Source organism: Hyaena hyaena, unplaced genomic scaffold, assembly GCF_003009895.1.
Source record: "Hyaena hyaena isolate Hyena2069 unplaced genomic scaffold, ASM300989v1 scaffold_1139, whole genome shotgun sequence".
Classification (NCBI taxonomy): Eukaryota; Metazoa; Chordata; class Mammalia; order Carnivora; family Hyaenidae; genus Hyaena; species Hyaena hyaena.
The window spans coordinates 399,366-471,454 of NW_024081773.1; positions in this window are offsets into that span (position 1 = coordinate 399,366).

Below are 72,089 nucleotides of genomic sequence, written 5' to 3' on the forward strand. Positions count from 1 at the left end.
TTAAGCATCCATAGCTAAGATTAACTTGAGTTTGATGTTATATTGTATATTCTTAATACATCCTGCAAGCCATGGAAAGGAAGAGTCCATTCTTTGTCAAGCAATATTCAACAAGAATATAAATAATGCACTCGTGGTCCTGGTTTTGTTGATTGCACTATCTCAGTCCACTAGATTTTCACTCTTAAACTACAGTTCATAAAGAATTAGCAATTTCTGGGGCACCTGGGTGGCTCAGTCACTTGAGTGTGCGACTTCAGCTCAGGTCATGATCCCACAGTTCGTGGGTTTTAGCCCCATATCAGGCTCTGTACTGACAGCTCAGAGCCTGGAGCCTGCTTTGGGTTCCATGTCTCCCTTTCTCTTTCCCACCTCCCCTCTCAAGAACAAATAAACATTTAACAAATTTTAAAAAATTAAAAGAGTTAGGAATTTCCTGGTAATTTTAACCTAAAGAATGTGATCTAAAGATTCTACTTTAAAGAACTTTGATGACCAGTCTTCTCCAAAACCGCCAGTACATTATCCAGTCTGCCACTCTAGTCAGCAGGAAAGATCTGGGTAGCAAACTTCAAGTATAACCAGATTTAGGGCAGTGAGCCAGCATCTTGTGGTGGCAAGGTCACAGTTCTCTGCTCAGGGACATGCTACCAAGTTAGACCATTTTAACTTTTTAGTCTGAAGTGTATTCATTTATGGTGTCTTGCTTTTCAGAGAGCTTTTACATATACTGTGATGTTCCATCCTTAAAATAGCATAGTGGAAAGGAAAGGCACGCATTCTTAAATTGTGGTTAAAAAGAAGTTGAAGACAGTGATTACATGACTTGGTAAAACCAAATAAGTAGTTGTCATGAGAATATACTTCAGGTAATTGTTTTTTAAAATCCACAACTTCTTTTTATTAACCCATACCAACCAATATCTTCTGGTGCTAGATATATCTGTACCATATGTACTCTATATATTTAACATACTTGGATGGAGTATTTATATGTGGGCAACTCCTTCCTTATATATATGTCTACTAGGTGATAAATATTAGGCACACTGTATATGGCCGCTGAATTAAAAACTAATCATTGAGAGAGAATTACATTGTTAGCATGTTTATGTGATGCGTGTTTAAAATTCTTCCTTCTTTCTCTGTGCTCAGGCATCTCTGTTCCTTATTTGAACCCAAATGCTGAGCTTTTTCTGTGCAAACCATTGACTTTCCCCTGTTTTACTTGTTCACCCTGTGCACCATCCTTTCCAATACCATTCTGGTATGCTGTGGATTTCAGGAGAAGCCAAGTGACAGAGTTTGAATGCATGTCAATCCCTCATGACTGCTGATAAAGCAGCAGGAAACCAGTGATCCCCTGTTGGTTGGCTACCTGACATTTTCACTGCTTACAAATCCTAAAGATACATTGACATTATTTTTTAGGAGCATATAAGACATCAAAGAATGTAATAGAATTAGCCTGTTCAGTGTATTCATTCAGGGATTTATATACTCCATAAAGACAGGAAAGCATAAAGGATTTGTAGAACACACAAGAAAGGCAGTTTCATTCCTCAAGATGTTCAAAATGGCATTCGCCCTACACACGTCTGCAGCAGCTGTTAGTGCATATACCCCTGGCAATACAGATGTAGTTGTGAGGCACATTGAAAGTACTAGAAATATACTTTAATTTATATTTTTCTTGGTAAAATATTTTGGGTAATAATTTCAAAAGAAAAGCTTTCTCTAGGCATTTTAGTAAGTTAGACTTGAAACAGGACCATGAGACTTATTGGTACATGATATTATTTTCTTTATAGTACTAACTAGAACCATACTGTTATATCCTCCCTAAAATATTTGGAAAGACTTGTAAACAAAATGTTTTATAAGTAAGTTATTACTAAGCTACTATTTTTGAAAAGCTTTTGCTTATAAGAGGTGATAAAGATACTAAATAGTTCTGAATGTTTTTCTTCTTGCTTAGTATTAAGAATGAGCATCGTGCAGCTTTTAGATTGTTAAAATGAGCATTGTAAATATAACTAAATCTGCCTCCTTGCTATAATACAGAATGCTCTAGAAAGGGATTGAAGAGACTGGTATCAAGTCTGGACTTTGAAATATGTTAATAACAGATGAGCTAAACCATGAATTCTCTGCATACACGTTTTCTCTGACACAGTGTTGGACTAAACAGTTTTTTAAGGTTTGAGCTAGGTGCATGTTGTTACATTGCAGATTTCCAAGCTCTCTCTCTGTGCTGGATGTGCTCGCGCTCAACTATTTCAAACTATCAGGACATTACTGTCCATTCTATCTTTAACAGGTGCCATCTGTCTGTGCTGCTTTTATAAGCAATTTTAAAAGCACACCTGTTTGAGCAGTGCCAAGAGATACAAGAACAATCATAGACACAGAATCCCATAAACTGCATAATCAATTTGGCCCTTCCTACCAAGCAGTAAACCTATCAGGCAAAATGTTAACCACTTTGAGCTTCAAGTTTAAAATTCCTTAGGATAGTAAGTACAATCCATATTTGGCAAAGTTGTAGAGAATAAATGAACTACTATATATAGTGCTCATACATGGAACACTTCCTATTCTGAATGACACTTTGTGATTAGATACATTATTTTATTCAATGTAAATATATTTTAATACTAATATTGGTAGTTTTCAAAAAGTACCTAGCTATGGTGATTGTTTTTTTTACCCTATCTTTAACTTCTTTGTGGATCCTGATTAATTTCCCCAACTGTATTAAATTACCCTCAAATAAAGGAAGACCCCCCCCCCCCCAAAAAAAAAAGGAAGAGGAGGGAAGAGGGAGGAAAGAAGGGAGAGGATGGGCAGTATATCTGTCTGGGTAGGAACCTTGATAATGAGGTAGTAATATTTATTGCTAATGAGAGCACTCCAAACACACACACACACACACACACACAAACACACACACACACACACACACACACACACACCCCTCCCTTTAACGTGTGAGGAAATGGAGAAGTTAAAAAGAATAATAAGATACAAACTAATTCAGGTAGTGGCAAAACCAGTATTCTAACCCAGGTCTGTGTTACTCCAGAGTCCATACTCCTTTCCTCAAGGAAAATAAACTCCAGATATGCACCTAGCTTTTCAAACCTCAGACTCAGCTACTACACATTTAATTTTGTCAGTTGCATTGACCTTTGTGATCTTTGCTTAAAGGTTCAATAAAGGCTAATATAAAGCCAAAGCACTTGCAGGGAAGGAACTGACTGATGTCTGCTCATATTGAAGAAGAATGAATGGAGCCAATTTGAAGAACTTCCAAAAATAAAAAAATATAGCCATTAAAATGAGAAGTGGAACTCTGTATTTTATAAAAGGAAGTGAAATGCTAGTAAAATATCTTAAAAATAAATTATCTTCCTGTAATCAGGCCAAGGAACAGAGTTTTGGATTCATCTAATATGATCCTTCAGGTGAACTTTTATCATCATTTGGGATCCAGGAATCAGTGTGTTTAAAAGCAACTACTTTATAATGCATTTCTTCTGAGTTCTGAAAGACAGTTTCTATAAATTATCATCGTGAACTGTGTGTTTTCTTTTGTCACAAAAATATTACATTTAGCTTAAATGTCTTAAAAAGTTATCAGAATGCTTACTGAAGCACCTTTTCATATAGTGGAGTAAGTGGCATGGAATTATAAGGTTGTTTTACCGGCTCATCTAACAGGACCTGGCTTCCTGGAGCCCTGTCAGGATGACATTAACTCTGTGATCTCAGTCACGGTACCTTCCAGACATCAGCTTTGGCTGAGCCCTTTTCACCTTTTGGAAAATAATGGGTACGGAATAGTTCCCTTAGGGTACAGTTCTTCACCCAGAACTAGCTACCACAGTACAGAGGGAGAATGTCAAGAGGAATAACCTACAAACAAGCTCATGGCCAAGGGCCTGAGCCCGATGCGCCCTCTCTGTCTAACCAGAAATCCAGCATTCAAAGAAATGAGGACAGCGTTTAAGAGCAAAGTGATGCATCTAATGAATATTTTCCTGTCCTGTGCTCAAAACATGCAAACACAGAAGCTACTATTTGTTAGCACACGCTGTGGAAGACGCTTGTGTGTGGTAATGTCAGAGGTGGCTAGTACAGTGTTTGGCCACCTGAGGACCTTCCCAAGCCCTGGTCGGAATGTTAGGTGTCAGTGTCCATCAGGAACCATTCTTAGCACACCTTGGAATCAAGGAAACAAATCCTGTAATGGCTGCTAATTTGTCTTTACTACACTTTTTTTTTTTTTTTTTTTAAATTATGATTGCCTTTAAACACACTTGCCTTTAAAACTAAAATACCCTGGGAATATATGGACTGTGGATCATGATCCTCTAAATCTTTATTTAAAAACTAAATATATTTCGCACAGACTTAGCAAGATACTGGGGAGACCAAAGTGAGAGAGAAGAGCAGGAGACATGCTCGCTCTTCTTAAAGACTGCATGCAGGCAGAACAGGGAGGGTTGGTGGCCAGGGATACTGCAAGAATAAAACCCAACCTTCCCCTCTGGACAGGTGTTCAAAAGAGGGCCATGTGGGCTCATTACCATAAAAAGAGCGGCTCCTTCTATCTTTTGAAAAATCAGATGAGGCCAGTGTTTGCAAACTTTCTTATTAATTCAGAGAAGTTTGTCTGGACTGAAGAAGGGTACACGACTCAACTATTAAAAAAATAACCGTTGAGTGTGATTTTATCTTTAAAAATGGCATGGGCTTCTTGGCAGAAAAGGGTTGTACCTGTAGTCTAGATTTAAACTCCTCATTTTCTTAGTGGTTGTGTTTGTAAATTTTATGACCAGAGCATTACCATGCACCATGCTCTTTTCACCAAAAATGGACCACTCTGTGGCATATTGAATTGTTTGGATATTTTCTAGACATGCATGTTGAGGAGACAACAAATAAATTAACTAAAATCTTCTATTCTAAAATCTGTGATTATATTTCATTGCTTGGAATATCTCCCTCTATGTAGCTAAGAATCCCTAGGAACAAAATTCTAAATAAAGAAGTTTAATGGATCCTTAAGGAAAACAAGGTAGATTGATTACGTGGTTAACTCACTCATTCTGTAAAGCTTTGGGTGCCTGAAATGTAATTGGTATTTCACAAAACTTTGTGTAGGGAAGTGTGAGGAAAAAATGAGTATAGCACACAGAGACTATTATCCTTAGGAAGACATGCTTACAAGGTTGAACCCTGGCTAGCATTTAGGAACTTGGATTTTTTTTTTTTTTTGAGTTTCTGGGGTCTTTATGGCTTCTTTTTCACCAAAACAAAACGAGAATTGTTTGCTTTTCATTAGTTGTGTGTGTGTGTGTGTGTGTGTGTGTGTGTGTGTGTGAAGATGCCAGATTAATTTTATTTGCCAAAAAATTCACATAAAAATTATGAGGTTTATTGAGCATCACTGGAAAAATAACACCCCTCGTCAAATATCCTATTTACTTGGGCTTTCTTTTTGTTTTTGTCTTTTTTTATTTTTCTTTTATTGTTTATTGTCAAGTTGGTTTCCATGTAATACCCAGTGCTTATTCCAACAGCTGCCCTCCTCCATGCCCATCATCCCTTTTTTCCTCTCTCCCATCCCCATCAATCCTCAGTTAGTTCTCAGTATTTAAGGGTCTCTTATGGCTTGCCTCCCTCTCTCTCCTTAACTACTTTTCCCCTTCCCCTCCCCCATGGTCTTCTGTTAAGTATCTTCTATTTCACATATGAGTGAAAACATATGGTATCTGTCCTCCTCTGCCTGACTTATTTCACTTAGCATAACACCCTCAGTTCCATCCACATTGCTTCAAATGGCCAAATTTCATTCTTTCTCATTTCCATGTAGTATTCCATTGTATAGATAAACCACATCTTCTTGATCCATTCATCACTTGATGGACATTTAGGCTCTTTCCATGATTTGGCTATTGTTGAAAGTGCTGTTATGAACATTGGGGTACATGTGCCCCTCTGCATCAGCACTCCTATATCCCTTGGGTAAATTCCTAGCAGTGCTATTGCTGGGTCATAGGGGAGTTCTATTGTTAATTTTTTGAGGAACCTCCACCCTGTTTTCCAGAGGGGCTGCATCCATTTGCATTCCCACCAACAGTGTAGGAGGGTGCCCATTTCTCCACATCCTCACTAGCATCTAGAGTCCTCTGATTTGCTCATTTTAGCCACTCTGACCAGCGTGAGGTGGTATCTCAGTGTGGTTTTGATTTGTATTTCCCTGATGATGAGGGATACTGAGCCTCATTTCATATGTCTGTTGGCCATCTGGATGTCCTCCTTGGAGAAGTATCTGTTCATGTCTTCTGCCCATTTCTTCACTGGATTGTTGGTTTTTCAGGTGTGGAGTTTGTGTGTGCCTTATAGATTTTGGATACTAGCCCTTTATCTGATATGTCATTTGCAACCATCTTTTCCCATTCTGTCGGTTGCCTATTAGTTTTATTGATTGTTTCCTTTGCTGTGCAAAGGTTATCTTGATGAGGTTCCAATAGTTCATGTTTTCTCTTGATTCCCTTGCCTCTGGGGATGTGTCCAGTAAGAAATAGCCATGGTTGAGGTCAAGGAGGTTGTTTCCTGCTTTCTCCTCTAGGGTTTTGATGGTTTCCTGTCTCACATTCAGGTCCTTTATCCATTTTGAGTTTATTTTTGTGTATGGTGTGAGAAAATGATCTAGTTTCATTCTTCTGCATTTTGCTTCCAGGTTTCCCAGTACCATCTGTTAACAAGGCTGTCTTTTTTTTTTTTTTTTTTTTTTTCCATTGGATACTCTTTCCTGCTTTTTCAAAGATTAACTGGCCATACATTTGTGGGTTGGATTCTGGGTTCTCTATTCCATTGGTCTATGTGTCTGTTTTTGTGCCAATACAATACTGTCTTCATGATTACAGCTTTGTAGTAAAGGCTAATGTCTGGGATTGTGATGCCTCCCATTTTGGTTTTCTCCTTCAATATTACTTTGACTATTTGGGGTCTTTTGTGGTTCCATACAAATTTTATGATAGTTCTCACTTTGAGAAGAATGCTGGTGCAATTTTGATTGGGATTGCATTGAATGTGTAGATGGCTTTGGATAGTAATGACATTTTAACAATTTTTTTTTTGATCCGTGAGCATGGAATGTTTTTCCCTTTCTTTGTGTCTTCTGCAGTTTCCTTCATAAGTTTTCTATAGTTTTCATCATACAGATCTCTTACATCTTTGGTTAGGTTTATTCCCAGGTATTTTTATGGTTTTATGGTGCAATTGTGAATGGGATCAGTTTCTTGATTTCTCTTCCTGTTGCTTCATTATTGGTGTATAAAAATGCAACCGATTTCTGTACATTAGTTTTGTACCCTACAACTTTGCTGAATTCATGGATTAATTCTAGCAGACTTTTGGTGGTGTCTGTCGGGTTTTCCATGTAGAGTATCATGTCATCTATGAAAAGTGAAAGTTGGACTTCTTCATTGCCAATTCTGATGCCTTTTACTTCTTTTTGTTGTCTGATGGCTGATGCTGGGACTTCCAGCACTATGTTAAACAGCAGTGGTGAGAGTGGATGGATATCCCTGTTGTGAAGAACTTGGATTTCTCTAATATTCCCATCTTTACTAACTAATAAGTGTGATTCACAGTACATATATTATTTGCACAAACAATGTGTTTTTAGCTATATACCTGCTTCCCTTCTCAGAGTCTGGACTTTTCATGCATGATAAGCAATGAATATTAAGTGACTAATGAGACCCTCTGATGGACAAAACTCCACACATGTTCTTACAACCTATTGCTGTAGGAATTCTCTGCATTGCTGTGACTCCAAAGGGAAAGAGTTCTTGGAAGCTTGCACCTGGTTTCCTTTGAACATTGTTCTATGTGCCTTTTCCCCTTGTTGATTTTGCTTTATATCCTTTCACTGAAATAAATCATAGCTGTGAATATGCCAATATTCTGAGTTCTGTGAATCCTCATAGTGAATCATCAAACCTGAGTATGACCTTGGGGACTATGACATGGGACACACACACACACACACACACACACACACACATTGTGATCTCTAGGACTATAATTTTATTTGTACATGAGATACAGAAGCAAAACCTTTCAAATTAGTGGTTCTTAATTAACAGTGACTTTCCCTAAAAGGAGACCTTTGGCAATGTCTGGAGACATTGCTGGTTGTCACAGCTGGGGAAGAGAATTCATCAAGTCAGAGGAGAGAGGTTAGGGATGGTGCTGAACATTCTGCAATGGATAGGACATCCATCTACAACAAAGAATTATCTGGGAAAAAATATCAATAGTTCTGTGCTTAAGAAATGTCACATAAGAGTACAACATAATATTCAATCTAATACCCAGAGAAAGAGTGTGGAACATAAGTACAAAGGCAGAGCGCACCAAAGAAAATGATTTAGTCATAAATGAAGTAACCCCCACACCTAAAACTCCCTGGAATGCATATGGAAGTCCTGGATGCTGAAATGTCTGTATCCCTCCAAATAGTCTGTGTATCAACATAGTCCCCAGTGTTTAATAAATAGATTGTTTGTAATACAGAATATTCTTTTCAGAAGGAAAAACACCAGAATGCCTCTCTTGCAAAATATAAACAACTCCTCTTACACACTGTAAATGTACAGGATGTAAATATTACACATATATCCTATTGCTACCGGTAGGTGCATTTGGGACACAGAATTTCAGGTGCCTATTATCTCTGCTGTAATTAAGGCATTTGTTCTACAAGCTTTATTCCTAATATTAGCAATAAATGGGCAATAAAAAGATTACATTATATTGTTCCTTCCTTAAATGAAGTCCTACATTCTGTAGAAATAATATAAATGATAATGATAGGGCTGTGGATTCAATAAATACATAAGAGTCTTTTAAATTTCGACCATACCGACAAACAGAGGCTATTCTCAGCATATTGGTATGGTGAGTTTAAGAGGATAAGAAAATGAGATCTTCAAGGTCTTTCAGTTCAAAAAGAATTTGGTCTTTATTGTTAAGCTGGCAGGTGGATAGCAGGCAAATTGTTGTGGGAGGGAAAAGGAATGCATAGGGTCACCCATGGTTATTCCCAAGTAGAAGATGATATATAATATAAATGGTCATTTTGGAAGAGGGTAAACCAGAGATCCTTGGGACAATGAAATTGTACCAAATTAACCTTGGGATCCATCTAGGACATGTGAGAGCAATATTATGTAACTGTGGATTTTTGGTAATTGTTCAGGGTAAATAAAGCATTTTTGAGGCAGAAAGTATAGAGTCCTATAACAGAGACTGTTACTACTTCCTTTGTATGGCATTAGGGAAGTTATTTATCTGTTTTATATGTTTATATCAGAGAATAAGCAGGGAAGGGAAAGAGAGAGCGAGAGAGAATCTCAGGCAGTACAGAGCCTGATGTGGGGCTCTATCCCCGGAACCTTGAAATCTTAAAGTGAGCTGAAATAAAGAGTTGGACACTTAACTGACTGAGCCACCCAGATACCTTGGGAAGTTATTCATTTTTATTGAATCTTCTTAGCTTGTAAATTTGTGGTGTGATTATGAGGGCTAGTAAGGCATCTTGAGGTGCGGCTTGGCTGCTGCTGTTGTTGTAGTGACTTGTTCCTCCCACATGATGCAGCACAACGAAGGGAAGTGTGGATATAGTCTCCACTTCCTCTTAAAGTGAGTTAGATTGTGTTGGTGGACACATGGGGGGTGGGCACAGGGAATCTAGTGATGTATGGACAACAAGATAACAAAGCAGAAAGAGATGTGTGGCTGCCCTGATCACTCTTGCAGGAGGGCTCTTCACTTAGAATAAGTGATGCTTCCCAACAGTCAAATGTAGGAATGAGACACTTGGTTCTAGAATCACTGTTCTTGGTGGTTAAGCAGCACAGTCCTCTCCATGGCTGCAATTAAGGGCTCCATGAAATATTCCTAGAATTAGTTGTTTTTTATGTGGTATAGAGTTCAGTAGTTTACCATTTGAAGTAAAAGTGCCAAAAGACCACTTTAAAGCAAAAAATACCAAAGAATCTAAAATTTAGTGGCTTGGGGCATGTTTTGAAATGTTAAGAAGTAATGGCAACATAATAGTGAAGAGGTGAAAGAGGAGGATTTAGTGAATTTGGGGGTGTTTATCTCACTGTCCAGAGAGGAGGATGTTCTGACAATTATTCCTATCAATTTTATGCTGATTATCCTCAATTACTGCTAGACTACTACAACTCCGAGAAGATGTCCCATAAATATATCTTTGTTTCTATAATTTCTGGCTCATGCAACAATACTGTAACTAGTACTTGGAGTTCCTGGACATTTAGAGGCTATTAAATGAAACATGCTTATTAAAGGAACGTGCTGGCCTATATGCAGGCATTCATTGCACATTGATGTTGCTTGTGTATATTAACTAGTTTCTAAACCAGTGAGTTGTATTCATGCCCCATCCACACTTTCCTAAACATAATCAGTGTTATATTAGCTGATAACAAAACAAAATAATACAAAACAGTTTCAAGACCTGCCTGGAGTGTGAAAACCCCACAAACTAATAGCATTACATGGAATCCAGCAATAAAGCCCACACCAGACTGATTTCAAGTTCAGCACTAGATTTGGTATGTTGTGAAAGCAACACATGCACCCATCATTCATCAGTAGACACACGCCTACTTAACAGAGGGCTTCTCTGCCCTTATGAGAGACATTATACACTGGTTGATTCTTTTTGTCTGTTCTGTGCAACACTTCTGATTAGATCACTTTCTTTCCTATCTACATTCCTTTCACCGTGTATATAAAGGATTAGTTTCCGTTTTACCTTTCCGTGAATAGTGTCTCCTATGGTTACAGGCAATCAGCAAGCTAATTTCATCTGAGCTCCAATCACAACCAATTTATAAAATCTTAGAAGAACACAGGTAGGTAGTCAGTAGTAATCAACTTAGCTTTGGTGGGACAATTTATTTTTATATTGTCTGCCAGTCATATGCCTGGTGAGTTGATTTGAATCATTGAGGTACGATGGCTTTTGAAAGACTTTTGATTTTTTTGTTACTCGTGAAGTACTTATTAACAAAATGGTGGGAAACACCTGTATTCAAAAATTAACATGATTTCATGTCATGAAGGGAATTTTACTTATAAAATAGTGATAGAATTATTATTTTATGTTAAGAAGAGGGGGTTTTGAAGATTGTGGGTCATATTACAGAAGAAACATTGGTAAGAAAAGACAACGTGTTTCCAGGGAAAAGCATAAGATTGTTGTCTCCTGTTCCCTCATTAGAGAAATGGTTCATATTTACCCGGATTGCTGCTTAGACTTCCCACAAATTTGTTACTCAGAACTCTGTTTATTGTAATATGCTATCAGAGTAAAAATTACTCCCAGAGATATTATTGTTCCCAGGAGTGCATTATTTTTGGAATCCTTGAAATTTTCTCCGTAACATAAATTCTGACTTTGATAACTTTTTATAACTCCTTCCCATGTCCTCTCTGTTTTCTACATCTTTCTTAAATTCACAGCATACATTTCTATAACATTCTGTTTTTTTTTTTTTTNCACAAACCGTGAGATCATGACCTAAGCGAAAGTCGGACGCTTAACCGACTAAGCCACCCAGGCACCCCAAGAACTGTGTTCTTTAAAGAAATGCCTAGTTTTTGTTTTTATTTTTTGCTTTTCCTGAGCTTTCCAACTGTTTCTGATAAGGCAGCAAGACTGAGTTCCAATGTAGTTCAGGATGTTATAAAGGTCCTTTCTTTTTTTAAATGTTTTTTTAATGTTTTATTTATTTCTAGGAGAGAGAGAGACAGCGTGAGCAGGGGAGGGTCAGAGAGAGAGGGAGTCACAGACTGAAACAGGCTCCAGGCTCTGAGCTGGCACTCAGCACAGAGCCCGACATGGGGCTCGAACCCATGAACCGCGAGATCATGACCCAAGTGAAAGTCAGACGCTTAACCGACTAAGCCACCCAGGCGCCCCAACATTCTGGTTTTCTACTTGAGTGTCTAATGGATTAAAAGGAAAAGACACTTTTTGATATTCACATGCTACAGTCAAATAATAAGTTAACTTTGATTATTTATGACAATTGCCTCTAGTTCCAATATGTAGGGTTTTTTTCCCCCTAAACATGTGTTTTCTCTTGTAAGTTTATTTACTCTTGTGTATTAGTTACGTATTTCTGTTTAACAAATGATCCCAAACACCTTAGTCACTAAAGCAACAAACCTGTTTTGTCTCATGGTCTCTATGTTAGATGTCTAGGCAGTGCCTTGTGGGTTCTCTGGGTCTGAATATCTCACAAAGCTCAGGCAAGGTGGCACTGGGACTACAGTGCTCTGGGGGCTCCCCCAGGAGTGAGTGGACACACTTCCACCCCTACCCAAGAGGCTGCTGGCAGGATTGTTTCTCCTGGGCTCTTGGATGAGGGGACCTCAGTCCCTTCCTTACTGGCTCTTGGCCAGGGGCTTCCCTCACTGTCGTTACATGGGTCTTCTCCATAAAGCAGCTCACAGGAGAGAAAGTTAGAGGCCAAGACCCAGTGAGCAAGAAAAACATGATCATAATGTGTTGGTGTCTAATCTGAGAAGTAATTAATCTCAAGCATGATTAATCTCAAATCCACTATCATGGGGAGTGGACAGGATATGAATATCTCATAATATCCCTGAGAGCCCTTTCAGAAACTGTCTGCCACTGTGTGTGTGTGTGTGTGTGTGTGTGTGTGTGTGTGTGCGCGCGCGCGCGCGCACATGTGTGGTGTTTTATGAAAACAAAAACCCTTCTTTTAAAACAATCTTTTACTTTCCTTGATCATCTTTAGTTCTCAAATATTTTAGCACATAACCCATGAGGATGAAGAGAAATTTCAGCACACACTATGCCCCCTCTAGGATGTAGGAGCACAGCACAGCATGTGTTATGTGACAGACGTTACTTTTGCCTGTATATTACGTTGGAAAGGATATGTTTTTTTTCCCCTCTCCTTTGTCTCTGAAGTGGTAGTGATTTACAATGACTGGATTAAAGTATACTTAGAAACCAATTTAAGAACTGTACTGTAGGGTATTAGTATAAGCTTATTAAAGTAGGGCTAAGTGGGTGTGCCTTATCTGCAGATTATTTTTTGTGCTTTTGTGTCATCTTTTTCTATTTGCATGCACCAAATGTGTCTTTCAAAATAGGAACTTTAGATAAAGTACAAATCTGTAGTAGCATGCCTGTAACAGTCATACAGTGGCAGGTAGGAAAAAGGGTTCGCTTGGAAACAAATCCTAAAAAAACGTTTTAAGTTCTTTCAGAATATTTATTACGCCTTCTCCGCATGTATCCAGTACTTACGCATGTCTCAACTTTCACTAGTCTAAAAATCACATGGTTCTCAAATGCCTGAGTAAAAAGCCTGGCCCCAAATTTACTTGATCATGTGTTAGGAATTCAGTCATGTACCAGATGTTTACAGATTTCCAGGGACAGGTGTCTACCCCAAAGTCTTGATTGGTTTTTACATGACACCTGAATTTACCTTCTGGCTCCAGCTCAGAACCTGTAGACACTTTCCTACAATGGGCTCATCCTGCACATCACAACCTTCTGGGTCTTTTCATGCCCAAGTGGCTTTTTGTGAAACACTTCAACTGAGTGGTGGACACCTATCCAGCCTTTCTACAAATACAGTGAGCAGAGAGGCAAAGCTGCAACTTTTAAAAAAAATTTGCTGAAGATCGTAAGATAGTGATGAACATTTCACACGAAGACCTTTAAAATTCAGTATGCAATGTGGCTTTTCTCAAAGGACACAAATCCTTATATCTCTATGGACATCCACTATTAGCTAATACATCACCTGTGAAAGAGGTAGAGTTTTGTTTTGTTGTTGTTTTTTTTTTAAATACAGTCTTGAGATCTTTAGGGTTTTTTACACTTACCATGCCATGAACTAGCCCTGGTTCCAGCAGCTCAGGCTCCTTTCTGTTCATTCTCACAAGGTGGGCTTCTGTGGGTGGGACAGGCTGGCACTTCAACTGAACCCAAGAACCTTTCTCTTTGGCTTCCTTCTTTCTGTGATCAGTTCCCTTCACGTGCTTCAGGAAGGCTCTTTGAGTGCTTGATATGCTCACTATACATGTTAATTCTCTCAGCAAGAATCTTGCCCCTGTTCCTTTACAGCAATGTCAACAGCATGCTGGGTAACACTAGACACTTCCAGTATTGCCACGGGAACGTCTGGGGGGCTTTCCTTTATGAACACTGACATTCCTTTGATGTCCCCTATATCACCTGTCTTGTAGACTCCCATGTATCGGACCAAAGGAGCAGCTCCGTGTTTTCTAACAGGCCTAGAAAACTCTCTTCTTTTGCTGGAAGATGGTGGTTCTTGCCTCAGCCACCCCCCCCCCAAAAGAGAAAAGAATAAAGGGATAGACTTCCTACTATCCTAGAGATGCCATCCTTAGGAATTACCGAGGTGCCCTTGGGCATTTATCTCCTATCTAGAAAGAGGGCCTTAAATGCAAGTCCTTGAGGAAAGAATATGTATGGACTTTGCCCCTATACAAGGCCTGCCTCCACAGACCTAATATTGTAACCCAGGATCTGTCAGTCTTAATATGGATATCTGCTGTGGGAATGTACAGTCTCTTCAGGAAAGGAAACACAAAATGCAACAACAACAACAACAAAAACGCTTTGCAGGGACATGGGTGGATAATCTTTCTCCGTGTCCTTCAGCATGGAGGAGTCTTCATTCAGTGATAAGTATGTTAGAACACTTTCCAAGTTTGGCTTCTTCAGTCTTGAATAACATCATCATCCCTTTTAAGTGGGGGCTTTTATCTGTCCATTATCTAAGAGGTAGCGGGTAGGTGTGCACACATTCTGACTGTCTTTATGTCCTCTGTTCACCATTTCTCAAGTTGCCTTATGAAAAATAACACACACATCCTCCAAGCATGAGCAAGATTAAACCTCTACCAGAGAGTCTCCTGCACAGACAACTCCTCTCACGACCGCTCAGAGAAATGCAGTAATAAGGGCAAAGTGCAAAAGTGTTAGTTGTTTTCTGTAAAGATCTGATGACTTCCTGAGAAAAAGTAATTAAACGGGACTGCTTTGAGGTGTGCCCTATATCCTACTACATATATTCAGGTTGAGTTTGGCAAACACTGTTTGCAAGGGGAAGATTTGTCTAGCATCATCACCTTGAAGCTATCCAGCAGATCTATGGGCCCCCAAAAGATGTCGCTGTCCTAATCCCGGGGCTGTGGGTGTGTGATTGTATGTGACAAGCGGGCACTGAAGTTGCTCATCACATGGCCTTGAGGAGGGGAGATCATCCTGGATCATAGAGGCGGGCCCAGTGTGATCACGAAGGTCCCTTAAGACGGAAGAGACAGGCCGACACCGTCAAGCCCGAGTGGTACCCACTGTAGAAAACTCAGCTGGCCATGGCTCCTCTTCAGGGTCTAGGGAACCACCCACCAAGGAGGGTAGCCAGCCTTCTCCGGAAGGTAGAAAAGCAAGAAACAGCCTCTCCCTGTTGCCTCCAGAAGGAACACAGCCCCACCAACATTGGGACTGGGACTTTAGTCACTGAGACATATTTTTCATTTCTTACCTTTAGGACAGTAGGATAAGCCACTGCTTTTGTAGTCATTTGTTATGGCCTCAGTAGAGGATGGATACACCTTTCTTCTCAATTCTTTGCCAGCACTGGTCTCATCCTCTCCCATAGGGGAGCCTCACTTTCACTGTCTGTGTGACTGCCTCGGTTGACGGAGGCATTGATGATCTCATGACATGGTGAAGAATACATGATAGGATACTTGCAGTGAATCAGGCCTTCTAGTAACTAATACAAAGTATATATAGTATTGTTTCTCTCTCTCTCTCTCTCTCTCTCTCTCTCTCTCTCTCTCTCTATCTCTCTCTCTCCCCCTGTTTCTTTGTATCACATTACCTAGAGCCAGATGTTACCTTTCTGGGATAGTGATTCCAGCATCGTGTGTACTTTAGGATATGTGGAACTTTTAGTCACTCCAATGCCCAGGACATAAAAACCTAAATTGAAAGATGTGGACTCGTCACCATCGTTTTAGCCAGGTTATTAATTGTACAAGTGTTGCTGTCAGAAGTATCTTCTAGAAACTGTTTGGTTCCTCGCCTCTGTTCACCTTCTTTCCCCACTGTAATCCATTCTAACACAGCATCCCGAGTGACCCTTTGAGAGCCAAACCACATCATTTTTCTCGAAAAGCAAATAATCCTCAGGGACTCTCTGTCTCATTCTGAATAAAAGCCAAATTCTTTAAATATCCGGAGGGCGCCACATGGCCTTGCCTCCTCTTAACTACTTGGGATTGTGCCCACAGGAGTCGCTACTTCTGTCACTTGGCTCAAGCCACAGAGTTCTGTCATTTTCTCAGGACATGTGACACCCACACCCCTGTGAGGGCACTGACAGTATCCTTTCTGCCATGGACTCTCTTCCTGCCTTGTCCCTGAGCGTGGAGTCCTCACCGCACTCCCTAAGCGCAGCTGGCTCTGGCCCCTCCGTTCAGTGCTCTCCCTGCCTCTGTGGCTCCTTATACACCTTCTTACCCTCTGTACCTGATCACCTTCTCACACACTACACACTTTTATTTTGCTTGATGACTCCACACATTAGGATTTAATCTCCAAGAGGGCAGGATGAAAGGACATGTTTTTTTTGTTTTGTTTTGTTTTAAATTACTCTGTGTTGTTTTGTTCATTACTGTGGTGGTTTTTAAGTTTATTTATTTATTTTGAGAGAGAGAGCGAGAGCAAGTGATCATGAACGAGGGATGTGCAGAGAGAAGGAGGCCCAAGCAGGTCCTGCATTGTCAGTGGAGAGCCTGACATGGGGCTTGATCTCACAAACCATGAGATTGAGACCTGAGCCAACATCTAGATTTGGATGCTTAACTGACTGAGCCCCCCAGGCGCCCCTATTACTGTGTCTTGATACATGATTTGTGCTTGATAATATCTGTTAAGTTAATGTTTACTTCTTTGCCATCAGTTAAGGATCTCAAGCACATCCATTTCCTAGTTTGGAAAAATTTGAGATGTCATCACATTCATTCCTCGCTTCACAGATGGGATAAATGAGGCCCAGAAAGATCGCACAGCTATTTTCAGGAAAAGTGGAAATAGAAAGCTGTCCTTTAAAAAAAAAAAAAAAAAAAACAAACTCTTTCACAAAGCTGGGTACAAGTGATTTACAGAACTCCATACTCAGAGTAGTAGCAGCCTCAAACTGGTTCCAGTTTTAAAACATTTACAAATTACTAACCTATTGTGTTCATTGTATTTTATTTACTCTTAATGGAACTGTTCACTTCTAATGTGACATTCATTCTTACCCTTCCACCCCACTTTCTTAACTCTGCTATTTATTCAGTAATATTGCAATAACTGTGGTGTATAAAATGCTCTTGCAGTGAGTGTTTCCAAGATGGGGTTCTAGCACGTGGTTACGGCTTTCTGATGCCCGCATACTCAATTGCGTGGGTCTCCCTGCGTCTCAGCCTGAGGGCACAGGACAGCAGGAGCTTCACTCTTGTCACTGACGTATGCTGCGCCTTCGGACACACATAGCACCCGTGTGTGTGTGTGTGTGTGTGTGTGTGTGTGTGTGTGTGTGTGTGTGAGTTGCATGGGGAATTAACGCTCCATTCTATCAGTGGGAAACAGGAGCTTGCCTGTGATTTTTGTCCCCCTGGAAAGAGTTTATTTGGCCTCTTTGATGACAGTCCTTCAAAACCCAGTGAGTGATGGCCCAGCACACCTGCAGCAGAGCCCTGCTCAGAAACACAGTGTAATGTTGGCCCTGTCTCCCTCCTTGCCTTCCTCCCCTGTTCCTCACTCCCACATCTCTGGGGATGTACTCCTAACAGAACTATGGGCATGAACCTTTGCCTCAGGCTCTGCTTTCTGGGAAAAGCCGAGACACTGCCTTTAAGGAACTTGAGTGCTGGTAAGAAAAGTTATGTTCAGACATACGTGATGGCCACAAAGTACCATGTGATCTATCTTATTAAGCACAAAGGGCACAAGTTCATGGAAAGAGAACTCTAGTTTTGAGAGAGAGAGAATGAATGAATGAATGAATGAATATGAACTTCAAGCAGGGTCTACACTATGAGAGCAGAGTTGGATGTAGGGTTCAATCCCACAACCCTGGGATCTTGCCCGGAACTGAACCAAAGGCAGACCCTTGTTTAACCTACTGAGCCACCCAACAGTCCTGCTTTATATGGACCATTTTTAAAGACGGGAATATAAAGGACATTGACACTACCGTCCACCCCAACCCCACAGAAGAAAAAGGAAAGTGTAAACCTGTAGATCGGCTGCCACACCCTCTGTCCCCTGGACAAGCCCTCTTTGGAAAGGGAGCGTTCTGCCCCCAGGTTTGCTTGATGATGCATGTTACTGTTGCCTGAACAAATCCAGATGGATTTGCGTGGAGCTCACGCCTTGATCTGTGACAGCCGTCAGTGCACATGAGTAGTTGTGCTCCTCTTCACTGGCCACTCTTGTTACACTCCACCATCATTCCCTCAGTTCCAGCTTGAGGCTGCAATCAGTGCTCCAACAAAGCCAAACACAACAAGAATACAAGTACAAAATGGAATTATCAAGTTCCTCAGCAAGTTCTTAACGGACTCAGAATAAAATATAAGCTGTGTGGGGGGGGTTATATATATATATATATATATATATATATATATATATATACACACATACACATATATACATGTACATATATGTATACATATGCATATATAATGAATAAGGTGGTACAGTTGTCTTTTAATTATATGCTCCTTACATCAGAGAAATGAGCTGCTGAATTATTAACTTTGAATCAATGAAACTTAAACCCCATTGCCTTCTCATAATTCCTGCAGCTCATCATTTTATAATTTACACCTTTATTTATTGTTTGAGAACATGAACATTCTCTTCAATGTATTTCAGCCTGGTACTGCCTTAGCTTTCTACTGTAAATCAGAACTCTTCATTCATAGGAATTTGTTTTAGAAATGGTCAAAATAGATAGAGGTGTCTGGCTGGCTGAGTCGAAGAGCGTATGACTCTTGATCTCAGGGTTGTGAATTCCAACCCCACACTGGGTGTAGAGATTACAAATAAAGAAACTTAAAAAAGAAAGATATGGTCAGAGTATCCCAAGAGTTGTGTTTGTAGCTAGGAAGATGGATGGATGGATAGATGGATAATGGATACATGGAGGATGGATAGATAGTATTTTTTGCTGATTACCTTTCTTGCCTCTTTGTCCTATTCAGTAGTAGATTGCTTTGGGTGGTAAAGACATTTTAATATTTGCCCTTCCTATTCATGAGCATGAATGTCTTCCATTTCTTTAAATCATCTTCCGTTTCTTTCACCAGTATTGTATTGATTTCAGATTACACTCCTTTGCCTCCTTGATTAAGTTTTCTCCTAGGTATTTTATTATTTGGGTAGACGTTATGAATGAGGTTTTTTTTTTTCTCTCAATTTCTCTTTCTTCTGCTTTATTATCAGTGTATAGAAATGGAATGGATTTGGGGCGCCTGGGTGGCTTAGTCGGTTAAGTGTCCGACTTTCGCTTAGGTCATGATCTCGCGGTTCGTGGGTTCGAGCCCAGCGTCGGGCTCTGTGCTGACTGCCAGCTCAGAGGCTGGAGCCTGTTTCAGTCTGTGACTCCCTCTCTCTCTGACCCTCCCCTGCTCATGCTGTCTCTCTCACTCTCTCTCCTAGAAATAAATAAAACATTAAAAAAAAATGGAATGGATTTCTGTACATTGATTTTAAATCCTGTGACTTCACCGGATTCATTTATCAGTACTAGCAGTTTTTTTTGTTTGTATTTTTTTTGGTGGAGTATGTAGGGTCTTTTATCTTATCACACCATCTATGAGTAGAGGAAGTTTTACTTCTTCCTTATCCATTTAGATGCATTTTATTTCTTTTTGTTGTCTGATTGCTGTGGCTAGGACTTACAGCACTATGATGAATAACAGTGGTCAGAGTACACATCCTTGTTTTGCTCTGACCTAAGGGAAAAGCTCTCAGTTTTTCCCCATGCAGTATGATGTTAGCTGTAAGTTGTTTATAGATGGCTTTCATTACATGGGAGTATATTCCCTGTAAACCTATTTTGTTGATGGTTTTTATTATGAATAGATGTTGTACTTTGCCAGATATTTTTTCCCCTTCATCTATTGAAATGATCATATGGTTTTTAACCTTATTTTTAGTTGATGTGATATATCACATTGATTTGCAAATATTGACCAACATTGCTACCCAGAAATAAATTCCACTTGATCATGGTAAATGATTTTTTAAAAATATTATTACTGGATTAAGTTTACTGGTATTTTGTTGAGAATTTTTGCATCTATGTTCATCATCATATTGGCTTATAGTTCTCTTCTTTGTTGTTGTGTCTTTATCTGGTGTTGGAATCAGGGTAATGCTGGTCTCATGAATGAATCTGAAAAATTTCCTTCTCTTTTTGAAATAGCTGGAGAAGGTTAGCTCTTCTTTAAATATTTGGTAGAATTCACCTTTGAAGCCATCTTGTTTTGTTTGAAGTTTTGTTCCCTGGGAGTTTTTTGACTACTGATTTAGTTTCATTGCTGGTTATCAGTCTTTTCAAACTTTCTATTTGTCCATGCTTCAGTTTTGGCAGGCAATATATTTGTAGAAACTTACCCATTTTGTCTAGGTTTCCAATTTGTTGGCATATAATATTTCATAATATTCTCTTACAAGATTCTATGTTTCTGTGCTGTTGTTATTTCTCTTCTTTTGTTTTTGATTTTGTTTATTTAAGTCTCACCCCCCTCTCTTTTCTTTTACTTTTTTAAATTAGTCTAGCTAGAGGTTTATCAATTTTTGTTGATCTTTTTAAAAAAAATTTTAATGTTAATTTTTTTTTTTTTTTTTTGAGAGACAGACAGAAACAGAGTGTGAGCATGGGAGGAGCAGAGACTGAGGAATGCACAGAATCTGAAGCAGGCTCCAGGCTCTGATCCGACAGCACAGAGCTTGACACAGGGCTCAAATTCATGAACCGTGAGATCATGACTTGATCCAAAATTGGACACTTAACTGACTGAGCCACCCAGGCATCCCAATTTTTGTTGATTTAAAAAAAAAAAAAAAACAGCTCCTGTTTTCATTGGTCCTTCCCATTATTATTACTATTACTATTATTATTTTCTACATAATTTATGCTTTCATCTTTGTTATTTTCTTCCTTCTGCTGTGCTTTGTTCGTTATTCTTTGTCTAGCTCCTTTAGGTGTAAGGTTAGGATGTTTGAAATTTTTCTTCTTGTGACAGGCTGTATTGCTGTAAACTTTGCTGTTAAAATTGCTTTTGCTGCATCTCAAAGATTTTGGACGATTGTATTTTTATTTTTGTTTCCATGTGATTTTTTATTTCTTATTTGATTTATTGGTTGTCCCATTTATTGTTTAGTAGCATGTTATTTAACCTCCACATATTTGTGGTCTTTCTGTATTTTTTCTTGTGGTTGATTTCTAGTTTCTTAGTATTGCGGTCAGAATAGCTGTATGATATACCTTCATTCTTACTGAATTGGTGAGGCCTATTTAGTGACCTAATGTGATCTGTTCTAGAGAATGTTCCATGAGCCCTTGAAAATAATGTGTATTCTGCTGTTTACAATAGAATGCTGTGAATATAAGTGTTAAATCCATCTGGTCCAATGTGTCATTCAAACCCACTGTTTCCTTATTTATTTTCTGTTCGAATGATCTGCCCATTGATGTAAGTAGGGTGTTTAAGTTCTCCTGCTTTTATTGTATTACTAGTGATTACTTCCTTTGTGAAACAATGCTGTATGTAGTTGGGAACTCCCCTGTTGAGTGCATAAATATTTACAATTTTTATCTCTTCTTGTTGGGTTCTTCCCTTTATGATTATATAGTGTCCTCCTTTGTTTCTTTTTACAGTCTGTTTAAAAGTCTGTTTTGTCTGTTGTAAGTATTACTGACATAGGCTTGTTTTCACTTCTCTTTTCATTAAAAAACACTTTCCTTCCCTTCATTTTCATTCTGTAGGTGTTTTAGGGTATGAATTCACTCTCTTGCAGGTGGCAGCAGATAAGTCTTGCTCTTTTATGTATCCCATCGCACTGTCTTTTGATGAAAGATATTCAAGGTAATTATTGATATCTTTATACTTGCTGACATTTTGTTATTTGTTTTATGGTTCTTTTTGTAGTTCTTCTCTTCCTTTCTACTCTCACCTCTTCTCTCATAGTTCACTGGCTTCCTTAGTGATATACTTGGATTTTTCTTTTTATTGTGTATCTATTACTGGTTTTTGGTTTTTGGTTACCATTTGATTCATACATAATATTTTATGCATATAACAGTGTCTCTTAAGTTGATGTCGCTTAGTTCGAACCCATTCTGAAAGCAATAACTTTTTACCAGCCCCTCACCATGTTTTAGTATGTGGTGTCATACTTTTACATGCTTTTATTTTGTGAACTAATTTTTATAGATGTAGTTAGTTTTATTGATTTTTTTTTTTTTTTTTTTTTTTGCTTCCTACTTTTCTTATTCCTGTTTATGGACTTTCCTTTCCACTCAATGAGACCCTTTTAATATGTCTTGTATGCCTGTCTTCGTGGTTATGGGTTTCTTTAACTTTTGTTTGTCTAGGAAACTCTTCTTTTTAATTTTTAAATGTTTATTCATTTTTGAAAGAGAGAGGCAGACCACAAGCCGGGTTGAGAGAGAGGAGGGACACAGAATTCAAAGCAGGCTCTAGGCTCTGAGCTGTCAGCATGGAGCCCAACATGGGGCTCAAACTCATGGACCATGAGATCATGATATGAGCCAAAATTGGATGCTTAACTGACTGAGCCAGCCAGGCACCCAGTCTGGGAAATTCTCTATCTCTCCTACTATTATAAATGAAAGCCTTACTGGATAGAGTATTCTTGCCTGCAAGGTTTGGTTTTTTTTGTTTTTTTTGTTTTTTTCCCCTTTCCTTTTCAGCACTTTGAATGCCCTCCGACCTACAAAGTTTCTGCTGAAAAATCTACTAAGAGTCTAATGGAGTTTCCCTTGCATGTAACTGTATTCTTTTCTTGATTTTAAAATTTTCTCTTCATCACTGCTTTTGCTATTTTAATAACTGTGTGTCTTGGTGTGGACCTCATTGGGTTGATTTTGCTGGGGGCTTTTCTTGAATTGGATTTCTGTTTTCTTCCCTAGATTTGGGAAGTTTTCAGTGATTACTTTTTCAAATATGTATTCTATGCCTTTTTGTCTTTTTTCTCTAAGGATCCCTATAATGTGAGTGTTTTAACACTTGATCTTTTCCTTGGTATATTTTCATTTTTTATCATTACTTTTCTCTCATGTTCAGCTGGATTGCTTTCCATTACTCTGTCCTCCAGGTCACTGATCTGTTCTTCTGTTTCCTCTAGTCTACTATTCATTCCCTTTAGGGTATTTTTAATTTCAGTTATTGAGTTTTTCATCCCTGAATTGTTCATTTTTTATGTTTTATCTTTGTTGAGGTCTCACTGAGGTACTCCACTCTTTTATCAAGTCCAGTACCTTTTTTTACCATTACTTTATTTATTTTTAAGTGTTTTTTTTATTTAACAGAATATTATACATGTATCATTGGAATTTATGACATTGAAGCATTATATGTAATGGGATATTCTATCTTGTGGTACGACTCTCATGCACTGAGACAGTTGTAACATGCCCATATAAAATCCAGTATAAAAAGTGCTCTCTCTTGAACTTTACTTAATTAAAACAAACCATGAATATGTATTTTGTGTTTTGAAAACCAAGCTAATTGTCTGTCTTTACCCTTCTGTCAAGTCATTTCTCATGGGGCCTTTCTAAAGGCTTATTTTCGATAATGGCTATTCTTTGTTGCTTTGTGGCTGGCTTAAAGAATCTAAAAATATATATTTTATTAATCTCCCTGTTACATTGCTACATTGTGGATGCTAGGTCATGGAGTTTTTGTGGTTGTGATGGTGGTTACTGTTGTCCTCAGCTGGAGAAGATGAAATATTATGTATTATAAGAAATAGAAGGGACAAAACCTTATCCATTTGCAACATTTTAGAATACCCACTCCCATTCCCAGTGAAAGGTCCTTCTACATCTGTCTCCACAACCAGGATTATAAAGCATCACATCAAGAGATATAAAAGCAGGCAGCCAATTTTTAAGGAATCTTGAACATTATACCTATACATTGATGAAACACAAATTAGTCCCAAATAAGCATTTTTTGCATACACATTTAAATCTAAGTAGAATTTTTCACATATACAATACAGTCTCAATGGTTTAAATTATATATATTCAAATTCAAATTCATAAATATACTGTATTCAGAGGCAATAGCATTAGGATCTTCATTCCTCTGTTTCAGATTTTGACGATTATTTTAAATCATCTGTCAGGGATACTAATTATCTCCCTTTCCTTAAAGTCTCTTGCTATGATTCTGTCCTGTTCTTTCATTGGGACATATTGCTCTGTCTCCTCATTTTGTCTTTCTGTGTCTGTACCTATGTGTGAGGAAAGTCGGTTATGTCTCCTGCTCTTGCAAGGCATGGCCTAGTGAAGAAGATGCACTGCTGTGCCCCACCGTGCAGTGTCCCCTGTTCCCCCAAACCTGGCACTTCGAGGGTGGCTCCTTAAGTGTGTTGCCTATGCCCTGTTGCGATGGAGCCATTTTTGCTTTTAGTCCCATCATCTGGCATGGCTCTTTGTCTGCTGTGGGCAGTGTTTGTCCCCTGTGGTTTAGGTGGACTTGTCCAGGGCTGCCTTGGCTCAAGTTGAGTCAGACCAGATATTTGCCTGAGCTGCAAGGCCCTGTCACTTTGTTGTCCCTGGAGTAGCTTCTGTTGCTGGGCAGAGCCTGCAGTCAGACCAGATGTCTGCCCCCAGCCCACTGATGGGGCTAGTCAGACTGGTGCGTGTGGATATCTTACCCTCTTCTTGAGGCAGGCACCAGTCCAGAGAGGTGCAGGTGGACACAGGGGCCTGTGGTGGACAGTGTGTGCTGGTTTCCTGTGGAGGGGACTTGTAGCCACTGTGGACAAGTCCTACTGAGACTGGGTTGGAAGGGGGGTGGTATGCGGGGGAGGGGTGCACTGTTAGCAGGCTAGGTGTTAAGTGTTCCTATTGTGCTGGTTTCATTATATCTAGGTTTGGGGGGTGGAAGAGGGAAATGGTACCCACCAGCTCCTTTGTTCTTGGACAAGTCTCCCTAGGATCCCTGTGCCTCCAGCACAGCCCTCAAGATTACCAGACAGGTTTCCCTACCGTGTATTAAGGCATCTTACTTCTGTGCCCTAACTCAGCCAGGCTATTTGCTGTGGTCTCTTCAAGGGCAGAGACTCAGTTTCCCACATCCTCTGGCTCTCCCAGAGCCTAGCTTGCAGATTTTTAAAGCCCCACTGATTGTGAGAATTTTCAAAGTTAAGCTCCTCTGGTTTTCAAAGCCATATTATTATAGAGGTTAATCTTCCTGGTGCAGGTCTTCTTTGCTGGGGCTACCTGATGTGGTTCTGCTCCTCTCCCCGCTCCACACCTCATGTGTTGCTCCCTCCTGCTGATAGTTCCATGGGTCTGTTAGGCTCCTGATCACATCTCTGCTCTTTTTATCCTTTCTGATAAAGCCTCTATTGTACATTTAGCTGTGGTGAACTATTCTGCTAGTTCTTTGGGTCGTTTCCTGGGTTACTGACACTGAATTAAGTGTTACCTGGTTGTATCCATGGAGCATGGTGAACCAAGGATCCTTGCACTCCCCCATCTCCCTCTTTCTCTTAGGGTAAGATTACTCAGGCTATTTTGTTTTGTCTTCTCTTCTGCATTTGATAGCCATTCCATTGAGCTAAGCCTTACTTCTTCCACCATGCACAGAGAGCGCAAGACTGGCAAAGGATCCCTCCTGTGCACATACATTTGGTCCAAAACATGCTTCCTTGTACCTGACCGGATTTCAGCGGTTAGATTCTACTTCAATAACAATTAAAAGGAGAAAAATTACATAAATAGTTTTATTATAATTATATATACTTTATGCTAGTTCATATTTTTTGTATTTATGTTTAACCATACACATTTTACCCATAGTCTTTCAGTGTAGGTACACTACTCTCTGCAAATGATAGGAACTTATTAATGGATAGGAAAGTCAGTTGTATTTAAATGGTTCATATAGTCACTTTTTGAGAAGATAATTACTTTATTTTTAAGTTTTTGTAAATGTTTATTTGTTTTTGAAAGATAGAGACAGAGTATGAGCAGGGGAAGAGCAGAGAAAGGGACACACAGGCTGTCAGCTGTCAGCACAGGGCCCGATGCGGGGCTCTAACCCAAGAACCGCAATATCATGACCTGAGCCGAATTCTGACAGTTAACCAACTGAGTCACCGAGGTGCCCCAGGAAGAAAATTACCTGAATTCAGATTCAAACCACACGTTGTGCTGGGGATAAAATGGTGACCTAAAGCTGATATATACACTGTCGTTCTGAGATTCATGTAGATTCCAGGTATAGGCAGGGTTTGGGGAGAGACCTAGAAAAACAAAATGATAGGAGTTATCAACCTCAATACTTTTTATTTACAAGCATGTGGCTAGTAGTTTTTGTTATCTTATTCATGAAAACATTAAGTTTTTAACCTTTTGAGAAAATGCCTTCTCCTCAAAAACTTAATAGAAAAGAATGCACTACACCAGAGGGTATTAATCTATTTTAGGTGTGAATGCATTTGTTTACATCACGGCCTTGAAATTACAAAACTGTAATGGTAACTGAACAGAAAATATGGAAACACCCATAGTCAAGCTTTGGGAATGATAAGAGGACCCCTTTGAAGTATTAAGAGCTGTCAAGGGATGGTCTTGAAAGTTGACCCTCTTAGGCAAGGGTTTGAATTTAACTTCCTAAATCTTACGGCAAGTTAATGGATCCATATCATAATGAAATGGAGTGCTGTTTTTCGTGAATCTTTTAGGTTATTTTAGAAGCCTACAGGATCATTTTATCATATTGTTTGGAAAAAGTTACTCAGCCAAATTTATTTCCAAAAGTTATGACTCCTATGCCGGAATTAGATCACAGTGCTATTAGATTCAATGATTAAGGATTTTTAGAAACCATTTTTATGAGTCTTATGGAGAATAAAGTTGAGTGTTTTACAGGACATATGTGTATGATATGTAATATGTGAGCCTGTATGCATGGTACATTGGACACAAATGACGTCTGAGTGTGCACTGTAAGTGTATCCATCTGTCTCTCTGTTCAGCTCAATGCCACTGAAAAAGCTGCCCTTTGGTTTTTACTGGAGAAGCTATTTACAGACAGTGGTGATGTTTGCGGTAGACAGTTCACCTCACAGGATACCTGACACCTTTCTCAAAATGAGATATCCTTCTCTGATTACTGTGCTGCATCCCATTTTCAGCTGTCTGGCATAGTTCTTTCTAAGCAGTGTCTATCTGTGAGGCTGTGAAAGCAAAGATAACTGAAGAATAAGAGGGCAGCTAAGAAGTCAGGATTTCTAATGCAAAAGTTGAAGCTCAGAGAGGTAAAGTAACTTCAGTCAGCTCGTCAGCCTCATGGCCTCTATCCGATTTACCATGTGCCAGATTGTTTCACTGACAAGCATCAGACCCAGAATTAAGATGAGCTGCCAGTTCTTCTGGGAAACCCACATACAAAATTGTAGTCCAAAGTTCAAGTCAAGAGTCAAATTGGAATTGGTAGGAAAGGAGTTTGATCTTTTTGATAAACTTAATATATTTTCTCTGAATCTAGTGAAATAAATTCGGTATTTTTTAAGTTAATTTCTCCATCTATAAATAAGATATGTACAGAATAGAATAGCCCTAACAGATACATGGCAAAATAAAGTCAGAAGTTATTAGAGCTTTATCAAGAAACAGTTAACTGTTTCAAAAATAGAAATATGTAATTGTTTCGTAATAGATTTTTAGGCATATTGGTACATAAACATTAATTATATTCTTGAGCTAAAATGTATACTGGCTTCTAAAATCTTCCATGGGCTATAGAATCCTGAGTAGTTAATCAATCCCAATTGTATTTAAACTTTCACCTGTTTAATTTCAAGAAGGGCATCAGAAGGCAGATCGAAAGGATTAGCATGTCTTAGCAATTCGAGTCCTATCTCCTGGGCTGCTCTACACAGTAGCATTCACTTTTCCACCCAGCTGAGTCTTGCCGCCTAAATGCTTCTGCTTCTGTCCATGATGCGAAGCTGACAACACCGCCTGTTCTGGAAAGGACCGTGTTGACATTTTCTTTTGATGAAGTGAAGATGACAAAGTATCCCCTTCGCCATTTTGAAACATTATTCTACTTCATTCAGTGACGAAGAGCTGTGTTGAACACGCAGGCCACAGTGAATGAATTCTACGGAACACAACTCAAGCAACTGCTCTAATCGTATTCCACTACACCCAGGGGTGGTTCCAGGGCATCTGCTTTGCTGCGGGTGATTTGTGTTGCCCAGTCTATAAGGACCCTAAGAGGCAATCTTTTGAAAATTTTGAGCTAGAAACTACCTTGTAGGTCTCATCCATGCCACCTTCTTCTGTCACGCCTCTATCACAGTCTGTTTTAAGCCTAGAATGCTAAAATCTGTTTTTCTACAGAGTGAAGTTCAATGTTCATCTAAACTTTCCTTTTTTTTTTTTTTAACTTTTTTTTAAATGTTTTTATTTATTTCTGGGAGAGAGAGAGAGGGACAGCATGAGCAGGGAAGGGTCAGAGAGAGAGGGAGACACAGACTCTGAAACAGGCTCCAGGCTCCGAGCTGGCTCTCAGCACAGAGCCCGATGCAGGGCTCGAACCCATGAACCGTGAGATCATGACCTAAGCGAAAGTCAGATGTTTAACCGAATAAGCCACCCAGGCGCCCCTAAACTTTCCGTTTTAAGTAAAACTAAGGGAGTGCATTTTGGTACAGTATAACTCATAAGATTATTTATTCCGTGTGGTTTTTAGTCTAGACCTGTATGGACCACCAGCTGGGTTGGTTACCCACTGCTTCTCTCTGCTCTCACCATCTCACTGCGTTTCAAAGTACAGCCCCAGGCCCAGTTCCCAGTGTTACTGTCCAGGACCATAGGAATGCTAAGTCAGTGATCCCTCAGTTCTGCCACCCAAACCCCAGCGAGTCCCCTGGCAGCCATGGGTCAGGATGTGCCTGTCACCCTTCTTCTCCCTCATTTGAATTGACCTGTGGAATTCTTTCTTTCCTCCACGATAAGCATGAGATTTTTTTTGGAAATTGTCCTTGAACTTTTTCAAAACATCCCTGCTCGTCACAACCATTTTACAGGTGCATCTTGCCTCTAATCATTGTCTGTTGCTTCAGTATTTCTTCCTAAGTCTCTTCTACTGCCTGAACTTGGAGTATAGACCTTTCCATTGATCATAAATGCCCAACAAAGAGTCTAGTGTTTTCCTGTCTTCCTCCTGGCAGTCTCTGGGCTGTGCAGACACAGTGCATTTTCTCTATCTTCTCGTTCATGTAGCAAATTGAAGACTAATGGAAAAAACATCACATGATTTCATATCTTGGAAAGAAAAAAATAAATTCTGCTCCCTCAACATTCAAATTGGAGGCCCCTCAAAGACCCAGTCACCTTGACAGCACTTAAAAAGGGAATATCTGGGGTGCCTGGGTGGCTCAGTTGGTTAAGCATCCGACTTTGGCTCAGGTCATGATCTCATGGTTTGTGGATTTGAGCTCCACGTCGGGCTCTGTGCTGACAGCTAGCTCAGATCCTGAAGCCTGCTTTAGATTCTATGTCTCCTTCTCCCTCTGACCCTGCCCTGCTCATGCTGTCTCTCTGTCTCTCCCCCTCTCTCTCTCAGAAATAAAGAAAACATTTTAAAAAAAGGGAATATCTGTAGGTATTTCAAAACTCAACAGTGTTTAATACATACTTTTATAATCAAGGACAGAAAAGCCAGGACCAATTAAACAACTATACAAGTGTAAACACCATTACTAACAAAAGATCTGGAAATTAAACTGTTAGAAATGATCATCAAAACATCAAGTATTGTACATGGAAAATGGACACTTGATTATCAATTTTGATTGTTTCCAGGTCTTGAAGATTAACATTTTAAACACTGAGTAAACTCTTCCTGCATAAGCTACAGACATTAGAACTAAGGTTAAAACAACAGCATATATTTAGGAGTCAAACAAAGTTTAACCTACATGAGTAATAGATGCATATATTTGTAACGTGGCTTTCTTTTGACATCTCTGGACATTTCTATGCAGAGAAAAGCTTGCTGTTACAGAGGTGACTTTTTTTTAAAGTGTATTGTTGGACTATATAATAGACTCCAAGGTTTATACCTACTCAAAATTACTTGGTTCTGTAGTTTTCATCCGTGTAATAGCTGAGAGGCTTTGTATTTTCCTTTATTGTCCTGCCCTGGAAATGGCTGTCTGTGGCTTGTAGAAGTCCATATGAGTTCAAGAAACTCAGGTTGACAATTTATTCCATTTCAGTAATGAAGTTCCCTTGTTTCTATCTGTTAAAGGTATGAGTTTGTCAGATGAAATGTCTGAAAGGAAATGTCACTGGGCTGAGTCACATTATCACTATTGAAAGGAGATTGTATCAAGCCTCCTCAGTGGTGCTTCAGTAATAAGTCCCAATGACTCAGAGTAGTCAAGGAATGGTGTCTTCTTTCTTTACAGAGACAAATGGGTTAATCAGTAGAACTCTTCCGGACTACTATTCAGGCCTAGATCTCAGTAGCCTGAGTGGTGTTGATAGGCTGCCTCTTATCTGTTTAGAAGATACAGTGAGTGGCGGGTCAAGGAAGGACACTTGAAAAGAATCCCAATGCATTTCTGAGTCCAGTGTTTGGACACTGTCATATATGCAGGTGATCCAACATGCTGGCTTTCCCAAAGGAGTCCTGGAGTGCAGTTCCGGTGTGGAAGAGAAGTTACACAGTCATCTTACTGCAATCATAAAACTTGAAATGAAAATAATGAGATGGGAGATTCAGAAAACTCCTGAAAACTCAAGATTATTATGTAAAGAAAAGAAATAAGATTAAAACTTTTTTCTTTGTGTGTGTGTGTGTGTGTGTGTGTGTGTGTGTGTTTTCTCTGCCCTCATAAGTGAAAGTTTCATTTTGTTCTAAACTAAGTATTTCTTGGGGCATCTGGGTGGCTCATTTGGTTAAGCATCAGACTTTGATCCAGGTCATGATCTCTCAGTTTGTGAGTTCAAGCCCTGCACCAGTCTCTGTGCTGACAGCTCAGAACTTGGAGCCTGCTTTGGATTCTGTGTCTCCCTCTCTCTCTGCCCTTTCCCTGCTCGTGTTCTATGTCTCAAAAACATTTAAAAAATTAAAGTATTTCTTGCAACGCCAATTGGAGAAACATTTCTATTCTGTGTCTTGTGCTCTATGACATGTTATGACAGGATGGGGGGCAGAGCTAGAAGAAAAGTATGTTTCACAATCCTTCTGACACAAGCAGGCTGAACTCTAGTCTGTGGTCATTACAGAGGCTGCTGTTTTCCACAACAGCCCATCGACAATGAACCTGCTAGTACTGCTATTGGAAAGGTCTGAATGGTGAGTGCTGTAGGGTTAGGATTGTTGCACTAAGAAATGTAACTACCAGTGAGAAGCAAATCATCAGTTATTAAATGGGACTAAACTAAACATGATTAATTTTGAAACTAGCTGCATCTATCATAATACTTTTCCAGTGTTCTTTATTGATTTGTTAGTCTTTGTAACCCATGGAGGCAAGCTCTTGTCACTTACATAAGTGATGTTTTGGTTACCAGTTTTATAAAGAATCATCTCCTGATCCTCCCCTGGTTGAGGGTGGACAGCATCGATTGGAATTAGTACAATCAGAGGAAGAAGGATCACTCAGACTTTGGTTTGATGGCATCAGGCCAGTATCTTTGTAACTTGCTCCTTTATGCAAGATGTGATTTACAATTAGGGATTGTTAGTAATTGCCAAGACTCCTTGAGTGTTTCCTTGGGTAAGGCAAGACTAAGGGCTCTTATTTAATCCATACAACAATAAGTGGTAGACACTGCTATTGTGTATCATAATTATTATTAATATAACCTTTATGTACATTATACAGAAAATAAAGGAAGGTGAAAGTAATTAAATGATGGATACTTTAGAGGAAATGTATATTTATTTACTAATATACGAAAATTCACGGACCGGGTTTCTTTCCCATTGTCTTCAATTCATCCAAGTACAAGGCAGTCTCTTGCAACCAAGCACAACATTCTTTATTTGTAATAAACAAGCAATAATACAAATAAGCTGTTACTATAGCATGTGATTAAATTCTAGACCCTATTAGGAATTTATTTGCCAAGATCTTTCTCTGGTTAAGGAACCAGTTTCTGGTTGGAGAGAAGGGTAACTTACATATAATGCATTGTTTACTTTTTTTCTCCCTTGGAAATGAAAAGACAATCAATGATGGTGAAATCTAAGGCAAAAATCCACAGCTGTGTCCTTAGAGTCTTCTCCAAACTGGGCCAATCGCAATATGAGGCCCAGCTCCTGTACACCTCTTCCTAGGTGTACAACTCCTCGTAGGAAATGGTAAATACACACATTTGCTTCAGAGATTGCATTCCCGTGCCTTCAGTGATGGTTAGAATTCTTACCACACAGTGCCTGGGGGAACAGTCATAATGTTTCTCTTCAAGGACTGAAGATGATGTCACACATATGCATTCGCACGCTGCACGCATGCCTCATGGTGGTCTCTGCTCTTGCGAGGTTGTGCAAGGAGGGAGGTGTGTGCACTGGTTTAGTTAGGAGCCTAGCAGAAAGCCGTGCTGTGAGAATGAGGACAGTAGGAGCTGAGGGACCGTCTGGACGCTCACATAAAATACTTACTATGGATGAAGGGAAACAAGAGGGAAATTAAAACTGATAGCAAACTTCACTGAGCTCCCAGAATGTCGGCAAGTAGAGGCAGTAAGAATGACCAGCAAGTGTATTAATATGGGAAAGAAAATTACTTTTACATCTGAAAGCTCTCTCAAAATATTTTAGAACTGTATTTCTATTGTGTAAGGGCTCTTCCTGGGGTGCCTTCGTGGCTCAGTCAGTTAATCATAGGACTTCAGCTCAGGTCATGAGCTTCTGGTCTGTGAGTTCAATCCCCACATCGAGCTCTGTGCTGACAGCTTAGAGCCTGGAGCCTGCTTGGGATTCTGTGTCTACCTTTCTCTCTGCACCCCCACTTGCATTCTCTCTCAAAAATATATAAACATTAAAAATTTTAAATAAAAATAAAGTCACTTCCTCACTCTAGTTAAATATTAAAAATGGAAAATAACCACTATCACCATTATTTTATTATACTAATAAATTTAGGTAGCCAATCCTTTTTTCTGAAACACTACCAAACTACTTTTATTTTAATGACATTTCTATGTCATATCTTAATCATTCCCTTCATTTTTCATGTTTTAATTTATTTGCAATAAACAAGTGAATTTTTACCATTTTAACTCATTCTCCAAAGATTTTAGACATGATAAAACAGGTCTTGTTGACAGATACACAATTTCTTCCTTGTCCAAGGAATTTCCACCCTAAGAGCGAAGATGGCACACCACAGAATCTATTCCCCTGTCTGTCGGTCTCACACATACCCTTTATTCTAGTTAATCGCATAAGTGGGGGGAGGGAGAAGGCTAGAAATCTGGTTGAAATACAGCCAAGAGGACAACAATCTATTTTTCTCTATTTGGAGTCTCATTGCTTGCTCTCTTCAGCATCAAAACAAACATTTCTGCTCTTTGTACATATTTACAGAAATGATATTTGTGCCATTTAATAAGTTATATATTATATAATATCAATGAAAATGACTGTTAGATGCCACGTGTGTGCCTGATTTTAACCTGGGCTTGTCTGCTTCACTAGATGCAAACTGGATAGCAAATATAAGCGGTGTTCGTTTGGTTTAGGTCTTGTACCTTTGTCTGCTGTCTGCATTGTTACCACAGTGATTTATCTACGGTGTGAAACTGGCCTTCTTCCCCTGCTATTGAGCATATCTGTGGCTCCATTGTGCTCTTGCATATGACATACTGCATGTCCTTTGTATCATGGTCCTGGCCTGCTTCTTTGGCCTTATTTTCCAGCACTCTCCAACCTTGTGTTTATGTTAGAATGCTATAGAACATCTACATGTTTTATGATTGCCTACATTTACTCATGTTTTCCCCTTTGCCTGAAATATAATAGTCTCTAACATTTACGCATCTAACCCATTACCTCATTTAAGGTTTCTGTTAGATGCTGCATCCTCCAAAAAACTCTCAACCTCATAGACTGGGCTGAGTTGATATGGTGTCACCTCTTCCCTTTCTCAAAATTATGTGTTTATGGGTTTCTTTGTTCTTTTAGAATGCAGATCCCTTGTTGGTAGAGCAAATGTGTTTTTTCATCTTTGTACGCTCATCCCTGAGCATTGTACATGGCAGATAGCCAAAATTTTTCATGAAATTGGAGTCAGAATTTTGTCTCAAACAGATTTGGGCATTAACAAAATAATCTTGTATTATTCTGAAATAAAGCCCTAAATAACAGAATAAGAAAGGCTAGATTTCTCCAGCGATCATAAATCCATACCCTGCTCCTTCTTTACTGCTTTCAGACTATTCATTCAGTAATTCACACATTTACCCATTCATTCATTCATTCCTTGAATCTCCGTCTTTTATGTAGCTTCTGAGGATGGGGTCTTGGTCTTTATATTAACTTCAAACTGTAGCCAGTTTCTATATCAGGAATTCACTTCCAGTGGGAGCTATACCAGGGTGTGATATATTTAAACCCTCTTTCTTCCTTAAGCCAATAGGGTCATGGGCAAGAACACTGGAATCTACAGTTCTAAGATACTGCTGTCTAATGCACTATCTATTTATCCTAGAGGAGGCTACTCTCACTGGAGTTTACTTGCAACAAATTTAATCACCTGTCTTACTTAACAAGTTCTCTCCTGCTTTGAGGCTGACCAGGTTCGCCTGCCACTTGAAATAGCTCTTGGGTCAATAGCTTAAGTAGATAGCTCAAGGTCCATTTCCATTCATCACTTACAAAGATCAGCAGTTAGTGCACCAAGTACATTCACAGGGCTCCATATTTATTATACGCATGTTGAAACCCTTTTAGAATTGCCTCAAAGAAGCAGATACATATAACATCATGAGCTCAGCTCGGTGTCCTGAGCAAGATGGTCTACTTTCTTTTTTCTGAGGTCTCATATCTATCCTCTGATTTCCCATTTCCTAAGAGTCAGACCTCAAATACCAGCATGCTCCCTGATTGCAAGAATATCAACACAATCCAAATTCTAATAATGACTCTGGGTAATGTTTCATCATTGGACTACTATTTTACCTTCATGTATGGAGATATGATCTTTTTTCAATTAGACTATTAGTTCCTTGAGGACAAGGTCTAAGTTTGATACTATTATATGTTTTTCAAAGCCACTAACGGAGATTTTAACTTAATACATATTTACTAACTTGATTCTTTTCAAAAGATAAATTGATATTGTTCATTATGTCTGAAATCCGAGACTGGGTCATGGACTCCTATCAATGCTTCTAATACCTGATTTTTTAACCTATTATTCTCTAATATACTTGTGGACGAATTTCAGGAAGTGATGTGACTACAAATAGTTTTGCATTTTGATGTACTCTGAACACATTTTTATCCTTATTCTTTATTTTCCACTATCATCAAATAGGGATGACCTAAACATTTTCATAATTGTGCATAACACCTATTAAAATTCAGTAGCACTATATTTTAAAAATCATCTGGACACTTAACCTTATTAGTGATATAGGAAAAGTAGTTATTATGCCTGTTAAGCCCTAAGGCCAGAAAAATTTTGGTGAAAAACATACATTTTGTTTCTTATGTTTTTTAATTAAAAAATTTCTCTGGAGGATAAATTCTTTAATAGCCTCCCAACCCAAATATGGGGGTATCTACATCTCATTTTAGTAATTTGCTTATATTTGATGGCATTTAAAAAATTGAAGTTAAAAAATCTTCAAATATCAAAACTTGATGTCTATTGAATTCATTATTACAATTGATAAAGCATGTTTTTTTCAGAATGAATTTGTTTTAAAAACTGATGTGTTTTTATTTAAATAAGACTTTCATTTTAAGCCAGAGTACTATGTAATTCCCTCTTATTCATTATTCTTTCACTTATTACTGTCTCTGAGAGGAACCAAACCTCAATTATACTCAAAAGTTGCAACCCTAAGTAATATAAATTATTAGAATATTGCACATTTATTATTAGTAGTAAGGCTTAATCTGGTCATCATTATCTCTTCAGCTTAATCTCTTCACACTCCTGCTTCAAAAGCGGCTTTAGCCATAACTCATTTTTCCAGCTCCTCTAATAAACTGTTTCCCCCGTGCTTTAACATCTGCTTGCGCATTTTCAAGGAAATCACTGTGCCATAGGCTGTATCTTGGTTTCCTCGCACGTCACACACAATCATGTCCAAGTGGTTTGCAGATTCACTAAGGATTCTGGAAGATACCATGGGAGCATTCCTCCCTAAACCTGAGCAGAGAATTATTTATTGATGGGAAACAACAGCAGTAACCATCATGAAAAGGTAGATAAATTGTTCTGTATTACCAATAAATATGCTCATCAAAATATATAATTAATATAGTGAAAAGGCAATTCATTGACAAGAGGCTATATTTGTAACATTTATAACCAAAAAAGAGCTACCATAAAGAATATATAGGAGACACCACACATCAGTAAGAAAATTAACAACCACCCCTTGAGAGGAGTGGACAGAGACTCCAGCTACAGCATCATGCTATTCTGATGGGCAGCAATCTTAGGAAAAAGAAAATAAAGGAAAATGCAAATTAAAACTTCTACTAAGTACCACTGCACACCCAGGAGAAGGGCTAAAATTTAAAGAAAAGTAATGCAAAGTAATTACAAGTGTGTGAATAATTCAGAAGTTTTAAAGATTTCTTCTAGTATAAATGTGTGTGAACCTGCTATAAAAAATGGTTTGACATTATCTTCTAAGTATAATTGATGTGTATACAGAGGTATCAAAACTTCAGTCCTAGAACATAGTCCTCATAACTGAACCAAACTATCAGCATAATCGTAGCATTATTGTTTCAATAGCCCCAAACTAGAAACACCTCAAATGACCATCAGCAGTAGAAGGAATGGATAAGTTGTGGTAACTGATTAATATACAGTAGTCTGGCTTTATGGTAGAGATATGTTCCATGACTCCCAATGGATGCCAGAAACCACAGATACTGCTGAACCCTATAAATACCATGTCTTTTCCCCTATATATGCACACCTATGATAAAGTTTAATTTATAAATGAGGCACAGTAGGAGATTAACAATGAAATAGAACAGATATAACAATATACTCTAGTAAAAGTTGTGTGAATGTGGTCCCTCTATCAAAGTATTCTATTTTACTGTACTCCCCTACTTGTTATGTTGTGAAATGATAAAATACTTATAATAACTGTGAAATGATAGTCATGACGTTAGGCGAGGGGAATGACCTAGGCATGCTGACGTGGTGTTAGGTAACTAGTGACCTTGTGGCAGCATGTCAGAAGGAGGATTGTTTGCTTCCTGAGTGTGACTGACACGGGACAGTGAAAACACTGCAGACAATGGGGACTACGGCACAGTCACATATCACAGAACACCGTAATGCGTATTCTGTACACTCCCACGAGAGTCTGGATTGATCTTACTAACAAAGGCTGAGCTACAGGAGTCAAACACACACATAAAAATACTGTTTTACACCATATCTGTGACATTAAAAAAAAAAAAAAAAAAAAGGAAAAACGTGGCATGCTATGAGAAGCCAAAAGGGAGGAGGTGTGACAGGGGTTTCTGGTGGGATAATACTTTTTTTTTTTCTTTTTTTGCCTGTGTGATGTCTTCATGAGTATGTTCATACTGTGTTAATTTACCAATCTGTACTCTAAAATTTACACATTTTTGTAAAGGGTTCTGTATTAGAGTTCTTCAGAGAAACAACCAACAGAATGGTGGGAGGGAGGAGAGAGGGAGGGATGGATGCATGGATGGATGGTCATTCCGATGGATAGATGGTTGGATGCATAGACATGTAGAAGAGGAAATTTGTTTTAAGTATTGGCTCACAGGATTATGGAGGCCAAAGGATCCCATGAACTTCTGTCTGCAAACTAGGGAACCAAGAAAGTTAGTTATATGATTGAGTTTGAGTCCAAAGTCTTAAAAATTAAGGGGTTTGTGATGTAAGTCCCAATCTGAGCCCAGAGACCTGAGAACCAGGAGGTCTAGTGTCTGAAGGAAGGTGGATGTCCCAGCTGAACAGATTCGCCCCTCCTCCACCTTTGTCCTGGATTCAAAACTTCAGAGACTTGGATGATGCCCCCCCCCCCAGCATTGATTTCCAGAGACTTAACTCAGTCTACTGATGGAAATGCTAATATCTTCCAGAAACACCCTCACAGATAACACCCGGGGGGGGGGGGGGGAATGTTTTACCACTTGTTTGGGCATCCCTTAGCCCAGTCAAATGGGTGTAATATTAACTATCACCTATGCTAGGATTAAAATATGCGTATGTAAATGCTTTAGAACAGACTTAGGGTCCAGTGAAGCCAATATTATCACCTCCAGTTAGCATGTATTTAAGTTGGTAGGAATGTTTATTCGGGGAATCTGTATAATGAATATAAAAATAGTATGAATAAAGTCTTTTCTATGAACTTGTCTAAAGGAAATGATCATTGCTACACTGATATTTATGACTAAGAATGTACATGAAATAATTACTCGATAGAGGTAGTCATTCCAATCTTTACAAACATGACACGACTATCCTCTAGAGATTTCAAACCCTAAACCTACAAATCATTCTTCTAGCCCTCCTTTTTCTATGAATCCCACATCCAGTTTAATCCTAGGGAAATCTTGTTGTTGTTTGGTACCTATTACTAACTTGTTCACCACTCGATTCTTCCCTCATGCCCAGCCTTCCTTGTTTCCAACCAACACCTCCTGATATCCAGTCTTCAAAAGATGCATTATATTATATTCTGCTAGGCATACCCACTTTGAGTAAAAGGAGAGGCTACCATACAAAGTAGCCTTCTAGATGCTATCTGTCACAGTGTCCTTATTTCCATTTCAGAAATGATTGCTCTTTGGATTTTTACTTACTTTCTTGTTTGATTTCTATCTCTGCAACAAAATACAGGCTCCATGGGAAAAGAGTAATCTCAGTTCCCTAAAATAGGAAAAGATGATAGTGAGTTTGGAACAAATCAAAATGTCCACACATAGTCTGTTAAAAATTTTAGATGAAAAATTATGTAGGCATAACAAACAAGAATAAAGGTGAAATTGCTTCACACAGAAAAAGATTCAGTGTCTTATTTTCCTCTCTAAACCAAGATGGGAATTTAATGAACTATTTAAGGATTTTACTAAGTGTTAATTGAAAGAATATAATTAGAAATAACTACAAAATTAAAAACAGAGAGGCACCTGGGTGGCTCAGTTGGTTAAGTGTCTGATTTGGGCTCAAGTCATGATTTCATGTTTTCTGAGTTCGAGCCCCACATAGGGCTCTGTGCTGACAGCTCAGAGCCTGGAGCCTGCTTCTTATTTTGTGTCACCCTCTTTCTCTGTCCTTCCCCCACTCATACTCTGTCTCTCTCAAAAATAAGTAAACATTAAAATTTAAATGAAAAATATGTATATATAAAATGTTCACTAAGGCAAAGCTGATTTTTATATATCCATGTTTTTTAAATTTTTCTTCAACTACATAGTGTCTAATTTACTAGTAAAATACCTTTACAAACTTTAAAAAGTCAGGGAAATTACTGAGTGTTTATCTCTATTAAGATGTTAGGTTGCACAAGACTCAAGATTTATTATTAGGCTACATTAAGAATACATGTATTTCTGGCAATGAGAAAGAATGAAATCTGGCCATGTGTAGCAACATGGATGGACCTTCACGGTGTTATGCTGAGCGAAATAAGTCAGGCAGAGAAGGACAAATATATGTTTGCACGTATAGGAGGATTAGGAGGAACTTGACGGAGGACCAAGGGGGAGAAGAAGGGGAGTAATGGTGGGGGAAAGGGAGAGAGGCAAACCATGAGAGACTCTTGAATGCTGACAAAAACTGAGGACTGGTGGATGTAGGGGGGAGAGGGGGATGAGCATGGAGGAGGGCACTCGTGGGGATGAGCACTNTGACAATAAACTATTTGTAAAAAATAAATAAATAAATAAATAAATAGACAAAAAAAAAAAAAAAGAATACATGTATTTCCCCTTCCATTCAGTGTAGGGTGTGCCAGATAAATCGTGGTAAGGATGAGAGGTATATGCAGCCATTTCTGTTTCTTAGGCTAACCCACCCTCATCCTGTCTCTGTCACCCCCCCCACCTGCTGTGCTCTGGACCACAGGTTAGAAATGTGAAGAACTGCTGAGCTCTGGTGTCACAGGTGAAATGGATGGGGCGGTAATTCCCATTAACATAATGCAGTGAAGGTCACTCCCCACCCACATGGAACACACTGGCATGCCTTGCTTCACAACTCTTGTTACTGCTGGTTATAGTCACTTAAAATAGGGCCCTAATGATGAAATGTACAGGGCATCCAGGTCCTAACACCTTGATGGCTTCTATTCCAAAAGGTGGGAGATTTTTCCTTCCGTGACCCAGGAACTAATGATTTGAAGAACATATATGGCAATATTTTTTTCTTCTTTTGCAGGTGACCTGTATTTCAAAATTGTCACATGACATTACAAAGCTCCTCACCTTTTAAAGGTAGCAACATTATTGAAACAGATTTTGAAATATCATAGGGCGGTATTACGTTGTCTGAAGCTTAATTTTTAAATTAAAGCTTTGTCCAAGTGCTATTACCACTTTAGGTATTAGATCTTTATTCTAAGAAGAGAAACAAATTGCGGGCAAGCATACCCTTCCTCACTTGTGAGGAAGAGGGGGTTGCTTTTATGAACACAATCACTTGACTGCTATTGATTTTCTTTCAAAATAGGGAAAAGGAATTTTCCTGTTTAGCTTATTAATCAAGGAGCCCTTTCTTGAGGGCATGGGAAAATCACCATAATTATCAAAGGTAGCTTGAATAAGAAAGTTTTACATACGTGTAGTTTTAACTAGCAGGGGTTAAACGATGACTACTCTGTATATGCAGAAGAAGAGGTGGTTCAGTGTTTTGGAAGAGATACTACTAGAATGGTAGTCAGGAAAAGTTGGCTGTTTTACTCCAGGCACCATGTTGAAACATGTATTTATCTGTGATTTCTGAATTCCCTGCAGCTAATCACAGTAGCCATTATTATCTTCATTTTATCAGTGATAGAATTAGAGTAAAGAATTAGGTTATAGGTGATTGATTAAAATTCTACAGCTTTTAAATGACCTGGAGGTGATTTAAACCGGGCTCAGGCCAGCATCACATTTGGAGATGTTTGCAGTACCCCATGGATGACAAATATCCCATCTCACTCCCTTTCCTCTGGCAGATACAGCAAATAAATCATAGCTTTTGTTTCTGCTCAGCAGCACGTTCCCTTAAAATCCTCCTAAATGCAGAATCTATATAGCACTGACCAGATTCAACACAAATGATGGAACCTAATGGAACATCCTATCAAATGTGCCAAACAGTCTTCTCTAATTTTCCTTGGATGTTTCCATGTCACTGGATCTATGAGTGACCTTTTAACCATTTCAAGAAACTGATTTATATATTACTTTACCCCAGCCCTTCAAATATTCTCTCCTTCCCTAGTTCTCAGACTTGTTAATTTTTCTTCCAGCCCGTGAAATCAGTCTGTCTGTGTGTGATTTCTAGCCAAACGAATGTAAACTCTATTTCTCTGCAATTCTCTATTTGGATGGCTTTCCCTTTCTCTAGGTGCCTGTGACTAGATTGAATGAAAGGGTGATGATTCCAGATTAACATGGACCTGTTTTTCCTCTTGATTGCTTCATGACTTTGAAACATCACTCTTCCCAAATTAAGGCTTTCTTTCTAGATAAGTATTGATTTAGGAGTCTCTCTGCCAAAGATAAGAAGGAGAGGTGCAAAATGCCACTCAATAAAGAAGTTAGCAAGTGGCCTAAATTGTACCTAAGTGTGGTATAGAATAAGAAATGACCAATAAATGGAAAAGGATTTTTATGTAAGAACATTTTCCTTCCTTCCTTCCTTCCTTCCTTCCTTCCTTCCTTCCTTCCTTCCTTCCTTCCTTCCTTCCCTCCTTCCTTCCTTGATAAGTCATGAGAAATTATAAATGGAATAAACATAAATAACCATAAAGATTTCTAGAAAAAATCAAAGTGTTAATATATATACACACACACACACACACACACACAGCTTACATATACACATTTCCATATTGATAGCATTTTATGTAGTGGAAAACTATAAACAATATAAGTGTCTAACATAATTGGTTAAACTAAATTTCATTCTCAGAAAAGTTTTAGGTTATGAAATCAGTGTACAGAAATCAGTGGCATTTCTATATACTGATAATGAAACAGCAGAAAGAGAAATCAAGGAATCAATCCCATTTACAATTGCACCCAAGCCCTAAAATACTTGGGAATAAACCTAAACAAAGAGGTAAAAGATCTGTACCTGCAAACTATAGAAAACTTATGAAAGATATTGGATAAGACACGAATAAATGGAAAAATATTCCATGATCATGTATTGGAAGAACAAATACTATTAAATGCTGATACTACCCAAAGTGACCTACACATTCAATGCAATCCCAATTAAAATAACAGCAGCATTTTCACAGAGGTAGAGCAAGCATTTCTAAAATTTGTAGGGAACCAGAAAAGACCTTGAATAGACAAAGTACTGTTGAAAAAGAAAACCAAATCTGGAGGCATTACAATTTTGAACTTCAAACTATATTACAAAGATATAATCATCAAGGCAATACAGTACTAGCACAAAAATAGACATATAGATCAATGGAACAGAACAGAGAACCCAGAAATGGACTCCCAAACATATGGCCAAGTAACCTTTGACAAAGCAGGAAACGATATCTAATGGAAAAAAAAGACAGTCTTCTCAGCAAATGAAATTGGGAAAAATGGACAGCAACATTCAGAAGAATGAACCTGACTGACTGCCTTACACCATACAAAAAAAATAAACTCAAAATGGGTGAATGACCCAAATGTAAGACAGGCAACTATCAAAATTCTAGAGGAGAAAACAGAAAACCTCTTTGACGTTGATTGCAGCAACTTCTTAATCAACATGTCTCCAGACGCAAGGGAAACACAAGCAAAAATGAACTATTAAGACCTCATCAACCTGACTTATTTCACTCAGCATAACACCCTTGAAATAAGTCAGGCAAAGAAAGACAGATACCATATGTTTGCACGTATAGGTGGATCAGGAGAAACTTAACAGAGGACCATAGGGGAGGAGCAGGGGAAGAATAGTTGGGGAGAGGGAGGGAGGCAAACTATGAGAGACTCTTGAATACTGAGAACAAACTGAGGGCTGATGGGGGTGGGGAAGATGGGAAGAGGGATGATGGGCATGGAGGAGGGCACGTGTTGGGATGAGCACTGGGTGTTATATGGAAACCAACTTGACAATAAACTATGAAATAAAAAAAAAAACCTCATCAAAATAAAAAGCTTCTGCACTGGAAAGGAAACAATCAACAAAACTAAAAGGCAGTCGACAGAATGGAAGACATTTGCAAATGACCTACTGCATAAATGTTAATATCCAAAATCTGCAAAGAACTTATCTAACTCAACACCCATAAAACTAATAATCTAGTGAAGAAATGGACAAAAGACATGAACAGACACTTTTCCAAAGAAGACATCCAGATGGCTAACAGACACATGAAAAGATGCTAAACATCACTTATCATTAGGGAAATACAAATCAAAACCACAATGAGATACCACCTCACACCTATCAGAGTGGTTAAAATTAACAAATCAGGCAACAGCAGATGTTGGTGAGGATGTGGAGAAAGGAGGGCACCTCTGCACTGTTAGTGGAATTGCAAACTGGTGCAGTTACAGTGGGAAACAGTATGGAGACTCCTTAAACTTAAAAATAGAGTGGTGCCTGGGTGACTCAGTCGCTTAAATGTCCAACTTCATCTCAGATTATGATCTCACAATTCGTGACTTCCATCTCCAGTTTGGGATCTGTGCTGACCACTAGGAGACTAGAACCTGTTTCTTATTCAGTGTCTCCCTCTCTCTCTGTTCCTTCACCACTCAGTCTCTGTCTCAAAAAAACATAAATATTTTTTAAAAGTTTAAATATTTTTTTAAATACAATGCCCTACAGCCCAGCAATTGTAGTACTAAGTATCCAAAGGATAAGAAAATGCTGATTTGAAGGGATTTGTGCACCCCAGTGTTTATAGCAGCATTATCACCAATAGCCACATTATGGCAGGAGCCCAAATGCCCATAAACTGATAAATCAATAAAGAAGATGTACTCTACACACACACACACACACACACACACACACAGGAATATTTTTCAGCTATCACAAAGAATGAAATCTTTCCATTTGCAACAATGTGGGTAGATCAAGACTAGACTATTATCCTAAGCAAAATAAGTCAGGACAAATTTCAAACAATTTCACTCGAATGTGGAATTTAAGAAACACAATGGATGAACGTAGGGAAAAGGAAGGAAATATAAAAACAGAGAGAGGCAAACCATAAGAGACTCTAACATATAGAGAACAAATTGAGGTTGCTGGAAGGTTGTTGGATGGGTGGATAGGCCAAATAAGCAAGGAGCATCAGGGAAGGCATTTGTTGAGATGATTGAGCCCTGGTTGTTATATGTAAGAGGTGAATCACCAGGTTCTACTCCTGAAACCATTATTGCACTATGTTAACTAACTTGGATTTAATTTAAAAACAATAAAATCTTAAATAAACTGCCTTCTCAACAGAATCATATACTTCCATTATTAGTGAAGATTTATATTTATATATGGATATATCTGTAGATATATAAATTTTAAGAGGTCATGTTATGTGAACAACAGCAAAACGTTTTGGGGCTCTTGGGTGGCTCAGCCAGTTAAGTGTCAGACTTTAGCTCAGGTCATGGTTTCATGGCTCATGAGTTCAAGCCTCACGTCAGACTCAGTGCTGACAGCTCGGTGCCTGTATCTTTGGATTTTGTGTCTCCCCCTCTCTCTGCCCCCTGTTTATGCTCACTCGCGCTCTCTCTCTCAAGTAAACAAACATTAAAAAGATAAGTTTTAAAGCCCAATGTTTGGTATGATGTCATTTTGGAGCCAAAACTATGTATTTTTAAAACTTTTAAGAATACATAAATAATAACAAGGTTAACTGAAATTTCAAATAATTTACCCTTTAGTTTTATTTGATAACATGTGGTCACCAATTCTTACCTATCAAAAAAAAATTCTCTCCTTATGGACTAACTACAATTAAATTGAAAAAAACAAAGTTATCTCTGGAAAGACCTGGCCATCAGCAATTCACTCTGCATCTTAGAAGACAACAGCTTGATAGATAGCAAAGACAGGGAAAGATACACTCACCTAGATAAAAACATCACCGTGACAGTTTACAATGGCACCATTTTGTGTAACTAGCTAAACGTCCTTGGGATAGTTACACAACTAAAAATCACAAGAAAATGTGGCACCTGGGTAGCTCAATGGGTTAAGGGTCAGACTCTTGATTTCAGCTCAGGTAATGGTCTCATGGTTCATGAGTTTGAGCTCCGTGTGAGGTTGATATTCTCCCAGTCTCTCTGTCTCTCCCCTGCTTGCACGGTCTTTGTCTTTCTCAAAATAATATACATATTACATATATATGTGTGTGTGTATGTTAATTTTAATTTTTAAAGATATTTTTACCTACTTATTAAAGGATATGTCCCTGTAACTTTATCTTAATGCTACTATGTACCATTTATTGTCAGTATAACTTATTTGGTAATTATATAGCTTGTTCTTAATGATACTTCTTTTATTGTTTTGAACTGTTTTATTAATTTGTTTTTAGTTTGTTGGCTTCGAACACATTTCTCCCTGGTCTATGTTCCTTGCTTTGGGATGGAGACCATGCCCCCTTATAGTGCTTAGCTCTCATAGCAGGTTCGCTCATTTTTTGGGGGGTAATTCATGTAAAGTATTGGCTCATATATTCCACAGATTTTCTCAACATCCAGATATTTTCTTGAGTGAAAATCTGAATATTATTTAATCCCATTCACTTTTGATACTGGCCCTGTTGAATTTTACACTTGGAGTTACTATCTGACGTCCTTCTCGTTCATCTTGACATTTATTTAATTGTCCCCATGTGTTCTTTTAAGTGGAATAAACTCTTCTAAAACTGACTGTATTGTTTTTATTTTCTATTCAGATCACTTTTTATGTATAGTCTCAAAAGATAATAATATTAAACAGTTAATTTTATTGAGAGTTTATTACGTTCTAAAATATTTATGCCTCTAATTTCACTTTAACCATTGAACTGTTACAGGCACCCCTAATTTTATAAGTGAAACAGCTGAGAACAGGTAAGCTTATGTAATTCACAAAGGAAAGTCCTGTACTCAAGCCCAGGCCTCCTGGAATCTAAATTCATGCTCTTAACTATGTTTCTTGGAAGACAACTCTATTTTCCTACCTCTCTTGTTCAATCTCTGATAGCCATAGAAATTTTGTCCCATAAACAGTACAGGCTGACTGGGGCACCCCGGAGGCTTATTTGGTTAAAAATCCAACTTAGCTCAGGTCATAATCTCACAGTTCATGGGTTCAAGGCCCACATCAGACTCTGTACTGACAGCCTGGAGCCTGCTTCCAATTCTATGTCTTCCTCTTCTTTTCTCCCACTCATGCTCTGTCTCTCTCAAAATAAATAAAATTAAAAAGTAAAATAGTGGGGGTGACTGACAATCACTAAGGTGGGAGAATTGTCTCAGTAATGATCTGTGCACTAACTCTTGTTTTGGTGGACATGAGCCCTCCTCCACCCAAGACTTATTCTGGACAATTCTCTACCTCAAATTTATACAGTTTTCCTCTACCCATCTGTAAATACGTTTTCTAGAAAAAGGTGAGTGGTATATAAACATAGATTTCACAGAAAGTTAAGTGACTACAAAAGGAAAACACACTCAAAGCTTGTTTCCTTCAGAAACCAAGTTGGAGAATCAGTAGTTCAACAGCTCTCTGAAGTATCCACTACTTTACTTCATTTTCTCCCCACTACTGTTTTAATCTGATTGGCTCAGAAAAGAGTTTTGTTTCTACTCAAAAGATTAAGAAAAGCAGATCTCAGAAAATGGTGCCAATTTCGGATGTGATTATTTGTTTTTCGAAATAGAATTTGAATTGCACACTTCCTCTCAAGAGCTCATTTACGTATATAAAGCAAGGTGTAACTATCAGGAAAGAAACAAAAGAACCTCAATTGTCAAGATTACAAGTTTTCCTGAATTATAAGAAGTAAGTAACAGGGCCATGGTAAGAAAGGCTTTCATTCACTTGAGTACTTACTTTGTGTCTATGTTAAGCGTGTGGCATCATTATCTTAGTTAATCTTTAGTAGATTGTTTTCATTTTGCTGGTTTGTACGTGTCATTGGAATTCTTACCTGATTGATGAGTTTATTATTTTGAATTCTACATCAGATATATTTGGAATTATTCTGTTTTAATTTTAAGAGTAGCTTAGGCATATGACATAGTTTATAAATTATGGAACATATATTTCAACATCTTATGTCACTGAAATCAGGAGCTTTAACCGTTTCTTATTTGTGAGCTATTTTTTTTTTTTACATTTTTTATAGTTTATTTTTTTGAGACAGAGACAGAGCATGAGCGGGTTAATGGCAGAGAGAGAGAAGGAGACACAAAATCTGAAACTGGCTCCAGGCCCTAAGCTGTCAGGGCTTGGAACCCAGGAGCTGTGAGATCATGACCTGAGCCGAAGTCAGATGCTTAACCAACTGAGCCACCCAGGTGTCCATGTGAGCTATTTTCTATGCAAGAGCTGACTCATAAAAGTTAGAGAATAAAATGAGTGTTTAACCCAATTAGATTTCATCTACAAAACAACTGACTTAAGAGGAAATCGAAACTTAAATGCCAGAGAAGTTATTTTGATTTTCAGAGTTTACGCCACAGGAAGCGATGAATCTCTGAATTTTAGTAGAATTAAAATCCTATAGGGAATAAGTGCATATTGTGTATGAGTTAAAAAGCAGTGATGAATTTCATAGAAAGGTTGAATCTTTCATTGCTTTTTACTTCATATATGTACATATTATCTTCACCTGTAGGTATGTATGTATACACACACAAACACACAAAGTGAATATACATATTTAGGTTGGTAAGAGGATGCACAGGTAATAATTAGAAATATACTCCTTTACGAGTGGCATTTTCTGTCAGCTTGATCTAAATGAAAGTAGTTTACAATTTCAATTCAGTGTATGCAGGTGAATGTAATAAAGCTAAAAAACACTATGAATCATGCTTTAAAATTATATATTGTTATTTCCCTCACAGTAGAAAGTAATTTGGGAATAAATGTTATTGGAGACCTTTTAAATTATCATCTCTGAAATATAGTTATAATTAAATGTTACCATGAATTTCATATACATTTTAAACGATATCCCACTTTTCCTGTAAAGTGACTGAAGAATTACCTTTATGCACTTCACATGTGAGGGACATGCGATTTCTAGTCTTTAAATCTAGTGGCTTCTTCCACTCCCCCCACAAAAAAAAAAAAGTTTGTAAAAATCAGTAAAGATACATTTCTGAGTGGCTTTACCCTGTAAGCAGAAAGCCTGAAGAGGGCATTGATATCCTCTCCAAATTCTCAAACTGTGTCTCTAAGTGTCATGAAAGAATTATAGACAGGGTATAAAGAACGTTCTTGTTCAGAAATCCAGTTCCTTCGAAGAATGGTGTTCATGTGTTCAGTGTCTCTAAAATATAAAAATGCAGATAATCGTGTTGTTGGAAAGTATTGTGACTCCCTGATGTTCCCCTCCTACCCAGATGGGCACACCCTGGCTCCTGCCACAGAAAGCTTTCACAATTAATAAGTCGATGCAAAAGATCATTCTGGACTCAAAATCTGTCATTCATGAGGTTTACAAAAGTTTAATCTGAGGTTGTGGTACGGAAGGGGAATTATAGAACACAATGGGTTCCCAGCTAAAGATTTTTCCAGTTGAAGAGTTCCATCAGGAGAATTTCATGCTCTGAAAGCTTTTGGTGGCCATGAACTCTACCAACCCGATTAAAAAAAAAAAAAAAGCCACACAGCAATGAAATATACAGTAGATCACCACTCATTGACTTTTTTCATGAACAGGATTGTTTGAAGGCTACTCCCAAACAGAGATAAAATAAAGCATCAAAAACAAGGAGTGTGATGTTTCTAGAGACATAGCTACACATCTAGGCACTAAAGTGACTGACTCCTCAAAAGAGATGCAATAATTTGTGGGTTCTTATATCTGAAATAGCTATTAAGAATATTTTGTTAATAAAAATTGATTAGAACATACTTTCTCCTTTCCTTCTGCTGTGCACTGTTATTAATCTGCGATATGAGGTCATGAATTATTTTGTTTTTTCTTGCCATCATATCCTATACCATCCCTCCTGGGACCATTTGCATACCATGAGCATAGAGGCCATTTCACCTGTTCAAAGAAACTCCTCTTCCTCATGGAAGAAACTTGAGGGAAACACCTAGCCTTTTCCTCACTGACCATCTCATTAAACCTATCGTCAGATTCTATCAAAAGTAGTATCTTAACATACTTGTTGCCATATTTGATGTTCTAGAGTGATTTAAGGTCATAAGCAATGCTTCAAACATTATAAGTGATTTTAAAGTTAGTCAGTGATGTTAACAGACCTAGAGAACTTTAGTTAATCGATGATGATGATGGTGGTGGTGGTGGTGGTGATGATGATGATAGACCTGGAGAACCTTAGCAGATTGATGATGATGATGACGACAATGATGATGATGATTAATAGTTTAGATGAGACTTTGTATAACTGAAAAAGGAGAAGTCTAATACTCTGGCCAAGTACCTGAGATCTTTGATATTAGACCCCATCACCATCTCCCCATGCTATGCTCCCAGAATTCCAGCTATGTGTGTGTACACACACACACACAACTTCCAGTACTGTGAATGGACTGTTTCATGACTTGTTTTGACCAGGTGTTTGAGTTTAACTGTGTATTAGCTATGAATTGCAATTACCCCAAACATAGCAGCCTGAAAATACACACACATATTCTTGCCGATATCTCATGGCCTCACTAGCTGGTTCTGGCTCAGGGTTTTGAAAGGTGCTGCATCACACTGTCATGAAGCTGTGTTGCAGTGGTGAGCTCTGCTTCCAGGTTCACACAAGTGACCATTGGCAGCTGCAGAACATCTGCTTCCAGGCTCCTTCACCACTGTAGGGCAGGTCTCCATTCCTTGCCCCTTGGGGTTTCACCCTAGGCTACCTCACACATGGCAGCTGGTTTGGAACAGTTGAAAAAATGAATTTAGTGTTTCAAGAAATTTCCCCATCACTGTGATTTCTGTTCCATCTATTATAATCTGGCCTCAGCCCACTCTTCCAGCTGGCTTGCACCCAGAGATCCTAGAGTCCAGTGATATGTGTACTTTTCCTGACCATACTGTGCCTTTTATACATCTGTGTTTTTACCTGGCCTAGAACTTGTGTCAGGAAGGTTCCAGTTTGTCTTATGACCCCTCACTCATCCTCCAAGCATACCACGTATTCTGTGCAAGTGCCGCCTGCCTACCACCCTACCCCATTCAGGAAGAGTGTGTTTACCTTTCCCCCCAGAGCCCAGGCTCTTGGTAGCTATTTGTATTATAACACATACTCCATAGTATTATTATCTGCCTGTTTGTTTAGTGAAGAACAGCTCTAAAGCAAGGTTCTATCTTCACTGCTATCTGCTTTGTGCCCACAGAAACTAGTATTTATGGGGTGCCTGGGTGGCTCTGTCAGTTAAGCATCCCACTTCGGCTCAGGTCATGATCTCAAGGTTTGTGAGTTCAAGCCCAGCGTTAGGCTTTGTGCTGACAGCTCAGAGCCTGGAGCCTGCTTGAGATTCTGTATCTCCCTCTGCCCTTGCCCAGCTCATGCTCTGTCTCTGTCTTTCTCAAAAATAAACAATCATAAAAAAGGAATAAATATTTGATGTTTGTCCTTCGAGATGGACATCATTGTATAATGATTTTGTTTATTAAATGGATGAATGATTGTAAAAATGTCAAATATATTCCAAATATATTTATCCTCTCAATATTTTCTTCATCCCTTAATTGCTGACTTATGGAATGAGCTTTCTATGTCTGATAAGTTAATAAGGAAAGGAGTTAGAAGCAAAATACAGGATTTGATCTAAAATTTGTCTCCGAGTATATGTGAACACTCGTGAGTTAATGATATATTATTGGTTTAGAGACCAACAGTTTCTATGAACACTTTACGTAATACTTAGGCTCTTTGCTTCTGGGAATTTTACAATTACCATATCTAAAAAAGACTGCTTTGTATTTGGATGGTTTAAATGAATAATACAACATCTTCCATATGTATTTGTGGACTGCTTATATTATCATCAATTAGGTCAAATACCTAAGCATGAGCTATTTTATACCCATGTAAATCCAATATGCATGTAGATAAAGAAATAAAAATGCTAATACAGCAGGAATTCTACTTTTAAGGTTGTGGAAATCTTGTTCCAACAATGTAGTAAAGACAAGCCAACAACAACAAAACCCATAAATGTGATTAGAAGTGAAGAAAGATATTTTGGAAACATTACTGAGAAAGTAAGAACTCCATCTGGTAGATAAAAATACAGAATTACTCTTTGAGTGCTAGAATTTTTTAGCAGCCTGAGATGTCTTTACCATGTCATGTAATGTCATGTAATGTAAAAACAATAACAACAGAACCATCAACTTTATTGTGCCTTCATGTATGCTCTCAGTACACACAGTGACTGGACGAGGCTCTTTCCTCACTCATAGTGGCCACGTATGAGTGCAAGCCTTGGGTCATTTTTCTGTGGAGAGCCAATGTGCTGCTGCTGCTGCTGTCAGGTTTTCCTCATGAATTTTTCTTATTGAAAAAGTAATTGCCCTGCGTCATTGACTTAGAGGTGCTGCTTTTGGGGTTTAACCTCAGTGCATTGTTTAAGTTGGAATAGAAACTTTAATAAGGGCTATTGCTGATCTCTGCATGATCGCTAAGGAGCGACTCTAATCTCACAGTCTGTGTTTTCTAAACAAAGATGGAATTGTGGGGATCGGGGACAGGGGAGCGAACCAGTGCAAAGTATGCTTGTCTGAGCTCACGCTGACACATCCAAGGAGATCTCTGTGTCGTATTCACAAGTGTGCACCCTTTGCACAGTACACTAGCCACCTTGACCCACTGCTCTAAAACTTCGGAGTCCAAAATGCCAAGTTCATGCCATAAGTCTGCTCGCGTGAAGGTGATGGAAATGCATTCCACATCTCGTTCAGGGTTTAGCCGGAGTTGCATTGAACAGTGTGTGTGCTGGTGACCATGTTCCTGTTGAGCAGCACCCTCTTGGGTGATTTGAGCAGCCCCACTCTCAAGAAGTCAGGTTGAGCCTTAGAGAAGTAAGCAGTTTGTCCAAGCCTCCTGACTGATGGATGCAGTTCTGATGCTCAAACATAGGTTTAGGACTTCAAAGTCTGTCCTTTCCATTATTTTTACTCTTTCCCCATTTATCCTCATTCTTAAAATCATGTCTTCACTGGGCTGAAAATGTTCTTTTCCCAATTTAATTGAAATCTGGGAAGTGGAATTAAAATCTAATATCCAAGCTACTGTATCTGATCGCCTTCTGATTTTAATCTTCCATTGGATGGCAGTTGCCTTCCAGATAAAGCTGGCACTCATCAGCCTTGGAATTCACAACTGGTCCCTACTCATGTCTTGAACTTTGTAGGACTCGACCCTTTGCTGCTACCCATGGATAAACCATGGGCATGATCTTTCACAACAAGGTACCTTTGATTATTCATTTCACTTGGTCTGCAAATTTGTTCTTCTATTCTCTACATGTATCTTCAGGTCTTTAAAGCCCACTCTAACTATTGTAAATAGTGCTTGATTTGATTTTCTTACTCAGAATTAACCACCTCTTCCCTCTTTCCTGTAGCACTCTATTTCTAGAACTTGCAGAGTATTAATTTTTATATGATAAGTAAAGAACTATGATAGAGATAAATCACATAGAGTGCTGAGGAGAAAGGAGAAGTCAACTCTTGATCATCTAAGTTATGTAGACAGTAAGTTCACTGAAGGCAGCAACTTGATTTTGTTAGCTACTCGATTAGAGTTTTATCATTGAGATGTGAGTGTTACGTATACTTTTCTTAAATAGTCTCTTTGAAAAAATGTTAATCACTAATCTTTATCCATGTTTTAACCTTGAATTTCATGTACTTATATTTTCCTCCAATTCTAATGTGTTCAAGCCCAGTCTACCTAGTAGACGGTAAATTCCTAGAGGGGAGGCATCTAAAACATTCATACTGAATTAAATAATAAATCCAAACTTAATAAACCACCTTTACCTCAAAGTTAGTTTCTTAAATTAAGGTTTTTATCATTTCTGTGTAAAAATACCAAAGCTTGATGTCCTCTGTTACACAGTCATTGCCCAGTCTACTTGGAGTAGGATTTGAATGTATTAATAATTTGAGAATTTTTTCCAACATGATACATGAGCTGGATGAATATCACTGAGTTGAGACAAGTTGAAATCGTTCTCATTGAAAGTTACAGTGGCGATCATTAACTATATGGCTCTTGTTAGTTATATGATAATCAAGAATAAAGCAGAAAAATCAGCCAGTAATCCTCACCATTTTAGGGCTCTTGTAGTTGCTTACCATAGTTTATAACAATTTTAACAATCTGAATAAAGCCCTGGCAATCTGTATATCCTTTTTATTTATTTGTTTTTTAAAATAATATAAAGCTAGGTTTATATTACATTCTTTTATGAACTGTATCTAAAGTGCCAGATTTTTACCTTTTTAAAAATCACTTAAAATGGTTTAAAATGACTCCCAAGTGGGTTTGGGGTTTTTATTTACCTTCATATGAATACATAAGAAATATTATTTTCAACAAGTTAGAATTTTTTGATTGTTTAACTTTGGCTGAAAATTAATTTAAGAGTGTTTTGGGTTTTTTTTTTTTTTTCGTCTAACACTTCTAGTTAGAGCCATTTGTGATTTGAAGTACCTGATTTAAAAATTTTTTTTCAATGTTTTTTTAGTTTATTTTTGAGAGAGAGATAGAGACAGCATGAGCAGGGGAGGGTCAGAGAGAGAGGGAGACACAGAATCCGAAGACAGGCTCCAGGCTCTGAGCTTGCTGTCAGCACAGAGCCCGACGTGGGGCCCAAACCCATGAACAGTGAGATCATGACCTGAGTCGAATTCGGAAGCCCAACCGACTTAGCCACCCAGGCTCCCCTGAAGTATCTGATTATATAATTACATTGTCCATTATCTAAAAATAAAATCTGTGATCTATTGTAAGACAACCCTTCCAAACTATAAAAAATATGCAAAATTTGTCATCACATCACAATATATATCACAAAAGTTAATACGACTCAAATTCTAAAAGTAAATATAAATATCAGACTGAATATAATATTAGAGTTTGAAAGACTCTGTAACAATGTAAAAAATGTTTATGTGAATCAATGTTTTGCTTAAGTTTATTTTGAGAGGGTAGCATGAGTGCAAGGAGGGGAGAGAGAGAGAGAGAGAGAGAGAGAGAGAGAGAGAGAGAGAATCCCAACCAGGGTCCACACTGTCAGTGCAGAGCCTAATGTGGAGCTTGAATTCATGAACCATGAGATCATGACCTGAGCCAAAATCAAGAGTTGAACACTTAACCAACTGAGCTACCTAGGCTCTCCAATTTTTTTTAAAGCAAAAAAAATTATTTTTGATTCTATGAGGACTTATTTTTGCTAGGAAAAAATAGTTGAAAATAACTCAGTAAAGCATTGCCTATTTGTATTTCCTAAAAAAGTAACAATTTAGGAGTGCCTGGGTTGAGTATCTGACTCTTGATTTTGATTCAGGTAGTGATCCTAGGGTCGTGGGATGAAGCCCCACAGGGCTCCCCACTGGGTGTGGATCCTGCTTGGGATTCTCTCTCGTGCCCTCCCTACTCCCCTCTACCACTCATACTCGTGCGCTCTCTCTCTCTCTCAAATAATTTTTTTAAGTGAAGCAAAAGAAAAACAAAAACAAAACAATTTAAAGCAAAACTCATTAAACTTTTCAATAATACCCTCAAACCTGCCAAAGTATTCAAGAGTCTTTCAACTTTTTCTTTCCCATAAAACAGTCCCTATATGTATAACAATAGTCCAAATTATACTAGACAGTTTTAATTTTCTAAAATATATCATCCCTGGGTGACTATTAAGGTTGGATACCCTGTTCCCTTGGATTTAGATTTCTTATAAAAATTAGAAAATGAAGGATGATAACTGGAAAAATATATCATTCTATTACATAAATATATAATCAAGTATGATTTACATGTTATTGCATGTTATCTAATGCAGCTTATGGATATGAAATATATGTATGTATGCGTATATGTACATCCACATGTTCATGTCATCTTATTTGGAAATGAAGGATATGAACCAGGGAGGACTTTGAAAGTAGAAACCACAGAAAGTTCATGAATAGGTTGAATGGGGGTAAAGAGGGTAAAGTGATAAAGGGAGAAGCTGGATGAAGGAAACGGGGGGGGGACAGAGGAGTACACGTGACCTAAGTGTACATCCCTGGAATGACGAGAAAAGCAGGCCAGTTGTGGATGACACACATTTTACTTAGCTCTTTCCATCTGCTCTGTCATTTCCTGTTAAACAATTTAACATTAACATACTTTTTACTAAAAGAGTTCTGTAAATTTAAGATAAGAACATGTGAGAGAATTACTGAATCCTTCATTCAGATACGTCTTACAGAGATAAGATGCATTTTTACCTATTTCTCTGTTCACATGTATACCGGCATACCATTCTCTTAGATAATTCTATGTTCTACGGGAATGCGCTGTGAAAACTATTTGATTTGGAGACAAGATATAAATTATTGGTGCTGGTAGATTTTCTAGGAAGAAAGTGTAAACATTGAAGAGTTAAATATCCAGTTGATATTCATATGAATGTTCTCCCAACCCCCCTGAGTATTTCCTACATATAGAAAATAAAACTTGAGGGGATCCTAGGGGGCTCAGGCAGTTAAATGCCTGACTCTCGGTCACAGCTCAGGTCATGATCTCATGGTTTTGTGAGTTTGAGCCCTGTGTCAGGCTCTGCACTGACAGTGAGGAGGCTTCTTGGGATTCTTTCTCTGCCCCTCCCTTGCTCACTCTGTCTCTCTCAAAATAAATCAATAAAACTTGAAAAAAATTATAAAATAAAACTTGAAACATCTTTCTTATAATTTTAATTTAATAAGTTTGACATATTCAAAAGCTGCTATTTTCTTACATATCTCAATGTGTACAAATTAGAAAAAAATCAGCTTATTTTATTATCGTGGCTAGGTGTTAAATGGCTTTTGTTCAGAGGATACATACCAGCCATTGGAGTGTGAAAGAGGTGTTGCTTTAGCTGATGAATGCCTGGCCTTTGTTATAGTTTCAGCTTGTGTGTATAAGATGAAAATTAAAGGAAATTATTTTTGTCATTTCAAGTAGAATATCTCATAGTGTTATATAAAATGATTATGAATATATTCATTTTTATATATTTTATCAAATTGGGAATAGAAGTGTTAGATTTTCTTTTAAGAAATTGTAAAAGTTTGCACATCACATATAAATAACTAGGTTTTATTAAACTAAATATATTTTAACATCTTTGAAAATCTTTCCATTTTAGTATATAAATATGATTTTTAAATAGATACATGTGATATTCTATTAATACTATAGAATTTCATCTATGTATTATTGGTCATCTGTCTATCATTGATCAATCTGTCTATCATCCATTTCTTATTCTTATACATTCTGGTTATTTCCAGTCCCTTTGTATTACAAATGTTAGCTCAGTGAATATCTTCATACCTCATACAAAGTTATTTGGAGATATATATGAGTATGTCTTTAGGAAAATAAAGAATTGGTACTTAATTTAACACACATATCTTAATATTTGATAGATACTAGAAAATTACAGAGAAGTTTTAGCATTTACATTTACATTAGGAATGTATGAGACTCTCTCCCCACACTTTAATGTAAATTACCAAATTCTGTCTTTGGCCACCTGATACATTAAAAATGGTATTTTCTGGTTTTATTATGTATTTTCTCATTAGCATGTGTGTGTATCTAGAGATAGAGTGTGTGTGTGTGTGTGTGTGTGTGTGTGTGTGTGTGTGTGTATGTGTACACACTAGGGGATTATTAACAAATCATCCCCAAATCACAATGACTGAACACCACAAAACTTTATCTCTAACACATATAAGGTCTTCCTGCATCTAGTGTATCTCTACTCCCTTCTAGTGATTCAGGAAATCAGACTGGATTGGGTCTCAAAGCTTAATATAAGATGTATCCCATGATTTCCGCCCTTGGGAAGGGAACAGCTATTTGGCTGAATTGGGACTTTTCGCTTCCTCTGTACAGAAATAACATAGATCACCCCCTCCCATGGTCCCAAACAGCTAACATAGTCCTGGCAAATGTAGGAGTCAAAGCATATCATTTTCACAGGAAGGAAGAGAGAAATGCATATTCATAAATATTGATATTTTCTGCCATAGTAAATTTTTTTTACTGAGAAAATGCAATCAAATGTATTTTCATGACAGGCCCATGGAGAAATAAAATTCCTCTTGGAAAACACTAACTTGTCAAGCCACACATCCAAAGGCCAATCGACTTTTGCTGTCATAGTGTCTGTATGGTTAGCATTGAAACAGACACTCTGACTTCCAGGGAAATTCTCTGTCTCCTATGGTAGCTGCCGTCACATACCTGGAGTAAATCTTACAGTGCCTCCAGATTGAGCATCATTTACCACAGAAGCACGGTCAACCCATGTACACTTTTCTCTATACAATTTTATATTTGGACATGGTGTTGCATATTTTGTGTTTTGGTTATCTGTTCTGACGAAAAAATAATTATATGGTTGCTAGATTTTTTTCTATGGTACTTTTGAGAAAGGTTGACTTTGTCAGGCTTGGACACCAGACTTCCCTACTCTGAGGACATCTTGTAAAAAAAGATAGTTAATTCAGAATTCTGAAAAAGTAGTTTAATTTGTCATCAAGAAAAAGTTCTGTAGACCAGAGATTTATAAACTTTATGAGTAATGAACACTTTTTGGTAAGTTACTGAGAAAATATGGAGACTCTTCTCCATACCACACAAAAGTCCACTTATAAGAAATGTGCACAAGGTATTTTATTATATTTTAAAACTGGGGACTTATTTTACTCTAACAGAATACAAAGTTGTATTTCAGTAGATTATGTACTTTAAATTTTTTTCTGAAAACACTCATGTCTGTTTACTGAAAATAAATACTTTTAAGCTCCACATATTTGTAATTTTTAATGTATATTCATTTTTGAGAGAGTGGGACAGAGAGAGGAGGAGACACAGAATCCAAAGCAGGCTCCAGGCTCTGAGCTGTCTGCACCCAGCCCAACACGGGGCTCGAACCCACGGACTGTCACATCATGACCTGAATCAAAGTCATATGCTTAAACAGCCAAGCCACCTGCTTGCCTTCAAGCTCCACGTATATTTTTTTCTTGATTTATAATTTTATTTTATTTATTTGATTTGATTTATTTTTTAACTTCTATCCAAATTAGTTAGCGTATAGTGCAACAATGATTTCAGAAGTAGATACCTTAATGCCCCTCACCCATTTTAGTCTATCCTTCCTCCCACAACCCCTCCAGTAACCCTGTTTAAGAGTCTCTTATGTTTTGTCTCCCTCCCTGTTTTTATATTATTTTTGCTTCCCTTCCCTTATGTTCATCTGTTTTATATCTTAAATTCCTCATGAGTTAAGTCATATGATACTTCTCTTTCTCTGACTAATTTCCCTTAGCATAATAACCTCTAGTTCCATCCACATAGTTGCAAATAGCAAGATTTCATTATTTTTGATTGCCGAGAAATACTCCCGTGTGTGTGTGTGTGTGTATACAGCACATCTTCTTTATACATTCATTCGTCGATGTATATTTGAGCTCTTTCCATACTTTGGATATTGTTGATAGGGCCGCTATAAACATTGAGGTGGATGTTCCCCTTCAAAACAGCACGCTTGTATCCCTTGGATAAATACTTAGTAGTGCAGTTGCTGGGTCATAGGGTAGTTCTGTTTAATTTCTTGAGGAACCTCCATACTGTTTTCCAGAATGGCTGCACCAGTTTGGATTCCCACCAGCAGTGCAAAAGAGATCCTCTTTATCTGCATCCTTACCAGCATCTGTTGTTGCCTGAATTAATGTTAGCCATTCTGACAATGAAGTGGTATCTCATTGTGGTTTTAATTTGTATTTCCCTGATGATGATGAGCATTTTTTCATGTGTTGGTTAACTATCTGGGTGTCTTCTTTGGAGAAGTGTCTATTCATGTATTTTGTCCATTTCTTCACTGGATTCTTTATTTTTTGGGTGTTGAGTTTGTTAAGTTCTTTATAGATTTGGATACTAACCCTTATCTCATATGTCCTTTGCAAATATCTTCTCCCATTTTGTTGGTTGCCTTTTAGTTTAGCTGCTTGTTTCCTTAGCTGTGAGGAAGCTTTTTATTTTGATGAGGTTGCTTTTGTTTTTGTTTGGTTTTTTTGCTTCTGCTTCCCTTGCCTCTGGAGATGTGTTGATAAGTTGCTGCGACCAAGGTCAAAGATGTTTTTCCCTGCTTTCTCCTCTAGGATTTTGATGGTTTCCTGTCTTATGTTTAGGTCTTTTATCCATTCTGAGTTTATTTTTGTGTATGGTGTAAGAAAGTGGTCCAGGTTCATTTTTATGCATGTTGCTGTCCAGTTTCCACAGCACCATTTGCTGAAGTGAGTGTCTTTATTCCCTTGAATATTCTTTCCTGTTTTGTCAAAGATTAGTTGGCCATACGTTTGTGGGTCCATTCCTGGGTTCTCTACTCTGTTACATTGATCTGAGTTTCTGTTTTTTGTTTTGTTTTGTTTTCATTTTTTGCCAGTACCATACTGTCTTGATGATTACAGCTTTGTAATACACCTTGAAGTCCAGAAGTGTGATGCCACCAGCTTTGATTTTGTTTTTCAACACTACTTTGGCAATTTGGGGTCTTTTGTAGTTCCATAAACATTTTAAGATTGTTTATTTTAGGTCTGTGAAGAATGCTGGTGTTATTTTGATAGACATTGCATTAAATGTATAGATTGTTTTGGGTAGTATTGCCATTTTTACAATATTTGATCTTCCTATCCAGGAGCATGGAATATTTTTCCATTTGTTTGTGTCTTCTTCAGTTTCTTTCATAAGCTTTCCATAGTTATCAGTGTGTGGATTTTTCACTTCTTTTGTTAGATTTATTTCTAGGTATTTTATGAGTTTTGGTGCAAATGTAAATGAGATCGATTCCTTGATTTCTCTTTCTGTTGCTTCATTATTGGTGTGTAGGAATGCAACGAATTTCTGTGCATTGATTTTATATCCTGTGACTTTGCTGTATTCGTGGATCAGTTCCAGCAGTTGTTTGGTAGGATCTTTTGGGTTTTCCATATAGAGTGTCATGTCATCTACAAAGAGTGAAAGGTGGACTTCCTCCTTGCCAATTTGGATGTCTTTTATTTCTTTGTGTTGTCTGATTCCTGAGGCTAAGACTTCCAGTACTATGTCGGACAATAATGGTGAGAATGGACATCCGTGTCTTGTTCCTGAACTTAGGGGAAAAGCTCTCAGTTTTTCCCCATTGAAGATATCAGCAGTGGGTCTTTCATATATGGCTTTTAATATTTGAGGTGTGATCCTTCTTTCCCTACTTTCTTGAGGGTTTTTATCAAGAAAGGATACTGTATTTTGTCAAATGCTTTCTCACCATCTATTGAGAGGAACATGTGGTTATTGATGTGATGTATCACATTGATTGTTTTGCAGATATTGAACCAGTCCTGCATCCCAGGTATAAATCCCACTTGGTCGTGGTGAATAATTTCTTTAATGAATTCCTGGATTCAGTTGGCTAGTATCTTGTTGAGGATTTTTGCATCCATGTTCTTTAGGAAAATTGATCTGCAGTTCTCCTTTTTAGTGGGGTCTTTGGCTTTGGAATCAAGGTAATGCTGGCTTCATAAAAAGAGTTTGAAAGTTTGCCTTCCATTTTTTGGAACAGCTTCAAAAGAATAGGTGTTAACTCTTCTTTAAATGTTTTCTAGAATTCTCCTGGAAAGCCATCTGGCCTTGGACTCTTGTTTTTTGAGATATTTTTGATTACTAACTCTGTTACTGGTTATGGGTCTGTTCAAATTTTCTATTTCTTCCTTTTTCACTCTTGGTAATTTATATGTTTCTAGGAATGTGTCCATTTCTTCCAGAGTGCCCATTTTATTGTCACATAATTGCTTGTAATATTCTCTTATTATTGTTTGTACTTCTGTGTTTGTTGTGATCTCTCCTCTTTCCTCTTTCATTCTTGGTTTTATTTGTTTGGGTCCTTTCCTTTTTTTTTTTTAATTAATTTTTTTTTTTTATTAAGATGGCTAGAGGTTTATCATCTTTTTTAATTCTTTCAAAGAACCAGCTTCTGGTTTCATTTATCTGTTCTACTGTTTGTTTTTATTTGTTTGTTTTGGTTTCAATAGTATTGATTTCTGCTCTAATCTTTATTATTTCATGTCTTCTGCTGGTTTAGGGTTTTATTTGCTGTTCTTTTCCCAGCTCTTTAAGGTGTAAGGTTAGATTGTGTATCTGAGAGCTTTCTTCCTTCTTTAGGAAGGCCTGGATTGCCATATACTTCCTCTTATGACCACCTTAGCTGCGTCCCAGAGGTTTTGGGCTGTGGTGCTATCATCTTAATTGGCTTCCATGTAATTTTTAATATCCTCTTTTACTTCCTGGTTAGACCTTTCATTCTTTAGTCAGATGGTCTTTAGTCTTCAAGTATTTGTATCTTTCCAAATTTTTTCTTGTGGTTGATATCAAGTTTCATAATGGTCTGATCTGAAAATATGCACAGTATGATCTCGATCTTTTTGTACTTGTTGAGGGCTGATTTAAGTCTCAGTATGTGATCTATTCTGGAGAACGCTCTATGTGCACGGGAAAAAATGTGTATTTTGCTTCTTTAGGATGAAATGTTCTGAATAAATCTGTTAGGTCCATCTAGTCCATTGTTTTTGTTGATTTATGTTCAAATGATCTGTCCATTGCTGTAACTGGGATGTTGAAGTCCTCTACTATAAAAGTCTTATTATCCATGAGTTTCTTTTTGTGATTAACTGATTTATATATTTGGTAGCTCTCACATTTGGAGCATAAATGTTTACAATTATTAGATTTTCTTCATGGATAGACCCCTTAATGATGATATAATTTCCTTCTTCATCCTTGTTCCAATCTTTATTTTAATCTCTAGAGTGTCTGATATAAGTATGTCTACTCCAGCTTTCTTCTGATGACCATTAGCATGATAGAGAGTTCTCCATCCCCTTACTTAAATCTGAAGGTGTCTTTAGGTCTAAAGTGGGTCTCTTGTCAACAGCATATAGATGGATCTTGTTTTCTTATCCATTCTCCTACTCTATGTCTTTTGATTGGATCATTTAGTCCATTGATATTTAGAGTGAGCACTAAAAGATATGATTTTATTGTTATTATGTTGCTTGTAGAGTTGGATTTTCCTCCGGTGTTTTTCTTTGGTCCTTTGTAGTCTTGGTTGCTTTGGGTCTTTTTTTTCCCTTCATCTTTTATCCCCTCATAGAGTCCCTCTTAAAATTCTTGCAGGGCTGGTTTAGTAGTTACAAATTCCTTTAATTTTTGTTTGGGAAACTTTTAATCTCCTCTATTTGGAATGACAGCCTTGCTTGATAAAGAATTCTTGGCTGCATATTTTTCCTATTCAGTACATTGAATATATCCTGCCACTTCTTTATGGCCTGCCAAGTTTCTGTGGTTAGGTCTGCTGCAAACCTGATCTGCTTTCCCTTGTAGGTTAAAGACTTTTACCCCTCTTGCTGCTTTCGTGATGCTTTCCTTTCCTGAGTATTTCCTAAATTCGACTATGATATGCCTTGTTGATGGTCAGTTTTTGATGAATCTTGGGGGGGTCCTCTGTGCTTCCTGGATTTTGATGTCTCTGTGTTTTCCCAGGTTAGGAAAGTTTTCCATTATGATTTGCTCACATAACCCTTCTATCCTTTTCTCTCTCTCTTCATTTTCTGGGACTCCTATGATTTTGATGTTCTTTTTTCAAGAGTCACTGAATTCTCTAATTCTTAAATCATGCGCTTTTGTTTTAGTTTCCTTCTTTTTTCTACTTCATTTTTCTCCATAAGTTTGTCCTCTATATCGCTGATTCAGTGCCCTGCTTTATCCATCCTTTCCACTATGGCATCCATTCGAGATTGCAGCTCACTTACAGCATTTTTTATTTCATCCTCAATAGCTTTTACTTCTTTTATCTCCACAGAAAGGGATTCTAATCTGTTTTCAACCCCAGCTAGTATTCTTATTATTGTGATTCTAAATTCTGGTTCAGACATTTTTATTGTATCTGTGTTGATTAAGTCCCTGGCTGTTATTTCTTCTTGTTCTTTCTTTAGGGTGAATTCTTTCATTTCGTCGTTTTGAAAGACAAAAAGGATTTAATGAGGTAAAAAAAAACTTAAAATTAAAAACAACACAGAAAAAAATCAAAATAAAGGATGCTAGATCCTCAGTGTGATTTGTTCTGGTTGTTGAAAGGAGCTTGATAGATTAGAGAAAATAGGGAAAGATGAAAAAGGAAAAAAAAAAAAAAAAGCCACCCATCTGGGTGTCTAAGTTGATTAAGTGACCCAAGTTTGGCTCAGGCCCTGGTCTTACAGTTTGAGTTCCAGCCCCATGTTGGGCTCTCTGCTGACAGCTCTGAGCCCAAAGCCTGCTTCAGTTTCTATGTCTCACTTTCTTTCTGCCCGTCCCCTGCTTGTGCTCTGTCTCTCTCTCAAAAAAAAATGTTAAAAAAATTACAAAAAAAGTAAAAAATATGGTGGAAAAATATTTAATAAAAATAGAAAATAAAAATACTTTTTTCTCTTTCCATATCCAAGAATAAGAAAAGGATAAGAAAAAAATGGATACATGGACCAGCAAATAGACTGAAATACAATTGAAATTTTATAGGTTTCCCTTAGAAGTCATACTATGAAGCACTTTAAAGTCTGTAAACTAAGCAAGCAGAGAGGCTCGTGGTTTTCCTGAAGAGTTCAGTTGGTCCAGTTGGGCGGGGCTTAGTGGAATGGCTCCATTCTCTATTTGATCACTGCCTAGTTTACTGGGGTGGATTGTTGTGGCACCTGTAGGTGTGTATGCTCTTGCTCGAGAGGGATGAAAAATGGCTTCACCCAGCTACCCAGTTTCTAGTATTGGAACTCTGTGCTTTCCCCGACCAACAGTCACCACCACTCCTTTGTCTATGGCTTTCGTCTACTTCTTGCCTTCACACTGTCCTTGACCAAGCTGTGAGGTTGCCAGGCAGCACCTTCCTCCTGAGTTTTATCTCAGATGCAACTGTGTTTCCCAGCCTCTCACTTCTAAGGAACCTGTGACTTGAGTCCACTCTGACCCTGTTGCGAAGGGTCTCAGTGAGTAATGGCTGGGTGCTAGCTGCACCTAGGAATGTTCACAGGACTGTGCTGATACAGATTCTGAGAGGCCGTGGCCTCGTGCCAGCCTGCCCCAGGAAAAGTTGACGTGATTGTGTAGCAGCAGGATTTCAGGGATTATGGTACATCACAATGCACATCTGGCAACAGGCTTCCACTTTAACATCCTTGTTGCAACACCATCAAATGTGGTTGTTCTCCGGGATCCACTGGGATCTTTGCTGGGGTGGGGAGGAGCACACCACTTCTACCAAATATCCTCCCAACAGGGGAACCACCTCTCCCTGTGTGGTGTGAGGACCCCTGGATCTCATTCTCCTCCTGAGGAGTCGCTCTTCTCACCAGAGCACTGCCAGGTACCGAGTTACAGAGTTTCAGACTTTGTGCTCCCCATGTTTATAGAGTCTTAATGGAATTTAAACCTTCTCCTTTTTCCTTTCTCCCTTTTTATTCAGTCCCTTGTGTATTCTTCCTTTTCTTTTCCAGCTGCTTCCAATGGCAGGTGCTCTCCCATACTCTCCCCCATCTCCATCCTCTTTCCACATGCAAAAACAGCTCCCTGCCCACCGTGGCTTCTCTTTCTCCCAGTTCAACTCTTCACACGATGTACCTGCTGATTTCTGTGGTTCACGTTGTGCAGATTGTTGTGTTAATCCTCAGATGTTTTTCTAGGTGTGCAACATGGTTTAGTGTTGTTCTGGCTACATTTCAGGTATGAGAGATGCAAACTATACTTCCATGCTCTTCCGCCATCTTGGCCTCTCCCAAGCTGCAACACATTTTTAAAAAGAAAAATTTGATTCTGATTAAAAATTATTTGCAATCAAATGACTTTTAAAAATTAGAATTTGAAATTTAGTTATGTTTTTGGCATAATAGCATACGCTTATGCATTTGTTATACCCTAGTTTTTTATGATTATGATTCCCTTTTTAAATGATGACATGGGACCAAAATCAATAATTAATGAAAGTTTGTGCAACATTAGAAATCCAGACTCCTGTAATTGTCTCTGCCAGAGAGTGTTTTTTGTTATTTTGTTTTTTTGTTTTGTTTTATTTTATTTTATTTTTTTTGTTTCTTTGTCAAAAGCCAGAACTCTCCAGTTGCATTTTTGGCACATTATTTTCTCTGTTTGGGAAAGACTACATAATGAATACTATTCCTGCCCTGTTCCCCAACATTATTATTATTTTTTTTTGCACCTTAAAATCTGTCATCGGACCAGAAAAGATGTTAAGTACATTAGTTTAGAAATATTGATACAGTCTTGTCACTGAACCCTAATCTGCATAAACACTTTCTCCAGCATTGGAGCATTTAATAGTTTCTCTTAAACGTGGCTTCTTAGTTCGTATACATCAAATAAGTTAAAAGTTTTATACACTCACATGCTTGAACATATGTTCTAATGGCCATATGTAAAGCCATTAGCTGAATCATTCCTATCAAATTCTTCCTACAGAGGGCCTTTCTGCATTGTCTTCCAGTCTATCATTTAATTTTAAATAAGTTCTTGAAATTTAGTGATTTGCTTTAAAACACTCTCCAGAAACATCCACCAACTACTGGGTGGCAGAGAGGAACAGTATCAACTCTCTATTCCTATCCAAGGCTTTTGACAAGGTGGAGGTTCAAAATTCTGCTACTGATCTTCATGTTAGTAGCAAAGGACTTCCCATTCCTTCATAAATGGTTGGTAGAGCCCACAAGGTTAACAGAAAAATAATATTGCACAGTAATAGGAGATTTGTTTCTTCACCAAAGTAGCAACACCAGATGAGCTTCCCTACAGAGTGTCTCTTTGACTATACAGAGGCTTCTGCCAAAACTTTGTGCCTTCTGTTAACATTTGGCTCCATAGAGATACTTTCTGACTATTTGAAAACGTATTGACTCTTTTTCAGAATTGCCAAATGAGGATTTCCAGGGCCTTCTTTGATAAACTGATTGGAAAGCACCATACATTTATTTTTATGAATACTGAAAGGAATCAACATTAACCCTTCCTCCAAGCCAGGCTTCAAAAGAGTGGATGAGATATCTATAGTCTTAGAACAGAGGCCATCTTGTCCTTGCCTCTTGAAAGCTGCTGACTAGTTTGGATAGTTCCTGGTGTGCCACCTAATCCATGTTTCTCCAGTATTTAGATTTGTGTGATGATGTTTCAAAGTTAAGCTTCAGATTTAGGACAAATCCAAATTTTAGTACGTTTACCATTTTCCAAAACAGTACATTTTAATTTAAAAAATCTGCACTAATTTATTTTCAGGATGAACAGATAATGTGTTCTCTCTCTTTCATTGACCCCATCCCTGCATTGCAATGGAACTTGCTATGCATGAAGTATATCTTTCTACCATCATAGTTGACCCATGAGAGCCCATCTTTTGGTCCTAGGTTTCCATTTCACATTTTCTAACTTAGGTGAGGCCTGTTATAAACAATTATACATGCATGAGTTTCTAGTAATGGATAGTTTTCTTTAATCACTGTCAGTAGGAAAACAGTATATGCGTTATAACACAAAACAAGAAGTACATTATCTTACACCACAAAATAGCATCTGACATTCCTGTTAGAAAGGAAATCTTTTTAAAAAAAGGTAATAGAATCTTACATTAACACTGTAATGTGAGATTTTTTTATTAAAACAATTTTGAGACTATCCCGTAAAATACATTGCTAATCTATCCAAGGCGAGCACTCTATTAGTTCACTAGGGCTGTTATAACACATCCCCATGACCTCAGAGGCTCAAAACAGCAGAGATGTGTTCTCTCACCATTCCAGGAGGTCAGAAGGGTGAAAAGGTGCCCTCAGGACCATGCTCCCTTCGAAGGCTCCAGGAGAGAGCCTGCCTCTGCCTCTTCCAGGTTCTGGCGGCTCCACGAGTCCCTGGGCTTATGGCCGCAACCCTCCAGTCTCTGCCTCCATCTTCACAGGACCTTTTCCTTGCTTCTGTGTGTCCTGTGCCTCCACCTCTTGGATCTAGGGACGACACAGTCAATCCAGGATAACTGCAGCTCAAGATTTGTACTTTAATTAAATCTGCAAAGACCCTTCTCCAAAATAAGGTCATGTTAATATGTTTTATGGGTTAAGACTTGGACATAGATTTTTGGAGGGTCATTATTCAACTCCACACAAACATTAAACAATTGGATCTTGAGGCACCTGGGTGGCTTAATCAGTTAAGCATCTAACTCTTGATTTCAGCTCAGGTCATGATCTCATGGTTCACGGGATTAAGCCCCACCTCAGGCTCTGTGCTGACAGCATGGAGCCTCCTTGACATTCTCTGTCTTTCTGACTCCCTCCCTCTCTCTCTGTCTCTGTCTCTTTAAATAAATAAACAAGCTTAAAAAAAAAAAAAAAACTGGATCCCAGATAAAGAACCCATGATGTAGAGGAAAAACCTATGATAATAATTACAATTTAAACTTGGTTTTATGCTTATATTACTCATAATTTCTACTTCTGTAAATAGCAACTTATATTTTAACTAATCCAAATATTATGTAGACTTCTAAAGCACATCTTGGGTGTAAGTTCCCTAAGAAATATGAATTCTCTTTCAGATATAAATGGCCTTGTTATGAAGTGAAAAGTCCTATACATTTTTATTTTTATGGACATTTAAAACCCTGTGCTGTGGTATACTCAATATCTCTTCTAGACTATTTTTCTAATTATCACCTTAAAACATCACAAAGGAAAAATCTAGTCTTTGAAAGGCTCAGAAACGTTCCCAATGTGATGTAGCAGGAAATGGGCAGAGTCAGGATTGCAGCTCAGATTAGCCAGACACTCATCTCAAGCTTTTAATCATCACATACAGTGTACCCAAGATATGTCAGTCTTCACAGCACTGTGAAAACGTGCAGACCCAGATTTGAAGGCCTCACTTCCAGACTTAGGTCTCATATCTGGTGTGTAATCTTGATGAGTTTACCTGGACTCTCAGTCTTGGCTCCTGCCTTATTTTTTTAATTATTATTTATTTTTTGTTGTTGGATCTGAAACTTGATGACAGAATTTGTTTTGAATCCTCCCCAAAGCCTTGTCTGTGGGGAAATGTGTAATAAATGTGTACAGTGTAAATAGACAATTCTAAAGTTATTAGTAGCCTATGCTGGTGAGTAGGAACCCTAGTTCATGTCAGTTTTCAAAGAACCTAGTTCTAGTCCAGCTGCTCATCCAAGTGTTTTGAGTAATTGCCACCTTTGAAAATCCTTATTTAGGACTTGATTATGATATTTAAAAATATTGTATTTAATAGTAACATTTTAAAATAATTTACAGTAAATTATGTGTAAATAGGAACAAAAGAAATCATTAGGGTTTTGCCTGCTCTAATCATGCATCCCAATAGAAGGTGGCTAGAAAAAGAGGAGAGAGAGAGACAGAGACAGAGACAGAAAGAGAGAGAAGTGGATTGATGTCAGGTGGATTGGCATCCTCATGTAGTAACTATTAGTAACTATCCTACATTTTCCCCATTAATTGATGCTCTCATTTTCCAAAAGAGTCCTCTGTACCTTCCCTTTACCTCAAATTTCCAAAACCCCTTTCTCATCCCTAGAGTTCTGCACCCCCTGGCCTGTCTCTAGAAATAATGAATGATGTGTGCCTGTCCTGCAGCTCTGCCCACTCTCTCCTCTGCCTGAGGTCCCCTCCCCCATGGATTATTCCCATCAGTGATGCCCCCCCCTGCACCCCATTGGCCTGAACCCACACACACAACTCCTAGACGAATCATCTATCTCTTCTTGGCCCCATAGTTTGCTACTCTCTTCTACACACACACACACACACACACACACACACACACACACACTAGCAAAGAATCATCTAAACTCTGTATTTCTTGGAAATCTCTAGGATGGCTTCTGTCCCCACTCCTCTCTTGAAGCCACTTCTGTTGAGGACACCAGTGGCCTCTATTTTGCCTCATACACTGGTTAGTTCTCCGTCCTTTTTTGACATATCAGTTGCACTTGACATGTTCACATCGTCTCCATTTTGGAAAGGAGGCTCCTTCTCATTCCTTCTCAATTGCTTTAGCTAGACACACCCCCTTTTTTTGACCACAACCTATTTACAAGTCTCCTTTCTTCTTCCTTTATGCTCATCTCAAAAATAGTCTGAATTGGTTGCAGGATTACTCCATGAATGCCAACTTTGTATCTCAGCCGACTTCCAAACTCCTTGGTATTGGTCCAGAGGATGCCTTTACTTGGTCTAATAGATCTATCACCCTTTAACTTTCCAAGCCAAACTCTTGTTATCTACTGTAACTCCGCTTTTCCTCCCAATAACACCCCCCAGGAAATGGCACCCTCCCTCAGCAAGCCCTCTGAGTTGGTTACTTCTCTCATCTCATCAGTTTCTGGCTCCCTCTCAATTGTGATATAGTTAAATGGGGCTCTTTGCTGGTTCTCAACCATGGCTGGCATGCTCCCGGCTGCGAGCCTTTGAAATGTGTGTTCCTGCTTCCCAGTGATGGGTCTTTTCTGTTCAGGCCTCAGTTCAAATGTCACTTTATCAAAGAGCCTTCCCTGCACACATAGTATATAACGAGCAACCCTCTCTCTGCTGCGACCCTCACATCAGCCTTCAAATGCGAACACTGCCTGCATTGTTTGTGCTTTTGTCTTTTCTTACAAAAATTCAAGCTCTGTAAAGGCCTCATTAAATAACTTTTCAAACAAGGTGAAAAGGTTAAAAAAAGACAAAAATGCCTTGCCATTGTATTTTTAGTACTTACGGAGAAATGTATCTCAGCATGAAGTGGCAAGTATATACTTCAGGGTTGTTTTTAAGTTGTAGGAGTTCACTCTAGAAGGGAGGAAAACTAACCTCAGACGCTGACCCCTAGGAACGCCCTGAAGAGGCTGTCTCCAGACACAGTGCTGAATTATTGATTTTTCATTTGTTTGGTTTGGGGCTTCTCTTTATTTTCATTCATCTCCTACCAGTATATTTGCCACACTGTGCGGGAGAAAGAGAGAACTCAGCACCGTTATCCTGGGGGAGGAAACCTAACTTGCTCTCACAGATGAGCAGAATCTGTAAAGTGAATATATTTCATCAAAGTTTAGTAATATATGTTTGGTTTAGATATATTTTATCTAGGCAGTTTCACATATGTGAATATATCATCTATACAAATAAGCACAAATATAGTATAAAACATTGTTTTTTAGGTTTATTTATTCATTTTGAGAGGGAGAGGTAGAGACAGAGAAGGAGGGAGAGAGAGAGAGAACCCCAGGCAGAACTGGCAGTGCAGAGCCCTATGCAGGGCTCTAACTCATGACCATGAGATCATGACTGGAGCTGAGGTCAAGAATCAGACGCTTAACTGACTGAGCCACCCATGGCACCCCTAAAAATGTTCTTAATCCATCATATATGACATATCCCTAAGAATTACATCCCAAATTCACAAGTTTACAAGTCCCTGGAACACTGTTTATTTTGTTTTTTTAAGAAGCTAAAGTAGCAATAATATTTTAAAAATAACCAACAGGGATTCATTTCAATTTTCAGTAGTATTTTACTCCAATAAAGAAATTTAAATAAAACTTTTCTTATCAGACTCAGTATTTTCATTCTTATTAGTTTCCTTTGTTTCTTCTTTAAACAAATCACTATCACCAGACTCCCACCTCCTCTGTAATTACTGTTGCTTAAGGAAGCTCCATTCAGAATGAGATTACGACAAAATTATAGACATCAGCCACACTTAAAGGTGTTTAATATGAC